The following is a 72,089-nucleotide window of genomic DNA, read 5'->3' on the forward strand; positions in this document are numbered from 1 at the left end:
CTCCCTCAGAGGGCAGGGCAGACGGGCGCTCACTGCTGTCTTCACAGGGAGGGGGCCGAGCCCGGGGCGTTTCTGAGTAAAAAGAGAAGCGAGAAGGAAGTCAGGATCCCGGGGCGTGCCAGTGAGGCGCGGGCCAAGGACAGCGGCTGCCGTCCTCGCTGAGCCGGGAGCTGTCACGCACGAGAATGGGCCTGCTCTCGCGACCCCAGAAAGGCTCAACATGCCCAGGAATGATCAATTTCAATAGGCTGAGGGGGCTGCTGCCCACACGGTCCGTCGGTCTTTATTTGCCTTCTGGAGTCAGGATTGATGGGGTTTGGCAGTGGCTCCGCACATTATGGACCATCTGCTGCACGTTAACAGTGGACACAGCGAGTCGGCCACTAGAAAGGGGAGGCAAGGGACCCCGGAGGGGGAAGCTGGGAGTCCCCAGGCTCGACCCTGGGGACATTTCTGTGCACCGGGCACCAGGACCTCCCTTCGGACAGCTCTCCCACCCTCTGGGCAGCTAAGCAAGCCGTCCCCGCTGGGCACTCTGCTCAGACCAGTGATCAGTCTTCTGTGCAGAGTCCAAGGACTCCCAAGAGAAATCAGGACAACCGTGGGGTCCCAAGGTCCCTCCTGGGAGTGAAGACTTGGACACAGAATTCACAGAGACTTGTGAGCCTCGCTGGACGGCCCCTCTCCTCCTGGATCAGGTTCTAAGGAAATCGGTGCCTGGCACATCTGGGCGCCTGTCTGACTGCATGGACCCGTCCTCGTGGTGATGTGGAGAGGGAACAGCCAGGTGAGCAGGAAGCTCAGTGGCAAGGAGTAGGGAAGTCCATGGTTAGTGCCCACACAACAGCGGGGTCTCCGGACTCCATTCCAGGAGGAATGCGTAGCTCTGGTGGTGGTGGGGATGGAGCAGGGAGGGAGCAGGGAGGGCGCGCCTCTGTGGAGCCTGGGGACAGGTGTCACCTCCCCCTCCTGGGCTTGTGTGAGTGGCAACTGGTGAGTCTGGGAAGGGGGCAGTGCTGCCCTTGGAGTCTCCCGTTTATGATGCTGAGGACTTGGGCCAGTGGTTTGGGGCAGGTGGAGCACCTGCCTGGTGCAGGAGTGGCCCCCAGGACCCCTCCACATTCTTCCCGTGGGGGAGGTAAAGGGGGCAGGAGTGTGTGAGTCCCCAGCCTCCAATCCAGCCCCGAGGACCGTGTGGCCCATGTATTAAGGTCATGCTCCCAGGCACCCTGAGCTGAGCAGCAGCCTCCATGGCGGGCTCAGGGGTGGACACAGCGCCTTGCTGCAGTGTCACATTGCCACTCTTTCTGCCTTCTTCCCCAGGGACCTGGTGACATTCAGGGCCCTGGTGATGCTCCCTCCACAAGTCCACTCCTGTAGCTGGTCAGGGCCAGCAGGGCAGCACAGCCTAAGCTTGTGGCCACTCGAGAGCCCAGGACCAGGCACACAGGACCAGGCCATGCGCATGACAGGGAGTCAGTCCTGCCCGCCCCACCGCCTCTGCCTCCCCTAGCCTGGCCCTGTGCCCAGCCCCTGCCCTGGACACTAGGAGTCCTGCTGCGGTCCCTGAGGGTCCATCATGCCCTCTTGCCCTCTCTATCATCAGTAGGGCTCCTGGAAGCTCCCGGTCCCCAACACAGGTGATCTTCTGCCTCTGGGGATCTTTCTCTCTCGCTGAATCTGGCATCCAGTTGATGGACTTTTTCTCCCTGGATATCTGAGTGCCAGGGCTGACCAGCCTTTCCTCCTGTCCCGACACGTGCTGGGCCCACCGGGCTGCTCACAACCCTCTCTGATCACCTTCGGTTTCTAAAGAGAGAAGCATCTTTCTGCCTCAGAAACAGCGGGTGCTGCTGAGGGAAGAGGGGCCCTGCGAGCCCGCAGGCCTCTGGGGACGTCACACTCACGGGAACCAGGATTCCCACAGAGGCAGGCAGTCTCCGCGGGCCTCAGCGCCCCCAGGCTCCCACCTGCTCTCCAGGGGGATCTTTCAGAACCCCTATTAGGGCACTTCTCCCACCGCGAGCGCTGTTCCACCGCTTCCCGGGAACTCAGGGGGAAACCACTGCCGTCCTCAGGAGACGGTTTGGCTGTGAAGTCAGAGACGCAGTGGGGGTAGCTTTACACCTGTCGGTGTGAGCCCATCACTGGCTGGAGCTGGAAACCCGGGGCTGCAGGCTGGGGCCCAGGAGCCCCAGCCTCAGGGCTCTGTCCTCTCTCCCCCTCTCCCTCTCCCCTCCCCTTCCTCCCCCTCCCCCTTCCTCCCCCTCCCCCTTCCTCCCTCCCCTTTCTCCCCCTCCCCCTTCCTCCCCCTCCCCCTTCCTCCCCCTCCCCATCCTCTCCACCCTTTCTGGGCACTGGCTCTCTGTGGGTGGGGACTAGTTTTGGTGGCCCCAGGCTAGGGGACTCCCGGTTTAACTAGGAGCTTCCCAGGGCATCCTGTCCCATCTGTGGACCCTGACTGGCCCCTGGGCCCACACACCAGGCTTTGGGCCACTGTCCAGGGGTCCTGGGACACATGCTCAGCCTGAGGATGGGGTGGGGTCTGCCATTAAAGGGGGAGGTTGGGGCAGGCCTAGGCTGCCCAGAGGACACCAGGGCTGGCCAGTGTCTATGCCACTCTCTCCCCTACAGGACCCCCGCAGGGCCTGGGCACACACCGCTCCCCCTCGGGCTCCTCCTCCTCGGCCGGTGCACCCCTCCAGGGCTCAGCCCCTTCACCCCTCCAGGGCTCAGCCCCTTCACCCCTGCGGGGGAAGCCCGGCCCTCAGGCTTACGGGGGTGGCAGGCTCTTCCTGACTCAGAGGGAACCATGGCAGGACTGACCCAAAGGACTAGGGAGCTTTATGGGACGGTGCGGGGGTCGGGTACTCACAGCTGGGCCGGAAGAAGCCCGGTCCACGCAGCCTTGGGAAATGCAGGCTGGCACAAAGCCTGTGGCCTGGGGAGGTCCTTGGGGCCAGATGAGGTGACGTCAAGGTTCATCTGCCTAAGGTCATGCCAGTGCCCTCAGGTGGAGGGACTGGACACAGTGGCACAGGGCGGGCAGCCAGTGTGGTGGCACACCAGGAGACTGGGCAACAGAGCGGGTGTGCAGTGTGCCTCATGAAACCGCTAGAGCTGCGTTTTCTCATCCAGTTGCAGCCGAGTCCCCGCGCGACCTCAGAAAAATCCCTCAACCTCTCTGTTCCTCGCTCTTGCCTGGCGATGGGCAGGGCACTCGCTCTGCAGATGCCCTGCTTCTTCATCTCAGAGTCACTGCGTGGCACTGAGGATTGCTGGGGACCGGAGGCTTCCCAGTCAGGGGACTCCAGCATCTCCCGCCCCCCCCCCCCCCCCCGGGCTCAGGTGCAGGCCTTCCCGGGTGCTCCACCCGCTCTTCACACGGCTGCCTCCAGCTCAGCACCCCATCCTCCCGCCATCCGGGGACTTGCTGGAGCCCCTGCCTGGCTCCCAGGGCTTCGCAGGGTGGGGACAAGACCAAGAGAGGGAAGGATCCCGTACCGCCCACCTGCAGCTTCCTCACCTCACAGGCAGGGCCTGCCAGCAGTGCCACCAGGACAGGCGTGGCAGTGCCACCAGCATGGGCGTGGCAGTGCCACCAGGATGGGCGTGGCAGTGGTGGGTGCTGACGCGGTCAGTGCTGTCCCAGCTGCGGCCCGCGGGTCAGTGTCCTCTGGATCGGCCCTGCCTGCTCTGTCCACCCAGGCGCACTTGCTGCACTGGGTGGTGGATCACTCTGCCGGCTCCAGACGTGCTCTCAGGACCTTGACGGTGGCCCTGCCTCTGTGGGTCTGGGAGCTGGGGCTGGAGCGTCCTTGTCCCCACGGCAGCTGGCGTCCGCCTGCTGTTGGCAGCCCTGGAGGTGTCAGTCATGCTCGGGGCAGTGCCTTTGCCCTTGGCGCTCCTTCGCCAGCTCCAGAGGCCCCGTGCCGAGGTGCGACTGCTGCCGGGGCTCTGCTGCTGTGGTCCCGGCACCTCTTCACACGGGGCAGCGCCTGCGGCAGCACGCTCTGGCCTGCAAGGAGGGATCCTCAGAGGCTCTGGGATGAGGTGGGCCGTTCAGCCCCTTGCCCAGCACGCGAGGCACCAGCCCAGACAGGGCCCGCACTCCTCAGCAACCCCCTGGGTGTGGCTGCAGGGTCTACCCCTGCGCAGGTCTCTGAGTGGGATTGCTCACGCACCCCAGGGGCTGCTGGCCTCCGAGGAGGCTCTGCAGCTGCACAAGACCTTTCTCCCTCTTCAGGTGGAGCCGGACCTGGGACAACTAGAGCCTCCTCTGTGCAGTGCTGAGGGTTGAAGGGACTTTTCCAAGACCACCCTCCGCCAGCCCAGGCTCATTCCTGCCGCCCCAGGGGCCCAGCCTGAGTGGAGCTGAGTCCCATCAAAACAGAGGTCCCCCAGGGGCAGGAGCCATGCCTATGCTACCAGCTGCCCTGGAGGATGAGGCAGGAGGATCACAAGTTCAAGGTCTGTAGACTGTAAAGAAAAGGCCAAGATAGGTCTGTCTGATGTGAAGTCTTTTTTGTGACTATTTTGGGAAGCCATTGGGTGTGGAAGGGCAGGAGCTGGTCACTGGGTGGCCTCAATGCTGGGGCTCTGAATGATCACTCATATTACGTCACGGTCAGAGCTCCAGTGCCCTCCTAGCAGAGGAGAGACACGTGCATCTCAGCTCCGGCTGCTCCCAAAGGGCCTCCTGCCGGGAGTCCTCCTTCCGCCTTCCCCAGTGAGCCCAGGTGGCCGCGGCTTCACCCGGAGTGGCAGCTGCACTCTGCTGGAAAGGCGACCCGGCCTCTGCCAGGCGCTGCTGCCTCTGCGGCCTCACCTGCCAGCCTCAGGAGGCAGCGCTGCAGACAGGGTGAGGGCTCCAGACCTGGGCTCCACAGAGCAACACAGAGGTTCCCCGAGGCGGTGGGAGGAGGGCTGGCCACAGGCAGAGCTGCCGCTGGACCCATAGGCAGGAAGTTCTGCTGTTCTGTTGCACAGTGGAGCGACTGCGGCTGACCAGGACGAGGTGCCTATTCCACAAAAGCCACAGGAGAGCTTCTGAGGCTTCCCCACATGGACGTGGGACCTGTGAGGGCCAGCGGGATCTCACACAGGTGTGCAGTTATCATGTGTCAATTAAAATAAGGTTGAATGCAAAGAAGAAAAAAGAGGACTTCCCGATTCGATGCTGAGCTCGCGGTCCTGGGCAGGTTTGTGGGCAAAGAAATGAAACAGGCGGGTGGTAAGGAGGAGGGAGGGCGGAGGCTGTCCCCAGCCAGCAGGAAGCAGCTCTGGCCTCCACTCCACCTGGCTCCAAGAGGCACCTGGCACATTTCAGAGCAATCGAAAGCTAAGCTCTCTGCAATGACAAGAGAAAGCTCGGGAGCCCCTGAGCAGGTAGCGTGACACGGGAAGGGGACACCTGGCAACTAGGCTGTTTGCACAGTGATTGCTGCAGGGGCTGTGGCCACAGCCCGTGTTGTCCCAGGCTGCAGGGAGCAGCGGGGTCAGGCTGTCGTCTCCCCCCGAGTTCAGCACAACCTGGCTCCTGAGACGCTGCCTTTGGAACCTTCCTGCACCCTGGATAAATATCCACCGTGAAGCACCATTTCTACTTCTGAAGTAGTCCCAGGCTCTCTCAGGATAATGAACTTGAGTTTCCTATAAATCTACCCCTCCCTCCATCTCTGCACAGCTCTTGCTTGCTTCGAGTTCGCCTCCCTTCCTATTTCACACTCAGTGATTTTCCCTGCTTGGGTATTGCCCATTTTTTTTTTTTTTTACTTCTGTGGTGAGTCAGAGCTTGCATTTAGAGCCATGCATATTAAAATCTCTGCGGTTCAGACTCACGGGGGCTTTACCCCATTTTTCATGGCTGTGCACTCTGCTCTTGCTTGTCTGTGCTTGGGCTCTCAACTGCCTACTTCTTTGCTGATTTTAAAATATTTATTAAGGAATTACCCTTTGCCAGGGGGACACAGGCAAGGACCAACCAGATAAAAGCTCTGCTCATCTCTGGGACAAAGCCTGCTCAGCACCCAGTGAGCCGAGGACAGCAGCCGAGGACCCGGCTTCATTATGAAAACCAGTGGGGACTTGGGTCCAGCCCCATCTGGGTGGGTCTCAGAGGCCCAGCAGGCACCAAATGGGTGGCTGGTCAGTTTCCCCAGGGCTGCACCCATAGCTGAACTTCCTACCCTGCTGGCTGCTTGGAAACGCACAGCAAGCATAGGTGCAGCCCTGGGTGCTTGAGAAGCAGGACACGCAACCCCCAAGGTCACGGTGCTTGGCATCTCACGTGAAGGAGAGGAAGAGCAGAGGCTGCAGCCGTGAACGTCGACGAGTCCGCGCTGGGGAGACGCCGCTTCAGGTTGGAGAGGAGAAGACAGATGGGCGTCGCGGGAGAGCCAGTGAACACACAGGCTGACACCCTGCTCAGTAAAACAAATGCTCCGAGGTTTGCAAATATGGATGCGAGAGGTTCGCACGTACCTCGTGGGAGGGAGCTGTTCCATGAAGGGGTTGATATTTATGCTGAGCCTGGGAAAGCAGGAAGAATTAAACAGGTTGAGAAGGAAGAGAGAAGAGCGCGGCGCCAAGTGCAGAAGCCAGACCGCGGGGAGCGCGAGGGGCCCCTGGTGCCAGGGCTGGTCAGGGCACGATGCCCGGAGGGGGAGGAGGGAGCTCTGGGGCTGAGGCCAAGAAGGCTGGAGGCAGAGGACCCTGGACTTTCTCATGCAGGTGACAGAGACCCAGCAGTGTCTGTTGACCTGGGTGTGGCTTAATCAGAGTTCAGATTTGGAAAGATCTTTCTAGAAACCATTGAAGGAGAAAATGCTGAGAGCCCAGGTAGGAGCCTGGTGCAGCTGTCCAAGGGAACCAGCTTGAGCACTCGGGGCAGGGGGTGGAAAACCCCGGGGACAGAGCAGGATTCCTCAGATGCGTGAGAGAGCCAGAGGATGCTCTCGAAGCAAGTTGGCTGAACAAGCCCACAACCCCAACCACAGAGGTGGGCAAATGGGCTATAGCTATTCTTCAAACAGTCCTTCACAGCTCTACCTTGAGTTGTACATGTGACACACTATCTCCCCGGAAGACTGGATGGATCATCTAGGCCCACCCCCAGAAAACCCGTAACTGTGACTCCCCTGCACGTGTGTAGGAAAGCGTGGATGGATACACACCTCAAAGCTAGCACGAGACCCTGCAGATGCTCAGGAGATCAGGCTGGAAGGGGTCCGGTCTGAGCCCCTCCTCCATACAAGATGCACCTGCCAAAGCTCCCTGCAGGGGCCCCAGCCTGGGCCTGTGGGAAAGACGGCTGGCATGGGCTTGGAGGGCAGGAGGGCTGGGACGCTGGCCTGCCGAGGTCACCTTCAGAAGGCTGCAGTGCCGCATTTGAGAGGAGGAGACTTAGGCTCTGAAACTGGCCCCCTTGCTGTGGGCCCTGCTTGTGTGCAGAGCAGGACAGGGCCTCAGAGGTCCAGGTGAGGCCCGGCTTCCCTGACCACTGCGTGATTGGAGACTAGCAAGGCCTCATTCAGGGAGGGGCACTGCAGGGAGGCAAAGGTCTTCCTGAGCTGAATGACTTGGAGAGCTGACCCCAAGGTCCCAGCTTGGCTGTTTAAGGCCCTTTGTTCTGCACGGAACCCTTTCTCCCCAGGCTCCTTCGGCCCTCTGGGCTGGCAACTCCCCTCTAAATGCCCCGGTCTGCTGGCACCCTTCATCTAACAGGACCCCCTGGGGTCACCCCTGGCTGTGGCTGGGCTGGCCAAGGTGGGTCAACCAACATCTCCAAGGAATGTCCCTGGCTCCAGGACTGCAGGCCACACCTCAGCCCAACACATGAGAACCCCAGGCCTCTCCTTCCACATGTCCAGTCCACCTGTGTGGTCCCACTGGAGCCACATGGTCCTGGTACAGGGATCTGCAGTCAGTCGCTGTTCCACCCAGAACTTTCAACATGCGACAGACTCGTTCCAAGGACTTCCCAGGGTCAGCTCACTTTGTCCTCTGCAGTCCTAGGAGGCAGGCACTACCCACATCCCATGTGCAGGTGGGAGCGCTGCAGTCCAGAGAGGACATGGCCTGCAGGTACCAGGCTGCCTGGCCCTGGGCCCACTGAGCCACTGTCCCCGCCTGCCTCTTCCCGTCTTCCAGAGCACACCTGGTCTGATGTCTGGGTGAGCAGGTGGCTCAGACCTGAGCTCCCTGCTCCAGTACCCAGCAGCGCCTCCCCAGGCTGACACTGACCTGTGCAGCTTCTGTGCTCCTCCCACATCCTCCACAGAGACGCCGAGCAGACTCTGGTGACTCCTTCAACATGCCCCCCCACCGTGTTTCTGGGTGTCGGTGTGCATCTCTTCCATCCCCCAGCCCATCCTGGAATGCTCTCCATGCTCCTCACTCTGAATGCTCCCCAGGGTGACACTGGCAGCTCTCCCAGCACCAGGTCTGCTCTCAACACGTAGCTGTGAAGGAGAGCAGGAGCAGAGCTCTAGAGGGCTCCTCTGTCGGAGCTGACAGCGCTGACCAGCTCTCTGGTGGGGCCCCAGCGGCCCTCTGTGCAATTGGAGTGTGGTAGTAGCACCCACTACTCCCTGTGGACCAGGAAAGCTGTGTGGGGTCAAGTGTGTCCACCAGGCAACCAGGTAGGAATCAGAGGGTCAGTGTCATTCCCCACGTTGCTCAGAGGAGCTAGGCAGAGCTCCAGGTCGTGCAGCTTGGCTCCTAAATCCAAAGGCAACGTGTGTGATGCCAAGTCCACCCACTCACACCCAGGCCTCCCGGACATGCTGGGACAAAGGCTCCCTGGGCACCTGCCTCCTCTCATCTGCAGGAGGCAGGAGAAGGGCTGCCAAGTGCACAGCCCAGGCCCATGGACACGGCTGTCTCCACTAGATGAGGCTTCAGGCACCATGCTGGTCCCTGGGCAGGAGGGCTCCCACCGGGGACTCTGCCAAGGCACCACAAAACCACCACCAGAGCACACAGGGTGGCCAGTCCCCACCCTCGGAGCCAGGCTCCCGGAGCTTCTCCTGTTCATAGCGTTTTATGGAGGGTCCAACCGCAGGACTCTAATGTGCAGAGATGGATCTTGCTGCATTCAGGGACACGGCACTCCCAGGCTCAAGGGCGCAGCAACCAGCCCCGCTCAGAGATTTTGGTGGAGCCCTGGCCCCTCCCCACCCTCCTTCCCCTGCCCCTGCAGAGAATTTCACCTTTTCTCCCTCAATTCAACTTCTCAAAGACAGAAAACGAAAATGTGACTTTTTCTAGGCAAAACTCTTCCCATTTTCTCTCTAGGCAGGAATAGACCTTTTTTATTTCTTTAGAAAAATCGAAGGTGGCTTTAAAATGTCAAATTTTCTGACTGAGGACAAACTGCCTTTTAAATATCACATTTTCTAAAATTTACAAGGTTTTATTTTACCTCTGTCATCTCTCTCCTGAACACATCCCAAATTACCCCGTTGCGAGGCATCAAGAATTTGTATTTTCTGCACAAGTGACAATGACATGTTTTCAAAGGCAGGTATTTGGCATTAATTAAAGGAAAGCCTTCTTGTAATTGGCAGCGATACTGTACCAGGCTCTCACTGCTGGGCTAGGGGTCCAGAAGTCCCCGTCAGCCTGCAGGACTTGGCGCCAGCTCGGGGCTGCAGGTGCATCATCTGAAGGTGGGCGGGCTGGCGCCAGAGGTGACTGGACACGCAGAGCCCGCCCATGTCCAGGCCTGGCTGAGGTCTCCCGGTGTCCTGAGCCTTGTTCTGCTCCTCCCAGCCGTGACCTTGTAGATTGCATCTCTTCTGGAATCAATGTCCCCAGTACAAATGAGGGTGGCCGTGCGGCCGAGGTCACCTTCCGCTGCAGGAGGCGGGAGGCGGGACACCTCCCCGGGGCTTAAACAAGAGCAGCCCGACTCCATGATGGGTCCCACACCCAGGAGGGATGCAGAAGGCGGAGAGGGGGTGCTGGCAGTCACAGAGAGGAGCCAGGGGCACGCCTGGGCCTGAGCCAGGGGCAGGAGGACAATCTCTGAGCACCCCCTGTGAGCCGGGCAGACCCGAGAGCCATCGTGTGGGCAAGCACACAGGGAGAAGCCACAGAGAACCCCAAGGGGTGGGGCCGCGGGCTGTGGATAGGGGGGAGTCTTTGCCCAGGGCTGTCACAGACTCTCCCAAGCTGGGTGGCTGAGGGCGCTGTGGTGCCCCAGAGGGAGGATGAACGTCCAAATCCAGGCAGCCCCTCCCGGAGGCTCTGAAGGAGAATCTTCTCCAGGCCCGATCCAGCTTCTGGTGGCCCCAGGCCAGGGGACTCACCACCCCTTGGCTGCCCCCACGTCCCCATGACTTTCTCCCTGGTACCTCTTCTCTCTCCTCTTCCTGGGCGCTTGTCCCTGGGCTCAGGGCCCACCCTAATCTGAGGCCAAGGCTTGGGAGGTGGAGGACAGAAGACTTGGGACAGTCATGGCTCTTCTCTTACCCCCACACCCCAAGCCAGCAAAGCGAGGAACCCCGGGTGCCCAGGAGGGAGGGCCGTGGGGAGCCCCACCTGCCAGGTGTCACAGGGGGCTGGAAGGTATCCCTGCGAGCCCTGCTGTCACCATGGTGTCAGGGTCCGGGGACCCAGGATGCTGCCTCACCAGAGGCAACAGGGATCTGTCCCCACCAGAGTGCTGGAGGCTGAGAGAGCGGCAGGACTCTTGCCACTGTCCTGCGGGGGCAAGGCTACGTCCAGTGATGTGCGGATCACGTGGGGAGCTGGACCTCCTTGCAGCCAGGACAAAGAGCCCCTCCTAAGGTGTGGGGAACCCAGGTCCCCAGCCCACCTGGCAGGAGGGACCCCCCCATCTTCCCACGCTGGGCAGCAGGCGTGGGAGCAGGTAAAACCAAAGGACTAGATAGAACTGGTTCCCAGTATGTCACCCCCAGAGGGCCAGGCTCCAGTGCACATGCAGCCACCACACCAGCACAGGTGGCCTCAGACTGAATGAGGACGGCCAACACATGGCACCACCCTGTCGAGGAGATGTTGGTGACTGACCACCACGTCAAAGTTCTCGAGACGGAGATCCCTCAAGGAGCCGTTAGAACCACAGTCAACCAGGAGGGCACAGGAAGCCCCTGCAGATTCTCGGGGCCATCGTGGAGAACCCAACGGAAACGCTAGAGTTGGAAACCACTGTGACTGAAACAGAAGGCCCAGTAGACGGCCTTCACTGCAGCGGGAGGTGACAGAGGGAGGGACAGCGACCTGGAAAACAAAACAGAGAAAATGCACAAGCTGGACAGCAGAGAGAGGGTGGGCGGAAAGCGAGCAGAGAGCCTGGGCTGGCCGGGTCCCCAGCAAAGAGCCCAGGCCTTTGGGACCAGGACCACAGGAGACGAGGCCAAAATGATGACTACTACACCATACACCGGAAGAAACACAGGCAGAAATCCTCGGAGCGCAGAGTGGACACCAGGAGGACAAGCCATAAACAGAAACCCTTAGAGTTGAACTTCATCAAAACCAATGACTCATTGCTGAAAGACCTTCCTGTGGTTATGAAGAAGCAGCTGGAGGTGAGGGCAGGTCTCAGACCCGTTTCTGGCGGAGGGCCAGAACTCAAAAACTCAGCAGTGAATAAGAACCCAGTCAGGCCTGGCAGAAGATGTGATGAACTGTCCCACGTGATGGTCGTAGAGACGGCAGGTACCATGCTCCAGGTCACTGGGGGTTACAACCACACTCAGCAGTCATGACGCACCTCCCAGAACAGCTAAAATAAAAATACTGACCACACCTCGTGCTGACAAGGAGGGCGGCAGCTGGGCCGGGCCATGGCTCATGGGTGTGGGCCAGCACAGCTGCTTTGGAATGCAGCGCCGTGCTCCAACCAAAGCTGAGCACCTGCCGGCCACACAGCACAGCAACCGCCCTCCTGGGCTCTTGTCCCAGAAAGTGATGGCTTCCACTCCCACAAAGTCATGTACATAGATGTTTAGAACAAACAGGTCTTTAAAAGAGATATTCACCAAGAACTGAGACAAGCTGGATGCCACCCATGGGTTAGGGGGACAGAGAGGGTGGTACGGCACACCCTGGAGTACCACTCAGCTGTGACAAGGAGCAGCTGTGGGTGCACAGGATCCAGAGACCGTCCTCGATACTGCGCCACATGAAAAAAGCAGATTCGAGTTTGCGCAGGGTGGGACGCACCGAGACAGCATTCACATTGAGGCAGCACACATTGGGGTTGCCCGGGACAGGGAGGGTGGAGGGGAGGAAGGAAGAAGGACAGAGCTGGGTGACAGAGCTGTTCTGTCTCTTGATTTTATCAGTGTGCACCTCCAGCCGTGATACGGTGCCATCATTTTGTAAAATGTCCCCTTTGGGGAAACAGAGTAAAGCCACACAGGACCTCTGCATTCTATCCTCTGTTCGCATGTGAACGTGAACCTATGGTTTCCTCAAAGTAGAGAGGTTGTTAAATAAGCATTATTACTGATTACATCAGACACATGCCGGCGCGGAGACCCTCGGGCCTGCCTCTCTCTTAGGGCCGGCCTCTGTCTCGTGGACTCCGCCTTGTCCCTCAGAACATCCTGCCCTCATGGTACAGGCTTGTGTGTCTGCTGGAGGAGGGGGGACACAAGTAGAGGAAAGCGCCCCCTGTATCCCTCAAAGCTCAGCACTCAGTGGACCTGGCCACTCAGAGCTGCCTCATGGGTGGACCCAGGTGGGATCAGGTGACCAGGCCGGGGCCAGATCACACAGGTGCACTGTGCTGTTCCCTTCTGAGGTCCGGGCACCCTCTGTAGTCCAAGGCCAGGCTGCGATAAGGTGTGACACGGCTTGACAGAGGCCTTTGTCCACGAGCAGGACCAAGCTGCCTCTTCACCTCGTCTATTTGCAAACGTGCCTCCAGGTTCGCTGAAGTCTGCCTGTGGATTCACGGCCTCGGCAGATGGGATCCTTCATTCTCCAGAAGCCTCACCCCCCGCAGGAAGGGAGCCCCGACAATGCCACACAACCATCGGTCAGCGTCAGAGCCGAATCATCGTGGGGAGAAGACAGCCCGGGTGCAGGTCACGCTGTGGCGCTCAGGAAGGCCAAGGTCCCGCCAGCACCCTTCCTGGGAGCCACAGGCAGGGGGCACCGCAGAGCGGTGGGACTCCCATCCGCACAGCACTCCGTGGATTCTAGAGGCTTCCGTGTCCTGGGCAGGGGCCCAGCCACCACTCCCACCCAGGGGAAGGCGGGCTCTTGTCCCGGTTCTTAGGAAACTGAACGGCCACTTGCTCCTCCAGCACCGTGGGAGGCACAAACAGCGCAGCTCAGCCAACTGCCTGTCTCCAAGACGCAAACTGACCAGTCCTGGCTGCGACACCCGCTCCTGTCTGCAGGGCCCTGCGCAGCCCGGCTCCCTGTGAAGTGTCCCTGTTCAAGGCCGCAGCTCAACCCCAGCAGCCCAGCCCCTCACAGGCGCCCCGTGGGGGGGGTTTCCCCAGCAGAATGGAGCCAGGCGCCGTCCGTGAGCAACATTTCCCGACGGCTTTCTTTATTTAATTCCACTTTTGAACAGCTCGCACACGGGCCGCCAGTCCTCCTGAGATGTGTGTGCGGACACGCGTGAGCCAGGGGACCGTGCTGCCGCTGTGGGACCAGCACTCGTGGTCGCGGGCCGTGGGAGGCTCACGTGCATCCGTCTGCCAGGTGACCTGGGGCACATCGCTCGCTCTTTCTGCGCTTCCCATTTCCCACTCGAAAATGAGATGCCACGCCAGTGTCTTCGGCAGTGATAGTGGGGGTGACAGCACCAGACCACTCCAGAGCCGGCCCCACCTAGTGCTTGTGACACGGCAGGCGCTGTCGCTGTTGAGACCACGTGGTGGAGGGTGGTGCTGGTCAATGTGCAGACGGAGCTGCCACTACCTTCTGGGGGTTGCAGGGGGCGGCCACCTCCTCTTTTGTCAAGCTTCAGCCTGGAAAGGGTCCCCACGGACACGGTCTCTCTCCTCCTCCCAGGGTGCCCACGCCCTCTCCGTGACTTGCTGTGCACACCGTCCCCTGTGGTGTGACTTTCCACCTCTGCACCTGAGTCCTGGCCGTGTTGACCTGCTTCCGCCCATGTCACGGTCCCCGGCTTGGGGCTCCTGGCAGGTGCCTGGGATGGAGTCACGCTGTGAGCACACAGCATGCTCCTCTCTGCTCCCAGCCCATCTGGCTTCCCTGTCCCCGTCCTTCTCCCCTTTGCTGAGCCCCGTGGGCTGAGCTAGTGTTCAGCTCTGGTGGCAGGTGAGAGGGCTTCAACCTTTGGGACTTGCAGCTCAACACCTAAGGCCCCTTTTATATCTCTTAAAACAGAGAGGGAGCCTCTACCCCAAGCTAATTCCTTACTTTGCCATCTTGCAAAACCTCGTGTTGACCCTGAATACAGGAAAAGTGTGTAACTCAGCAGATAGTTCCCACATCTGCAGAAGCCCCGGCGGTGTGCCCAGGGGAGCAGGCCCTCCAGGGAAGGGGAGGCTCCGCCGACATCTTGGTGAAATGCCAATCAGGTGCAGTTGTTCTGGGAGCTGGAGGTCTGCATCCCCAACAGGTTCTCTGCAGCCCTGGCACTGGGCACACAGCATGAGGGGACCTGGGCTGGAGTCCTGGAGCTGGGGGTGACTGCTGTGTGATTGGCAGCCCGCTGCTTCTCCTACCATGTCTACAAGGAAGGCAGGGCACCCTCTCCCTGGGCTGTGGGGAGGATGGAGAGTTCTGTGTGCATGTGTGCCCCTGTCAAAAGGCTGAGCCACGTCAGCAAACCACACAATCTCTTTATGCCAGCAAGAAGACACCAGGACTTGTGGACCAGAGAAGAAGACACCAGGACTTCTGGACAAGGAAGACAGGAGGAGCCTGCATGCATGTTGCTAAGTGAAAGGAGCCAATCTGAGAAGGCCATGCACTGTGACTCTCCAACCATGTGACATTCTGCAAAAGGAAAAGCTCTGGAGACAGAAAGACCTGTGGTTGCCAGTCGTATGGGAAGAGGTGGGTGGGCAGAAGGGGCACTGCGGGTGCACAGGGCGAAGCAGCCTTGTGGTGCTCAAATGGTGGGTTCTTGTCCACACCCACTTGGCCAAGTTTGCAGAACCTGCAGCACCAGGGGGACTCCAGTGTCAAGATGGACTCCACTCAGCAACTGCCGTCGGTCCTGGCTCTCAAGTGCAAGGGGCCTCCTGTGCAAGAGTCAGCTGTGGAGGGAGGTCTGAGGGCCACATGTGAACCTCAGGACCTTCTGCCCAATCTTCCATGAACCTAAAACTGCTCAAAAAAGGATTAAATAAAACCTTTTATTTTTTTAAACGAAAATGAATATCACCAGATGTTTCAAGGAGAAAGAGAGACATAAGAACTCGGCATTGGGGACCTGTGTCAGGAGGGACCCCAGCGGGGCCGGCTTCCGGCTCTTCATCCTCATGGTTCCCCTCTGCCTGCTCTCCAAAGGGAAGTGACAAGGACACAGCTGCCCGCGGATCCCAGGCCCAAGACCAGTCGCTCCCCTGGCAAGGGCTCTCCGCCCACCCTGGGCAGGTCTGAGGTCAGTGCTCTGGGGCCACTGCCTGCTCACCAGGCGCAGGCAGCATGCCAACAGCGGCATTCTGGAGCTTGCCAGGATGGGGCACAGGGAAGCAGATGCCCAGGGAAAGCCTTCTCCCGTAGGGTCGCCCGCCAGGGTTGGGCCTGCTGGGCATCTGTCCCTGGGAAGGTGCCCCATGGGGGCTCTGGCCCAGTCTCAGTGCTGGGCAGTGAGACATGTCACTGACCTTCATCAAGGGCGCCAGGGTGATCCCACGACCCCAGTCTGCAGTCCCAGAGCCCTGGCCTACACAAGCACAGAACTGACCACCACTTGGTGAAACAGGTGGGCAGAGATACTGCAGCTCCTGCACCGCCCCAAACCTTAAAGGTGGGGTGACCACATCTTATCAGTGACACTGGTCACATTTGAGAAAACTGCAGGGAGCACCAGAGAGTTATCTAAAAGATGACCTGTCTCGACACATGACCACGCACGCACACCCACGGTCACTGGTCTTGTTGTATTGATAGGCCTATAAAATAATCCTCTTCCAAGTTAACTTTTTAAAAAAGGATTTACTCCCAAAATAGCAGATGTTCATGCTCATTAATGCGTGATTTAGATTTTTTTTTCTGCATACTGATCATACCACTGACCAAAGCAACTCCATAGCTAAGTCTGGCCCAGGTCCAGTGCCTCAGGCTCATTCTTAGCCATATCTAGGTCAAATTCATGTCACTGCTATTTTTCTAAAGAATGTGCTTTTTCTTTTTTAAATGTCTTTATTTACTTATTTTTATGTGGTTACTGAGGATCAAACCCAGTGCCTCACATGCGCGAGATAAGCACTCTGCCACTGAGCCACAGCCACATTTGTTTTTAAATTAAAACAAATTTAAAAAGAAGAACCCTACTTGTTCTTCTTTTTAAATTTGTTTTAATTAGTCATACATGATAGTAGGATGCATTTATGCACTTTGATATCTCAAACATAAATGGGGTATAGTTTCTCACTTTTCTGATTGTACACTTTGTAGAATCACACGGGCCATGCTGTCACACATGTAGAACAATTAGAGAAATGCAAACCACAACTACTCCAAGATTGCATCTCACTCCTGTCAAAATGGCAATTATCAAGAATACAGGCAACAACAAGTGTTGGCGAGGATGTGGGGCAAACACTTACACATTGCTTGTGGGGCTGCAAATTGGTGCCACTGCTAGTGGAAGTAGTCGGGAGATTCCTCAGAAAACTTGGAATGGAACCATCATGAGACCCAGCCACCCCACTTCTCAGTTTATACCCAAAGGAATCAAAATTAGCAGACTTCAGTGATGCAGCCACATCAATGTTTATAGTGGCTCAATTCACAATAATTAAACTATGGAACCAACCTAGGTGCCCTTCAATAGATAAATGAATAAAGAAAATGTGGCATGTATATTCAATGGAATATTACTAAGTTTTAAAGAAGAATGAAATTATGGTATTTGCTGGTAAATGGATGGAGATAGAGAATATCATGCTAAATGAAATAAACCAATCCCCCCAAAACCAAAGGCTGAATGTTTTCCTTGATAAAGAATACACTTTTAACATGGCTTTAACTTAAAATTTTCCAAATAGTGACCAAACATTTTTCTAAATTGAAAAAAAATGATGAGACATTCCAATGACCCTTAGCTTTATACCAAATATTTTTATGAGAAAATATTTTCTGTATATGTGAAATGCCTGATGAGCCCAGATCAATTTCTGCTAAATGTGGATATTGTCATATGTAACATCTTACTAACATGGGACAATGTCTCAGCCTGCATATTTTCTTTCTTTTTTTTTTTTTTGTGTGTGTGTGTGTAGTTTTTTTATTTGTCCTTTTAGTTTTAAATGACAATAGAATCTATTTTGACACATCAGACAGACATGAAGTACAACTTCCCATTCTTGTGGCCGCACATGATGTGGAGTTCCACTGGTGGTGTTTACATATACGAACACAGGAAAGCCATGTCCCCCTCCTTCTCCTGTCTTTCTCATTCCCATCCCCCTCTTATCCCAATTCCCTTCTAATTAAGCGAACCTCCATTCCTTCCTCCCCGACACCCCGCGCCTATTGTGAGTCAGCATCTGTATATCAGAGAGAACAGTCAGCCTTTGGTTTGAGGGGACTGGATTATTTCACTTAGCATGACAGTGTCCAGTTCCATGAATTTATGGGAAAATGCCCTAATTTCATTCTTTATGGCTGGGAAACATTCAGCCATATTCCATTGTGTATGTGTACCCTATTTTCTTTATTCATTCATTGGTTGAAGGGCACTCAGGAGTGTTGCATAGCTTAGCTACTGTGAATGGAGCTACTATGAACACTGATGTGGACACATAAATATACCATGCTGATTTTAAGTCCTCTGCGTATACACCAAAGAGTGGGATAACTGGATCAAAAGGTGGTTCCATTCCAAGGTTTCTGAGGACTCTCCTACTGCTTTCCAGAGTGTCAACCTGCTTGTTTTCCTGGGTATACACTGCTATAAGTTCTTTGGGCTAAATAGAAATAATGCAAAATAGAAACTCAAATCTTTAGTACAAACTAAAGAGAAATAGGTGAAAAAATATAGAAGGCTCTATTTTCCTCTTTCTTTGAAATTCAAATGGTGATTTTAAATTAAGCTTAGAGTATTGTATCATGAAGTTTATGACCAATAAAATACGTGGATATTTATCACATCACAGGCAGATGCGGTACAGGTGAGAGCAAACACACCAAGTGCCAAAGGCACGTCCACATGGGTGGTTGCCAGGCTTGGGTGTCCCAGACGAAGTGGCACAGAATCGACACCGAGCAGACTGTGGGAGCTGACGGCACGGGTGGGGTTTTAGAGCAATCGCAGAAGATCAGAACTACGCAGGCCACCGAACTACAGCATCAATCGCCTCTCCCAAGGGACACCCAGAGCCCTGCACAGTGACATCAGAGCCGTGTCCTCTCCCAGCGCACACTCCAGGGAGTCCCCAGCACCGACCACACGCCGGGCCACAGCACCAGTCACCAAAGCTGAATGACTGTGGGAACCCGAAGTGTTCTCTGACCAGGACTGAAGCGAGGCAGGAGCCGGCCCGGCCGCATCTGGACCGCCCGTGAGCGGGGCCTGACCCAGCTGGCTCCTGAACAACAGTGGGCCCAGACTCACAGGAGGGGCTCTCTTGACCAGAATGTTAATGAAAACGCATTCAACATTTACAGGATATAATTAAAACTCTGCAGGGCCTGGTCGAAGCCGCGCCGGCGGGGAAACCTCTGCATTTAGTGCTCACATCTGGGAGTCCTGGTGGCTCGGGTTCCATGACGTCACTTTCCTCTTTGGAAGCTGAAAATAGAAAGTTAGCCCAAGTGAAGTGGGAATAAAAAATAACCAAGAATCGGGATCAGTGATACAGAGGAGAGGAAGACACGGGGGTTGGTGAGCTCCACCCTCCGTCTGAAGATGAAAGGTCTCACTGGCTGGCAGCCACCTTCATGAAAAGAAGCCGGGTGTGACTGTGGGCTGTAGAAGGGGGGACAGTGCCACAGAGCAGTGGGCAGGGCAAGGAGATGGGCATCCTGGTGAGGACCTTCATGCCAACGCTCCAGCACCCGAGGACGAGACTGAAACAAAACAGTCACCCACGAGGTCACCCACTGGGACTGCACCTGCTCACAGACGGGGGACTCGGGCCCTCTGTGCAGAATCACGCCTCCCCCAGCTGGTGTTCAGACTCCGCCATCCCTAAAAACAACCCCACAAATAATTTTTGTAGAATTTGGCACATTGGTTTGAAACTCTAGGAAGACAGGGAAACAACTCAAATAGAAAAATTGATCTAGTTAGTAAGCTACAGCCCTTAAAAATCTACCCCAAAGCTACAGCAGGAAGCTGAGAGGAGAACAGGGAGACCAATCACTGAAACAGGGGCCCTCGAGCCTGCCTCACTGATTTTTAAAGCACCAAAGCAGAGGATGCAGCCCAGGGGAAGCGTAGTCCCCGCAGACGGCGCCGGGCAGCAAGGCCTGCAGCTCAGCCCGGCGGTGGGCTGAAAACCACGGAGGCAGCAGGGAAGGGTGTCTGCAGGACTGAGGGTGGAGTGGAGTCTCCCACAGGAGCAGCACCCATAAAAGAATAAATTATAATAAATAATCAGTGTGATGGCACTGAAGGTACACGTTCTCAGTACAAGACAGCACCCATGACGTGAATGGCCACAGCCCAGATCTCAAGAAGTAGTTCCAAACTGTGCTTCTGCCAAGGAATTTTACTAAAACCCCTTAAACTCGTTGGCAAATAAGCAAACAACCCCTTTGGGAACGAGCCAAGTAGTTTAAGGAAGAGAGGCAAACGGCCAGCAAATACATGAGCAGGTGTTGGATGTTGGAGGTCCCCAGGGAAAGCAGGTTCCAGCCTCAGCAGGATGTCGTGGGCCAGCAAGGAGAGTAGCTGAGACCGAACCCCCGATGGTGCCTAGTGTTGGGGAGGCTGTGTCAGCCGGCACTCAGACCCTCAAACACTTGGGGTGACGTTTTAGAATGCTGTGGCCACTTGGGAAAATATGGGATAGTTTCTTCTAGAACAAGCACACGTGGGCGACAAAGTCAGATGTGGGCAGAAAGAGCTGCCCGAGGTGCTCCGAGATGTGCTCTGTAAGACGTGGAAGGAGGATGGCAGCTGCTGTGGCTCGGGCAGCGATGGAAACAGCGTCCCCCAGGCACCATGCTGAGCAAGAGAAACCCTTAGGCCAAGACGTGCACACCGGGTGGGTCCGGTCACCAGGTCCTCCAGCAGACTGACCGTGGTGACCTAAGTCAAGCCACGTGGCCTGGCAGTGAAACGGCAAGCAGGAACAGGAAGGGGAGGTCTTCCCTCTGGTCCTCGCTTTGCCAGTGTTTCCAAAGCTCACCAACGCTACCTGGAGATCGTGTTAACAGTTGAAAATTCAAACTGAAAAAATGATAAACCTGTATCAACTTGAGTTACTAATATGCATGTTGAAATATTTAGGGATGAAAAGGGCTGACATCTATAACTTCCATCTAAATGTATCCAAAAGAAAATAAGATGTGTCGGCGAATGAGTGGAAACACCGATAGACCGGAAGAATCAGGCTCGATAAATTGTTAATCATCCAGGAGGATGCACTGGGTGTGCGATACTTTTCTGTAAAATTCTTTCAACTTCTCTGTCTGCTTGAAACTTTCTATTATCAAGTGTTGAAAAAACAAAAGCTTCTTCGCACCAGTTGATAAAGTCCAAGATGGAGTCCAGCACAATTGCAAAATTAAACCTCTCATTCAAGGTTGAACGTTCATTGTGGCATATGATCAGTTTCTTGCTAGTTTTAAAAGAGATAAACATTTCACTAACAGCAATTTGTAAAAGTCTTTAAGTCCCAAATTATTGTTTAGAACTTCATATGTAGAATTCTTTGAAGAATTTTTAGCAAAATGTAACTGAAATGTAGAGAATTCCTTCACAAAAAGTTCAGTTCCCAGCGGAGTGCAGGGAGCTGGGTAGTCCAGGCGGGGCTTGAGGCTCAATCACTTTTAGGATCTGGTGGAGGGCAGGAGGAGGCAAGTGCTTTCTGGCTCTTCACAACCTCTCTACTTTGTCACCAGCAAAGGCTAGCACTGGCACACGCGCGTGACTCATGACGGCATGTATGGAAACACTTGTAAGCCTTTGATTGGCAACACGCCAAAATCTGAATGCCACGAGGTATTGCAAAAGAAGCCCAATTAATTCTAAGCTTCCAAATGCCTAAGTCTAGAAAAATAAGTGTTCATCGTAGCGTTGTGTATCATCAAAAATCGTATTTAAAATTTCCCTATAAATGCAACTGGTTCTCTTCATTGTTCAAATTTGACAGAAGCACCATATCCTTCACAGTAAGCTCAGAAGACCTTTGTCACAATGATCTTCCCAAATGTTAATTTTATCAACTATTAAATAAAACCACATTTTAAAAGCTGAATTGTTTGTTGTTTTTAGGATCTGGTGACATGGGTGTAAGAAGCACATGATGTAAGTACATTCCAGATCATTCCCTCCCGTGCCCAGAGCCGTTGCTCCGTCGCTCACAGGTGCACCAGAGCTGATGGTTAGATGATGAACCTATCACATCAGCAACAAGCACAGCCATCCAACTCAACAAGCCTGCTCTGATAGGAGTGGACACGTGGTCGGGTTCACCTTTGAGGCCAGGATTCTAAAGACCTGGCTGCCCAGGTCTGAACTGTGGCACCCTCTGGTTTTCGCCTGGATGGTGAGCACCGTGTTTGATTAATGACGCCTGCTCACTGTCAAACGTTCTGAGATGCAGAAATGCAGCTCTTCATTCTCATACACAGGCCCTTTATTTTTAATGCCCAGATGATGCCATTTTTTGCAAAATAAATGTCTTCAACCATGAAATACATACGGCCACTCTTTCCACACGGCGCTGGACGGCTCAGCCACAGGCCCACACAGCCCCACGAACACAGATTTCATATTCAATCTCAGCACTAGACAAGGACTCAGAGGAAACTGGACGCAAGGCGGCAGCTACCAACCCTGCTTGGCTAACACCAGGGTAACTATTAGAAATAATAGTTTATGAATAAAACATCAGCACAAGTGCTCACCTGGCAGGAGTCTGGACAGCAGACATGGACAGCAGACTGGGTTGGGGTCACCCTGCCAAAGCCTTCTCCAGATGGTCCCACTGCAGGCAGGCAGCCTTGCTCTCCCAGGAGCATCCTGCAGTCCCCAGCAAGAGCAGAGCTTCCCAGCCAGGTGACTCCTCAGCTTTTGACACTGGAAGGAAGTCCAGATGGGTTCCTGTGATGAGGGACAAGGCGCCAGGTATGTTAATTAAATCTCTCTCATGAATAAGGAAGTATGAACCAGGCTTCCTTCAAAGCCACCTTCCAGGACTTCACAGGAGGAAGGAATTGTGCTGCATTTGGCTTCTGAAATGTGGGGACATTAGAGATTTACATTCTGCTGGTCTTCAAATAATTCCCTGGTTCCCTCCGGGGCTGGTAGCTACAGGTTGGAGGAGGGTGGCTGGCGTGTGGGTGTGGCCTGTTTCCTCTACAGTGTCCCCAAGGCCTCAGGGAATGCATGTGGGGTACTTGGGCCAAGAATACTAGGGTAAGTCGATAAGCATGTCATCTCAGTTTTTTTTTTCTTTTCTGGAATCATTTCCTTACCACAGTGTTGAGCCTGAAATTGAATTGGAGACATCACGGATTGCAAGATGCATCATTAATTTAAAAATGGATTTTCTGGTTAAAAGGGAGCATGGCATTTCATGTAAAGCTTGTTTGCAAAACACATCGTAATTGTAGGAATATTAAAATGTGAAGTAGACACTGCATCTCGGAGCAGGATTTTAAACTGGGACGTGTTGCCCCGCAGGGCCTCTAGCCCTCCACCCTGCAGACCCTTCCTGACCATTCTACCTGCAAGCGCAGCTACACACCCTGGACAGGTGCTGCCAACGTGAGCCACGTGACACTGCTGCTTTTGTATGGCAAAAATATTAGAGGACCAGCAATTTCTTGTGGTTTAACCTAAAATAATAATGTTAACAAGGGCTCCTTGTTACCATGTGCAACCCAATGAGCGCAGATGTTGCCAAATCTTCTTAAATGAAGAGGAGTTAGACACCATTGTCCACTTCTACAGAAGGGGAGACAGCTGCAGAAACACCTGGGTGTGAGCCAGCTGGTCACTCCTGGGACCTGTCCCCCCACCTCCCTCCTCCAGTCTCAAGTGCTTGCCCTTCTGGCCCTGCCCACCCCAGGCAGGCTTCCGCCAGCTCCCAGGTACAGTAGCCTTCTCTGGGGGAGATGAGGCTCTGGGGACTCTGAGCTGGAGAGGGACCCTAGTTACCGCGTGGCCAGGCGGCCCTCAAGCTGAGACTTCAGCAGATTTCCCTCTGAGTAGCTGGAAGGGCTACTAAGCATCCAGAGAGACAGTGTCACAGGGTCGCACCTGGCTCTGGAAGCACATAGGACCAGGGGGAACAGGATCTATTCTTTTAACAGCAAACAACCCAGAGCCACCTTGTTCACAGTGCTGGGCTGGATGCAGACCCCACTTGATCCAGCATCTGAACAAGAAGGGAGAGCGAGACCTGTCCCCCAGGAGCACCCAGCACGGAGCACACTGTAAGGAGAGAGAGAGCCTTGGGATGTGGAATCTGCATGGTGCCTGGATCCCCCAGGGGGTCTCAGTGTAGGCAGGAGCTGGAAGGAGCCTGCATCACCCAGGGGGCACGTTGGTCTTCTCATTTTAGTGACTTCCATTCAGGCTTGAAACCACGCAGTGAGGAGTGCAGGAAATAGGCACTTAGTCCTTCTGGTTGCTGTGGCAAAACACCATCCAGAGTGAATCAAGCAATGGGGACTTATTTCTCACTCGGTTCTGAGGCTGGAAAGTCAAGGTCAAGGTGTGCAGATTTGGTATCTGGCAAGGACCCACTTCCTGCCCACAGATAGCCCCTTCTTACATGTCCTCTCATGGTGTAAGGGTCAAGGCACTGCCTGGGCTTCTTCTGCAAGGACCCGAGCCCTTTCTCACGCCTTCTAGGCACCTCCTGAAGCTACCTCCCAACCCATCACACTGGTGATGGAAGAGCTTGACCCAGGAATCTGCAGAGGACACACACCTTCTGACCACAGCCTCAGTGTCTTCCCGATTCAAAGAATATCGTTAAATAGCAGAAGGGGCCTCTGAGATGGACCACTCGGTTGAAAAGCTCTAATACAACCAGAGCTACCGAGGCCCAAATGTGGGACTCGGGTCGTCCCCTGGAGATTAAGGCTAACTTGAGTTCCCTGCAAGTAATTCCTTTGCTTCTTTCCATGGTTTGGCCACAGATGAAGGGCCAGCTCTGCCCGTGTTGAAATCTCTTAGAAAAGAACTCATGCTGTGTTAGGCCTGAGCGTAGACTCTGGAGCTCAGGGATCGGGGCTCAGATCCCAGCACCTCCACGGGTACAGAGGTGGCCGTCGGGCAAGACCTTCAGTACTCCGGGCCCCCGGCCTTCCCCTTGGTATGATACTGATGATGACGGAGCGCACCCCCAGGCCTGCTGTGAAGAACACGCGAGTCCACCCAGCCCAGTGCCCAGTGAGCACCATGCAACTATTGGCTGCTCCTCATCCCTCCACTCAGGGCTTCTGTTGGCCAGAGCCATGTCATCTGAGCTCTGTCTCACCGATGCTTGAATCACCACTTTTGTTGTCACGACAGACGAGGCCAGGCACCGAAGACAGCAGGAAACAGTTTTATTTGGCTGCAGCCAGGCTCAGAGGGCACAGGTTTTGCTGTAATCAGTCAATCCCCTGAACCCCGAGTTCAGGGAGTTTCAGAGTTTTATTCCCAGAACATAAGGGGAGGGGCTTGGAAGTTCACAGTCTGCAGAAGTTCACAGAAAAGCAGCTTTTCCTTTCACTGTTCTGGGCAAGTTGACCCTCCAAAGACAGCACCTGAGAAGGGGAGAGCTTCTTCTCCCCTTTCTTTCCTCCCCCGCCAGCTGTTACCATGGAGCCCAGTGGGTAACTTCTCTTTTCTTAGAAATGTAGACATCTGTGTGAAGCCCAGCTCAAGGCCAGAGGCCTGGTTCACACATTTCTACAAACTACCTGGAGGGCCGATTTCCTCCCAGCCAGTGGCCAAGTAAGACAGGGCAACACGAAAACAGGAAGTTCAGCTACAGTGAACTCTTCTGTGGGACTCTTTGGCTGACAGTCCTGAAATCAGCCATGGTGGAGAGTTCCCTGTTAGGACTTTCCTGTGGAGCAGGGGGGTGCACTTCACTTTCCTTGTTTTGACTCTTGTGTTCATCCACCCAACTCTGTATAAATAACATACAGCATGAAGGGGGGTTGCCTGGTCAGAGGATGCGCACGTCTTCAGTCTGCTAGAGGGACAGATGTTCTCCTGCCCCAGTGCCACAGACGGACAGCCTGGCCAGTGCTCATGCTGTCAGAGCCTCCTGTTTCTACCAACCCGCAAGCTGTGGAAAGCCTTCTCATGCTGGGAACAGCTCCTGGCTTTCTGGTAACTGACCTGGGTATCTTGTCATACCTTTAGTGTTCATTTCTAGATTTTGTTTCCTGGTTTTTAAATGCATTTCTTTGAGTTTTTAAAGCATTTTTGTTGAGTTTCTTTCTTTCTTTCTTTCTCTCTCTCTCTCTCTCTCTCTCTCTCTCTCTCTCTCTCTCTCTCTCTTACTGAATTGGAGGATTCTTGATATAGTTTGGGCCCTAAGCATCCAGTGTCAACTACAGAATCCACTTTGTCAGTTGAATCCATTCCAAATACTGCCTTCCAGTTGGTGGGTTGTATTTTCACGTTCATAAAGTTGTCTTGGATGCAGAAAGGTTCTAATTTGGATGTGTTCAGAATCATCTGCTTCTTGTTTTGTGATTTTTTTACACTTGTTTCTGATATAAATACCCCTTCTCTACTCTACATCGTAACAGCATCGGGCTCTATTTATTTCAGAAGCTGTGAAATGAACTTTGTATTTCATATTGCATTCCTTAATTGGCTTGGAACAGATTGTTGTGTAGGGAAGAACACAGGGTCCTTCTTTTTCACGTGGGTAATTAGTGGCCCAGCACTTGTCGACCCGCCCCTTGTTCTTCCTGTGGATGTATAACACATCACTGTCATATGTGATCTGCCTTACCCATCTTAGTATCTTCTGCCGTCTATATTCCATCCCATTGGTAATTCTGTCTGTTTTAGCAAATTCCCACCCTCTTTTGTTGAGTAAGACTTCAAATCTTAGTACTTTAAAACATCACACACACAAGAAGCCACAGCTTGACAGCCTTCAGGAACACTGCCTCTACTTCCTGGGGCATTCATAGGTGTGCCTCGGGCTCACAGAATCCACTTCTAAAATGGCACACTCACAGCTGGTTGGCTCTGGCTATGGGCTGGGAATAGACAGAGCTGCCTTTCCAAGGGCCTTGTTTGCAACTAAGTAATTTCCTCTGCAAGATTCTTATATACACAACTGACCAATGACATCTCTGTACCTTGGTACAAACTGCTATGATTTTAGTTGCATTTTACTAAGAATTTGTTGTTCTATAAAAATAGAATTAATTTTAGATTTTGGCTGTAGACGAAGCCAACTTTCTGAAGTCTCCTCATTAACTCCCCACTTCCCTGGTTCTCCCTCTTCCTCCCTCCCACCTCTTCCCTAGGAGCCCCGCCTCCACCTCGGTCTCTTCCAGCAGTTCGTGAGAATGGACTGATTCACACGCAGACACACACCACTTCCCACTCTCCTGCTACGCCATGAGTCTGATGTGGATGCTGGACCTGCCCATGGCAAAGCTACCTGGCTGTGTCCTGGATTTTGTGGCCCCCCTTTAACGAGTGTAGGACGGTGTTCTTCAAAGAAGTTGATACACACACAGAAGAGCCCTGTCCCTTGGAGTCGAGTTGTAGGCTTTCTTAGGGTTGTTTAGAATTCCCCTTTTCCTGGGTTTGTATTCCCACTATTTTGTCCCTTCTGGGGACTCTACTGAACGAGCTCGCTGTTGGTGGAAGATTCCTTATGATTGGCTGGAGCTTGAACACCTCCCGTTCGGTGAGCCTGGAAACCTTCAGTGTACGTCCCCTCACATGCTCTGGGAGTTTCTCTGTCCATGTGTGGCTTAGCATTTAGCATCAACCTCCCGGGGACCCTCTGAAGGTTTCTGGGTCTCCTTCCCTGCGTAGCTCTATCATCTCTGCTTCTGTGCTGGGCAAATCCCAGCCACATCACCCATCTTTGTCTTTTCAACTCAGCAAAATCACTGCACGCACTGGGCTCTCTCCTGGACAGTAACTAGGAGAAGACCCCACAAACGAAGCCCACAGCTTAAGAACTCTCTGCTTGTCTGCCTCCAGGGGTCGCGTACAGTGAGGCCCGTCTTCAGGTGTCTGTGTGAGTTTTCAGGAATCCCGTATTTGAGGAGGACGAGTCCTTCACCAGCAACCACGTGGGGTCTGAAGCAGTTCTTCACCACGGTTTCCCCTAGTTTTCAATTAGGCGTTCTATTTATATCTTTGTGGACATTCCACAAGTTTTAAATTGAATTTGAGCTTAGCAAAATTTAATCAATATCTTTAACCACTTCTTAAGCACTACATATAAATGCTTTGCTGTAGTTCTCTCTCCCCCTACACCACCCGGCAAAGCTATTTTTAAGATTTTTAAGCTTTTAGCTTCACCTTCTGTTTTGACTCCCGAGATTACAGTTATTACTTCATTGAACACAATACACGTGTGCTCCACCTTACCCAGATTCCTGCGTGTGTGTGTGTGTGTGTGTGTGTGTGTGTGTGTGTGTGTGTGTGAGAGAGAGAGAGAGAGAGAGAGAGGTCTCAACCCCAGCCTTCCCTTTGGGGCCCATTTTTCTGTAACTAAAGTGCAGCTTACATCTCCTGGTGGAAGTGCAGCTCGGGGTGTGAATTTGGGGCACCCACTTGGCAGGAAGGGAGACTGGGATGGCTAGCAGGTCAAGCCTCTCTGCTGACCGGTCACTCTGCTAAATATCTTGCTTCTTCATCAGGCAGAGAGCTGTCCCCGTCTAGCTCAGGGGACCCCGGGTGTTTGACATTGGGTTAGAACGTCTGGGATGGCCCAGGCATTCCTGTGTTTCCAGAGCAGATCAGTGAGAGTCTGTGGGCTTGGTGGGGAAGACCTGGCCTCCTGTGGGGGGCATTGTCCCGTGCGCCAGGGCCCCAGGCGGAACAGAAAAGTCCATCTGGAGGCAGAACACTCTTCTCCAGCCGGGGTCTCCAGAGCTCCAGGTCCTCGAGCTCCTGGGCCCAAGGATTTTCCCTGTGGCTCTCGGGCTGGGCTCCCGTGCCTTCAGCCTCCCGCTGACCATCACAGCCTCTAGGCTAAGACTCCCCTCCTGCTGTGCTGCGCACGGCGCTGTCTCCAGAGGGCAGAGGCTCCCGGTCACCGTCCCTCCTCGGAAGGCAGTGCCCCTCTCACCGCTGTCCCCTGCACCGTCGTCCTCTGCCCTTTCTCTGCAGCGCCCCGAGCCGGGCCAGGCATGGCTTTGCTTCCCTTCACCTTGCTTGAGGTGGACTGGCGCGGTGGAGAGCGCCGGCATCGTGAGTTCCGGGAAACCTCGGTGGTTCCTTTGGAATATTGACCCGCCCCCCCACGTATCTTCCCTTGCTTTCTGGAACTGCAGTTAGAGGTGCCACTTCCCAGCCTGTTCTCAAGTCCCTTCAACTGTGGTGCACACTTGTCTGTGTCACAGCTTATTATTTCTTGATATTTACCTTGCAGTTCACTGAGGCTACATTCAAATCAACTTTTGAGCCTTGTATTTAATCAAAATTGGTGATTCTACATTCAAATGTTAAATATGTATTTCCAGATAGCCTAATGGCTCTATTTTGTTTTAATTCTGCTCAGTCTTTATGGTCTCTCCTGTCTTCCTTTTCTCATTTAATTTTTAAATAGATGTTACCAAGTCAGCACTGTATCATGCAGGTGCACCCGCTCCCTCCGTAAGACCCCCAACGCTCAAGAAAGAAAATTAGAAAGCAATAAGTGAGATGGTACCATATTTAAAAGCTTCTGCACAGCAGAGGAAATAAGAGCAGGGAGAGAGCGCCACGAGAACGGGAGGAGATCTTTGCCAGCTGTTCCTCGGACAGGGGATGAATATTCTGAATATATGAAGAACTCGAAAGCTTCACCTCCAAAAATAATAACAACCCAAACAGTAAATGGGAAAAGGGGATAAACAGACATTCTCCAAAGAAGAAACACAAATGGCCAACAAATACATGAAAAAATATTGAACATCCCTAGTACTCAGGGAAGCACAACTCAAACCCCACTATTTCATCTCACCTCAGTCAGAATGAGAATTGTCAAATTCTCAACCCAGGAACAAATGCTGGGGAGGCTGGGGAGTGGCCCACGTGCATGGTGCTGGTGGGACTGCACATTAGTGAACCACTCTAGATCATTCAGCGAACTAGGAATGGGACCACCACATGACCTGGTTGATTCGTTATCCTTGGTATGTATCCAAAAGAACTAAGATCAACATTTTATACTGACACAGGCGCATCAATGTTTATAGCACCACGATTCACGATGGCCAAGATGTGGAACCATCCACGCCTGTCAACAGAGGCACGGATTAAGAAAACGTGGTGTATGTGCACAATCGCACTTTACTTAGCCATAACGAGTGACATTAAGGCACTTACCAGTGAGTGAACAGAACTGGCGAACACGATGCTCTGTGAAACAAGCCAGACCCACAAAGTCAAAGGTCGACGAATGTCTCTTCTCATTTTCAGAAGCTGAAGAGAAATAAACAAAAAAGACAGGGGGAGGATGCTAAAAAATAGGAGGAGATGTCTCAGTCAGTTTTTTGTCACTGTGACTCAAACACCTAGAAAGAACAACTTAGAGGAAGAAAAGTCTACTGCGGGCTGGTGGTTTCGGAGATCTCAGTAGATGACCCCATTGCTCTGGCCCCAGGTGAGCAGGACATCCGAGGTAAGAGCAGGAAGAGAGAAGGGGGTGGTGGGAGATAAGGGGTAAGGGGCTGGTGGGAGCTGCTCAGACATGGCAGGGTCAGGAAGCAGAGAGAGAGAGAAAAGGGGAGCGACTGCAGGGAAGAGGCACCCCCCAAGGCTCACCCCAGTCACCTAAACCCTCTAACCATGCCCCTCTTGCCTACGATGAATACCCAGGCCACTCAAACCAGGGTGTGTGACCAGATCACAGCTCTCGATATCACTTTACCCCAGACAGTCCACTTCACTGGCCTCTCTTAACTCCTGTGGTCTCCAGTGAAGCTTCAGCCTCACCTTCACAGCCTCAGGTATCACCCTCCAACACTGCTCCGCTTGGTCTGGCCTCTCTGGCCTTCCTTTGAATTCTCAGGGGGAACATTCATGACCCCTAACTTTGGCATCCTCAGGAACCAGCCTCACCTGAAGGATGCCAAGGTCTGCCACCACTTGCTCCATACCTGGGCCCCATGGAGTCACAGAGGTGGCCTGGAGTGCCTGCAGGCCCACTATGGAAAACAGTTTCCTAGGCATCCCTGTGCGAGTAGGGTGTTTCTGTGACCTCTTCTGGAAGAAACGGTCTTTTCTTTATCCTGTAGCTTGCAGTGGGTTGGTCTTGCCAATTCCTGGGATGCCCTCAAGTGATCTTTCCTATTGACGCTGTGTGAAGCACTTAGCATCTCTTCAGATACCGCAGTCTTCTTAAAAAGCACAACTTTCTTGGCCCCAGCTTCACGTGCATTTCTCTGTCCAGCCTGCAAGTTTTAAAAATCCTTCAGCTCTGCTTTCTGTTTCTGATTTTCACAGTAAACCTTGCTAAAAGCTGCCAGCAATATCTCTGTTGTCACCGGGATGCTGCGCTGCCTTGAAATTTCCTCTGCCAGATTAATCAGCTCATCAACTCTAAATGGAGCACGACCCAAAGTCCCAGGACATGGATAAAATGTAGTTGAGTTCTTTGCTGTAATAAGGCACAAGTGGCCTCTAGTCCAATTCTCAATAGAGTCCTCATTTCCTTCTGAAACCTCATGGGCACAGCCTGCATGCCTCTGGCCATTCTGGTCTTCTAAGCTGTCACCAGAATCACCTCTCAAGCTCTGCTTACAACATTTTAAGTTTTACCAGCTTCCATTTTCAAACTTTTCAAAATTCCTTCTGCCAGCCAGCTCCAAAGGCTTCTCCACCACATGGTCTGGTTAGTCACAGCAACAGCCCCACCCCCAATTTCTGTTTTAGTCAGCTCTGGGTGGCTGTGACCAAACACCTGAGAAGAACCACTTAGAAGAAGAGTTTATTTGGGAGATCATAGTTTTGGTGGTCTCACTTCATAGATGGCCGACACCATGCTCTGGGCCCCAGGTGAGGCGTCCTGGGGAAGGGCCCAGTGGAGCAGAGATGTTCAGCTCATTGTGGGATCAGGAAGCAAAGACACGGGAGGAGAAGGGTGGAATGGGCTCGGGGAAGAGGAGTCTCCAGGGTACAGCCCAGCTGGCCAAATTGTGCTAAGTGCCCTCATGAATATGTCCCCGTGAATTCCACCTTCGTGCATCTCCATCAAGCCCTGGTTTAAAAACCAGAGAAGGAAGCCCAGTAGAGTAGAAGAAGGGAACAGGAGGTGCAGGGGTAGAGAAGGTGGAAGGATGGAGAGTAAAACAGAAAACTTTCTCCATGCATGAGGAATAAATCAAAAAGAGCCCTACTGTTACACATAACCCTAATGCACTAAGGAAAACATCATAAAGTTACAATGGTGTGTTTTTATTTGGCACATGTATTATGTGCACGATGTGGAATGATTGAAGAAAGCTAAGGAACGTACCATCACTTCATTTACCATCATTTTTTTTTTGCTGTGAGACATTTGAGGTTTTAACAGATAATGATCATATGCATTGATGCTGTGTGAGCGGTGTTATGATGTATGCACACGTGGTGGAATGATTAAATTAAGCTAATCGATACTCCCGGCACATCACATATCACGGTTTCTACGTGGTGGGAGTATTTATAAAACCCACTCTTGGCAATCGTGAGGTTGACACCGTCTCACTACTACCTGCAGTGCTGGGCTGCACCGCTGACCCTGGACCTTCGCTCTCCCAACCCCCTGCCGCCGTCCCCTCCTGGCCCTCTCTGTGCTGTGAATCTCCAGTGCTTGGCAGACGCTGCCTCTGGGGTTTCCTAATGCACCATGGAGAGCACCTGGGTCTTAGTACAGAACCACCTCTGCTCCCACAGGGGAAGGTGTCAAACAAGGAGCTCCTGTCCCAGAATCGAGCAAGACTGGCCTGAAGTGGAAGCTCAACTCGGAGGAGTGGAGAGTGCGGCCACCTGGGCCTCAGGAAGCTGGACAGGCCACAAGGAGGCTCAGCTGCCCCGACACTGGACATGTCCTGAAGTGGCGGCCAGCTGGGTCCACCCTGAAGGCAACCTCGGAATCCCAGCCAGGCAGGGCCAGGTGAAGCTGGGATCAGGAAACAGGCTCAAGAGCAAGCACCCACGGGGCTCGGCCGGGCAGCCTGTGCCCAGGACAAAGCGTAAACCAAGTGAAAAATTAAACAGGACAAAGTAGGCAATGTTTTATTGATTAACTGCTCATTTCGATACAAGGAAATGACAGTTATGAACCTTTCTGTGCCAAACAGTGTGAAATCAAACTCCGTGAGGGAAGAATCAGGTTGAAATAGAGACAATGTGTCAGATACCCAATAGCAGCGGACAATTCTCCGTTCTTTGACAGGAAGGCAGAGATACATGCCTGAAAATCCAGAAGTTCCAGGTGTGCCAACCAAGGCGGCGGGTGCAACAGTCACTGTGAAACGCTGCCCATCATCACCGCAGAACAGTGCCCATTGCAACGTTCAGGAGACAGAAAATCAGTTCACATTTAAGCTCAAAATAAACTCCTGTGACTTCTGAAGGCAGCATTGCACAGGGTGCCGGTTTTGTGGTCATCAGTATCATCATAAGTAGAAACATTCGTGCGTTTTCCTTGGACACATGAGTCTCCGCTCAGTCTCCATCCAAAGCACTAAGAATGGAACAATGAGGAGGGAGGATGGAAGCCCCCCCGCCCCCCCCCCCCGCCTGCGGTCAAGGGAAGCCAGATGCAAAGATCAGGGACATTCCCTGTGCCAGATGACGAGCACTAGGGGACAGCAGGGCCAGGAAGCAGGCAGAGTGGGGGCCAGGGCTGCACTGGTCATTCAGGAAAGATCTTGTTGCAAAACTGGTCTTTGAACAAACACCTGAATAAGGTGAGGAAATCACGTCCCTTCTGAGGGGAGGTTTCCAGCAGAGGCCACAACTCAGCCAAGGACACTGGGGTGGGGGTCAGCTGGGGACCACAAGGATCAGCCAGGGGCCAGTGGGGCTGAGTGTTAGTGATGGACACAGCGGTGGAAGCGCCTGAGGGTGCAGAGTGCGGTGCCCGTAGCGCGGTTCACGCTCCTGCCGCGGGAGATGGGAGCCGTGGGAATGTGGGGCAGGGAGTCCCACACCGACTCAGCATCTCCATGACCCTGTTGGTGGCTGCACGGAGGACAGTGCTGAACGGGGCCCTGGGAGCAGGGATCAGAGGCCAGGGCGTGCTCTGCCTGAGAAAGCAGCTGGTCAGCAGGAGCCGGTGACCAGTGGCTGTGTGGTGTGCAGTGAGCTCACCTCCCCTCTCCCCTCCCCGCCATCCCTGTCCCCAGCCCTGTCCCTCCACTTGAGACCCTGGCCTCTTCTGGCGTGAGACCCTGCGGGGCCCCGTGTACCTGACATGCGCCCTGCCTGGGCCTGGGCCTGGGGACTGTGTCTCTGACACTTCGGCTGTCACCTCCTTTTTCAGTTCTTTTCAGTGCGTCTTCCATCTGCTGCCCACCACAGATGCAAGTCACTCCAGTGTCTATTAAGGACAAAAACCTGCCTTGTCCCCAGGGCCTCCACATCCGCCTCGCTGTCCCTGGATAACCAGGGTCCTGGGGAAAGCCCTGCCCTCCTGCACGCTTGTCTCCTCATTCTGCTGAGGTTTGCCTTGGTGCCCGGCCTCCTGGCCTCACCCTAGGCGACCTCACCAAGCCAAGTCCACGCTTGCTGAACTAACAGCCCCACCCAGTTCTTCCAAGTCCACTGCCGCTGTGTCCTGGCGGCACTCGGCCCAGATGGGACCTGTGGACCCTCATCACAGACCCCTTAGAATCTCGGTCTCTCTTCCTCTGCTGTCCTCAGTCTTCTCATCAGATGGGCAGGTGAGCGACCAGCAGTTCCAATGTGTACCAGGAAATGTCCCCTCCTTAGTACAGAATGATCCTCACCCACCTCCACCTCCTGAGCCCGACACCTCGAGCTTCCAGAGACGACAGGGGTCTGGCCCCTCCCCTCCTCCTGCCGCAGTCTGGCTGGGCACAAAATCACGAGCCACCACACACCTTGTAGATTCAAACAGCAACTCACACCGGCACTCTACACACACACACACACACACACACACACACACACACACACACACACACACACACGTTCTGGGGAAATCCAGGTTCTGGGCAAAATCCATGTTCTCCACCGGGCTCTGAATACCAAATACTCTCCGAATCCCGGGAGAACTCAACGGGAACTCCAGGAGACAGGAGCCGGCGCGCCTGAGGCAGCAGGATACTCCCTATTCCCAGCAGGGTACACCTTAAACCTGGAATCGCCCTAAACCCAAGGAGCAGGATACTCCCTATTCCCAGCAGGATATACCCTAAACCTGGATCCGCCCTGGACCTTGAGCAAGGTCACCTTACATGCAATGTCACTGCAAATGACCTGGGTCCAATATGGAGAGTCCTTCCTCTAAGCAACATGGGGTAGGCTGACAAAGAAATTGCCATGCGTCATTCCTACCTGGCAATGGCTCCCAGCAGGGTCCAGTCACCTGAGCACATCCCTCCCCTGGGCTTCCGGTCCGGTCTCAGCAGAACGCCTACCTGCCTGCTGCCACGCCCCCTCCTCCCGCTCGCTCTCTCCTAAACCCACCTACTCTGGCTTTGGCTCCCACTGTCCACTACAGCACTGCCCTATGGCCACGGGCCGGATCACTGGCCCCTGAAACGCACATGTGGACTCTTTCTCAGCAGCCCTCAGGCCGTTGACTGTCCACCTCCCCCTTCTGGGAACTGGTCTCTTGACTCTGGGACACCACCAACCCCCGCGTTCTCCTGTCCACACTGAGGGCTCCTTCTTGGAGAGAGTGACCCTGCCGTGTCCTTCAGCCCGTGTGGTCAGGCTCCACCCAGTGCCCTGGCCTCGAGCCCCAGCCCCCTGGACGGTCCCCTGAAGCCCCCCGGGCCCTGGGCTGCAGAATGAGCCGCCCAGGTGCTCTGTGACGCTGCTGCCACCCACCTCAGACTCCCGCGCTCCCCACTGGGACGCTGGCTTCGCTCCAGCAGGGACCCAGTCCCGTGTGCGCCTTCCTGGGTTTAGAAGGGCCATGGCACCTGGTGGTCCAGCAGGCCCACATGCTCCCCTCCTCCAGTGTCCCCTTCCCTGTCAGAGGTCCTGGCCCCTCCCTCCAGCACTATCCCCAGCCAGGCCCCTCGCCCCCCATGCTGCCACCTGACCAGCCCTGGTCCTCTCTCACCTGGACAGAGGCCTCCACCTTCCAAGCTGGTCTCCGAGCCCACAGGGAGGAAGAGCCACAGTTTGAGGCAGCGGAGACAGCAGGCCTGCTCCTGGCCACCTTCTCTGAGCCCCTGTGTGGCTTGCAAGGGCCAGCAGGAGCCAGCTGCCCGGTGAGTCCAGGACCAGGCGAGGGAGGCCTGCGGCAGATGGGGCCAAGCCTGACTGGCCTCAAGTCAAGTTGGATCAGGAGCAGGAAGCGGGAAGAGCTTCCCTGGGATTAAACGCTCTTTAGAGTGTGCTTTCAGTGCCAGCACAGAGCTGGCTCCGAGACGGAGCAGAGAGCAATTTTACCAAATAAATGATGGGAATGTCGTCCCCAGAGACATTTTAAGATCTCTTGGCATCTGGTTTTAATTATGCTATCTGCTCGTTACCATCCCCAAGGCTGCATTTCTCAGAATTCCAGGATATCATTTCTCTTCTTTTGTTCAACAAACATTTGCCAAATGCGGATCCTGTAGCAGCACTGTACAAGGAAGCTGCAGTCTCCCGGACTCCTGCAGACAGGGGCCTGCGCCTGCTGGGGGACCCTATGCCCGGGCCCTCCGCAGAGCGGGGGTCCTGCCTCCCCAGGCACCTCCAGACCCACAGCGAGCCCAGCTGTCCAGCCGCCGTCCCCTCCTCTCTGGCCTTCCGTCTCTGCCATCCCCACATCAGACGGAGGCTGTGCGAGGGCGTGTCAGAAGCAGGAGGAAGACCATCGGCAGGCACCGGCCCTGGGGGACCCTGGGGATAGCGGGGCCCTCTGCCTGGTGTCCCTGGAGCCGCGGAGTTTCCCAGGAGAATTCCACACAGGGCATCCCATCCCCCTTTCTTAGGAGCCAAGAAAGTGTCTGGGGACCGAGGCTCTTAGTTTGGGGAAGTTGAGGCACAGGGTCCAGCCTACGAGGCCCCCCGGGACTCAGGCACCGAGGGGGAAGCGTCTGCAGGAGGATTCGCCCGTGGCTCGGCAGGCAGCCCCTCCACCTGTCTCCTGCAGCGCCACCTGATGTCGGCGGTGAGAGGCCCAGGAATGTGCCCCCATGCTCCACAGTCGTGGAAATGACGTTCAGGGGGAAGGAAGCAGCTTCAGTCAAGAAACTTGAAACAGTTGTGTCAGGTGCACCGCGCAGGGCACCTTCCTTAGGGTCTGGGCGAGTCTTGACTCCCAGGAGAGACCAGCCTCCACTGACTGTCTTGAGGGAGGCCTTGGCGGGAGGGGCTTGCTGGCACTTGGAACTCAACACCAGACAGAGCAGAGGTGGCAGGTCGCTTTGGCCACTGAGGGAGAGTGCACACGGGGGCCCTGGGAGACCAGATGCGAGGAGCAAAGCACAGGCCAGAGCCCATGGATGGCTCTAGGGTTAGCCCCTTGCCGATCGCTCAACCAGGCGTCATGCCGACGTGTCTGAGCCTCGTGACAGCCCTAGGAATCAAGATCTCCTCCTCAGTTCTGGAGATGAGGCATCGGGGGTAGGAATGAAGGGCTCAGAGAGGTTGTGCGGATTCCTCACAGTCACACAGGGAGGAGGGAGGAGCCCGGTTTGCCTGACTCCTCATGAGGTCATCTTGTGCACTGTGCTGCTTGAGGCTGTGACAAGGAGGAAGAGGACAGGGCAGCAAGACGACAGAAGGGGATGGGGGTCGAATTAGCCCTGGGGCTGCGAAGGAACGTGGCTGCTCCTGCCGTGTGGCTCGGCCGCGGTCACCCAGGTCTGGGGCAGCAGGGAGAGAAGAAAGGATGGGAAGAGGCAGAGGCCCGGGAACCCAGAGGTGGTGGCTGTGGCTATTTCCCCACAGCTTCTGGGGCCAGGCTGGCACGGGCAGAGGGGTGCGCTCCAAATCATCAGGGTTCCCAGGAGAGGAAGGTGCTGTCTCAGGGGCAGCAAGGCAGAAAGGCCTCGGTGATGGGAATAGAGAGGGGGTGTCTGGGCTTCAGCCCCTGGCCCCCAAGCTACAGGGATGGCACTATAACGCTCAGCTGAGAATAAACAGCTGGTAAAACCCAGCCATGTGGCAGAGGCCCCAGGCCACTTGGTCAGCTCACAGGCAGGCCCAGCCCCGCACCTGCCCTGACCAGTCTCCCGCATTTCCAAGTGAGGCCACATCTGCTCAATTTCATGGATGTGCCCTTGGCAGCCAGGTGAGACTTCTCGTGTCTCCTGCTCTGGATGACACAGGTGGCACCTGCTGTGGTCACAGGTCACTTGAGCTGCAGCTCTCCCCACAGCAGGCACCTGTGTTCAGACCTGCTCTGCAGGTCAGCTGAGTGGAGCTGGGCCAGGGGCACACAGGACAGACACGCATCTCAGACACGCTCGGGAATCGAGACTGATGGGTTCTGAAGAAGTGATCATTTAAAAATCAACATGCAAAGACCTAATGACGGGCTTGACGTTCCGTCCACAATTTCCAGAACGTTTTCAGAGCACTGATGCATTTGGTCCTCCAAAGTCCTGCCAAGGGGACTTCTGATTCCAGTCCTCATTCCTGTCCCTGGAAGAAGAAAACAACGTAGAAGCTGAAGACAGGTGACTCTCTCAGGCTTATCAGAGGGTTGAGGTCACAGGTGAGCTGTTATCCAGACATCTGACTGAGGGACAATCTGGGTGGTGAAAACTACAATCTGTCACCTGGAGCAAAAGCTGCCGGAGCCACAGACATGTAGGGATGTTCAAGTGGTCAGCTCAACCAGGCCAAGGGCCGGGCATGGGCCAGTGTGAGAACAGCAACTCCTAGGGCCACAGGCTCAGGGCCCCACCACTTCACCAGCACGGCTGGGGCACAGAGGCACCGTCATGGCGCCTGTGACTCCTGTGTCCCTATTGTCCTCATGTGGTGGGAGGGGCACCTCTTTACAGAGACAAAGCCCATTTAGGAGAACCCCACCCTGTCACTGCACCACCTCCCACCTCCAAATAAGTTCACTTTGGAGGTCGGGTTTAAACCCAGGTTTGAACCCCAAGGCGTGGCACGTGTGCAGCTGAACGCCAGTGGGTGGAGACAGAGAGAGAAGGGAGAAGTCTAAACAACCATCACAGCACCGACAGGCCCAGGAAGCCCAGTGGACAGCAAGCAGCATCTCAAACAGAGAACACTGCAACCAGGCCTCACCTTCATGTGAGATTCAGATATCAGCAAACCAAAGACCAGGAGAAAAACTTGAAAAAGCCAGAGTAAAATGTAGCACATCACGCACGGGAACAAGGACAGGAATTCCAGACTTCTCATCAAAACAGGCCAGCCGGCAGGGACTGGAGTGGAATACTTAAAAGTGTTAACATTTTTAAAATTCCATAATTCTATATTCAAAGAAATTATCCTCCAAAAAATGTGGCATAGGCACACACAGAATCATTCAGCCATAAAGACAAACGGAAGCCTGCCATTTGCAATAAGGTCACAGAACCAGAGAAGGGTGGACCAGACGCAAGGACACGCACTGTGTGCTCTCTCAAGCTCGGGAAGCCATGGCTGTGGCCTGCATGGTGCAGGCTGGGAGGTGGGGTGGAGGAAGGGAGCCGGGACCGGGTCAGTGCACAGCCCGAGCATGCACAGAAATATCACGAGCCCCACCCTCCAGAATAAGGAATGCATATAGTAAAAAATAAAATAAGGAAGTTTTCAAAGTTAAAATAAAAAGTGATGAAGGAATAATGAGTGTATTTTAGACAAACAGAATTAGAAGGAAGCACCACCAGAAGGCCCACCCCTCAATACACATTGAGAGGAGGTCCCCAGGGGAAGGAAATGACACCGGCCAAAACCTGGTCCCATGGGGAGGAGGGGCATTGGAAGAGGAGTCCTGGTGAAGCAGTATCTTATTTACTCTTAATCCATTCAAAAGGTGCCTGTTCCGAAGACTCACACTGATGACAGCATACGGATTAGTGGACTGGAGATAACAGGGTGGAGGACATGCCGTCCAGAGCACCACGGCACGCCGAGGCAGTGCGGCCTGTTCCAAGGTGGACTCGGGCTAGCCACCAGGTGTCTTGAATGCTTTAAGGCAGACGAGTTTAAAAGTATTTTTAAAATTAGTGTCAGATGAGCTAAGAGAGCAAATGGAAGAGAATCTTGTAAAATGGTCAGTTAAAACCAGAGAAGACGAAAAGGGGGCGAGCCGATTTAAAAAGAAACAAGAACAAATGTGATTAAAACTGCAACGTGGTGACTATCAGCATCACCCCCCAAAACGACACTAAATGCCGATGAAATGCAGAGATTGAAACAACTGAAAGGCAGAGATTGTCAAAAAGTGGATAGAAAAACAAAAACAGGACCCATGATCAGGTTATCTAAAGAACACACCTAACGTACAGACTTGGAAAGGCTGGAAGTAAAGGGCCGAGAGGAGAAAGAACACCGCGTACCACTAACTCAGGTGAAGCTGGAGTGACCGCACTATTCGAGACAAAGCCGAATTGTAAACAAGAAAGATTATCAGGAGAAAAGAGGGGTATTATGTAATGAAAAAGGAGTTCATTCTCCAAACCATAACGATTTTAAAAGCATACAGACCCAACAGAGAGTCAAAATACTTCAGGCAAAAAGTGAAAAAAAAATGGACCAATCCTCTATAACATTGGAAACTTTAACACCCCTCTGTCAGCAATTGATAGATCAAGCAGCAGAAAATCATTTCAGGTGTCGTTGACCAGAACAGCACCATCCGTCAACTGGATCTCACGGGCATGTACAGAGCTCTGCATCCAGCAGCAGCAAAACAAGTCCCTCTCAAGTTCCCAGTGAGCATTCGCCAAGACAGGCCGTGCTCCAGACCACCAGCACACCTACCCGGGGGGAAGACGGAGCTCACTCCATGTCTGTGCTCAGAAAACAGTACAGTCAGACCAGACGTCACCAGCAGAAAGACAGCTAGGAGACCCTGAGATAGTTGTGTATCAGACATTACATTCTAAATGGCATTTCTTAGAAGTTTAAAAGAATTTTAAACTAATTAAAAATAATATGACATCAACATTTGGGAAATGTAGTGATCTGAAGTGAATGCATATCCTCGAAATTAAGAAAGATTCAAAATTAGTGATCTAAGCTCCCAAATTAAGGAGCTAGAAATAGGAGAGATCCAAGCCTGAAGCAAGAAGGAGAAAATAAACGATAAATAGAGCATAAACCAATGGAACTGAGGCAGGAAAACAATGGAGGAGCCTACCAAATTTAAAGTTAGTTCTTTGAAAAGTTTCATGTTTTTAAACCTCAAATTAGATGAGTCAAGAAAGAGAAGGCAGAAATTATTCTCCTAAGTGAAGCAGGGGTCATCATTCTCAACCCATGGACACTGAAATGAAAATAAATGAACATACGAAACTCCACACCCACACATCTGATATTTTAGATGAAATGAATCAATCTCTTGAAAAATACAAGCAGCTGAAACTCAGACAATGAGAAATGAATGTTTTGAACAGGATTGAGCAGGCATCTATCAGTCAAATAAATTATAACAAATTATTAGTTTAGTTACACAAATAAAACTCAAGCAACAATAACAAGAACAACCAAACTCAACACAAGGCTCAGCTGATTTTATTGGTGAATTCTACCAAAGACGTGTGGAAAAAGTGATACCGGTTATTCACAAAATCTTCCTCTTACAGAACAAAGTGAAAAAAACTTTGAACTTGTTCTCTAAGATGACCATTTCAGTAAAACCCAAACCAGAAAAAGACATAAGAAGAAAGTGAACTACACAGCAAAATCTCTCATTTAAAAAAAATCCTCGATAAAATTAAAGCAAATAAAATCCAATAATATGTAAAATAATCCCACTACATTGAGTGTGAGACTATTTGAGCCTGTGAGATGGGTTCTATATCCAAATCAATCAATGTAATTCCATCACGTGGGCTACCAGGAGAAAAACTGTAGCATGTTCATCAATGCTAAAGAAAATTTGTTTTGATAAAATGCAAACCCATTCATGTTAAAAACTTGCAGCAACTTAAGAATAGAGGGGAACTTCCTCAATTTGACAAAGAACATCTTTAAAAAGCTTCAATCAGTATCACACTTAATAGGTGAGAAATGGGTCACTTTCTCCATACGATGGGCAACAAAGAAAGATTGTTATCTCTTTACACTGCCCAACACATGAAATCCTCACCAGTGCAATAAGACAAGAAAAAAGAATAAAAGGTCAGCACCCTACTGCCTCCCCTCAATTCTCATAAAATACCCCTTTTAATTTATCTCTCGATCTCTATTGTTTGCATATATTAGACATCACTTGACCTTCGACTTTCTCAGACTGGTTAATTTCACTTAGCAAGATGTTCTCCAGTGTGATGGGCACCAGGCAGGATAGGGAAGTACTGGCGTACAAAATATTTCAAATTATGCTATGCTTCTGTACAATCATACCCCAGTGAATCTTTTATACATGATTATAATGCACCAATTAGAATGTTAATAATAACAACAGAAGGCAGATCAGTAGACCAAGCAGATAAGAGGAGGGAGGAGGAGAAGGAAAGAAATGTACTGGGGAATAAGATTGATCAATTTATATTATGTTCATGCACAAATCTGGCATAATGAATTCCACCACTAGGTGTAATTATGATGTCCCAATAAAAAAGAAAAAATATATATATACTCACCTGAAATGGAAAAAGCAATACTGTTCACAATATCAGCAGTGCTTGAAATACTTGGGCATAAATCTAACAACATATGAACAAGATCTTTATGAGGAAACTATAAAACACTGGTGAATACATCGAATGATGCCTGGCTAAGGGAGAAGTGCGTTTTGATGGTAGACGGAAAGACTCGGTGTTGTCAAGACATCCATTTTTTCTCAAATTGACCTACAACTTCATTACAATCCAAATCAAAATGCCAGTAAACTATTCTGTAGATATCGACAAGCTGATTCCAAAGTTTATATGAAAAAGCAAAAGATTCAAACAGCCAACAAAATACGGAAGAAGAACAGAGCTGGGGGACTCATATTAGCTGACTTCAAGACTGAACTTTAAAGCTACCATAATCAAGAAAGTGTTTTGTTGGCAAAAGAATAGACACAGAGATCAATGGAATAGAATAGAAAGTTCACAAAAATCTAGTCCATTGACCTTTGACAACAGAGCTAAGCAGTTTAATTTAGAAAAGACAGTCTTTCAGCAAATTGTGCTGTAACAATTGGCTGTCCATATTAAAAAATAAATAAACCTCGACGTTGACCTTAAAGCTCTCACGAAAGTTAACTCAAGGGAATGGTAGATCAGAAGAGAAAGGCAGACTCGGGACCCGCAGTGGGGGGAGCAGGGGACAGGAGGACGGTGGTGAGGCAGGAGCTGTGCCACCTTGGGTTCCTGACGCTCATCTAGATGCAGCAACAAAAGCCATCAGGAAAGAAGAAATTGATAAGTGAATCCTAAAATGGAAAGCCCCTGCTCTGGGAAAGATCACGTTAAATACACCACAGACTGGAACCAAACGTGACAAGGCTCTTAAAACTGGGCAAGGAGAAAACAGAAAGCCCAGCGAGGAGGTGAGTCAAAGATCCCCCGAGGAGGCCCACACAGTCAAGGAGCAAGGAAGGCTCTCTGCGCCACCACCGTGGGGACTGCCAGGTGACCGCTGCGCCTTTTGATGGAAGGTCAGCTGAGCAACGGCAGCAGCGACCGCCTAAAGTGATTGGCGCAACATGAACCCACGTGCATTACAGGCAGAACATAAGTGGGCTGCCGCGTCGAAGGCAGTTTGGAAGCTTCTTACAAAGCCAAGCACGGTCTTAGCACCTGGCCCAGCAAGCTGCTCCTGGTGCTGGAAATCCATGTCCACAGACAAGCAAGCAAGCACCCCTCGCACCAGTGCAGCTTGACTCCTAACACCGAGAGGGAGCTGCCCGCAGAAGAGGGCCTTCAGCAGGTGGACTGGTGCACAAGATGTGGTCCCTCCACCCGATGACCAAGAAAGTATCCAGCCACGACAGACATGAGTGAATCTCAGAGGCACATCCCTAAGTGAAAGGAGCCAGCTTGAAAGGGCTCCGTCACCTGGAGTGGTTCTGATGACATGGCACTTGGGAAAGGGCACACCTCTGGACAGTGCCACAGCTCAGGGGTGCAGTGTGGATGGAGACTCTGGGAGTGTCCTTTCAGGACAATAACAAGCATGTGTGGCACAGTCCTGGTGGACGCACAGCCATGGGCCTCAAAGCCCACAGAACTTTACAGCACAAAGATTAGCCTTGAGGTGCCCAACTGGACTTGGACATCTGGTGCCACCTCACTGAAGGGGATGGGGGGCCTCCATGGCCAGAGCAACTTTGGACGTGAGAGCAGTCGAAGGCTGAAGCCCGGCCGCTGTGGACAGGCGCTGCGCTCAGTGCATGTGATGGCGATTGCTTCCACGGGAGCTGGAGTTAGCGGCTCAGGAACCAGCTGCACACTGAAATGAAACGGTTAACGGGGCCAGAACTGGCACAGGACCTGGCTAGCAGGGTCCTCATGGGAGCCGGTGGGAGTCGTCGTGATGGAGGCCACAGGCAGGATGTTCTCCGGTTGGTTGGTGCGTCAGCGTGGGGAGGGAGCAGGCACACACCTGTGCTCCACCAGGAGCTGGGCGCCTCCCGCTGGAGCTTGGTGTCCAACGCCACTGGAGGGACCCGGCTTCCTGGGGAAGCGAGTGGCTCTGGGACTGGGGCAGGATGTGTCTGAAGTGTGCCTGGAGCTCCCTGGACTCGAAGAGGAAGAGCTGCAGACGTGGTGCACACCCAGGGGCCTGTGAATGGGACACAGGAGCCAAGTGCAAGCACACCCCCGCGGCACTGCATCATGACCCCACACGTGACACAGACATCCATGTGTCCTCACTGATACAAACGACCCAACAAATAAAAATAGAGGCAGGCAGGATGACTCTCCCAGGCAAAGGGATATCAAATAATTTATGTCCATACTCCATAACCCTCGTGCACACGCCGTGTTTCTTCTTGGTGAGTCTTGGTGAGGTCCACCAAAGGCTGTCGTGTGGATAGTGGCTGGCGGAGTCCTGTGCAGTGGAGGCCGCCGGCTCCCATCCAGACGACGAAGCCCACACCACCATCCTGTCGGGTCCATGGAGAAGAGGGGCCTCGCCTCTCAGGTCTTCCCTGCACACCCACCCCCCAGGACGATGGTAGAAACCAGGGACATGTCCCCTCCTGAGAGGTCTCCTGGCCCAGCACTTTGCAGACCACCGCGATCAGCAAAACTGGAAGTCTAAGAAAGAGGCCCTGCACGGAGCAGCCTCGGGAGGCCAGGAACCAGGTGTGACGGGGCACCTGGACGGGGCCCAGAGTGGACAGGACATGGGGCAAATCCAAGATCTGAAGAGTGTAGGCCTGAGATGGGACCAGCGTGTGGACAGGGGCTCACGTACCACGATGAGGAAAGAAGAAATTGATTAAAAACGGGACGGTGACATTTCCAAAGAAAAAACAAAACTGGAAAAACAGAAGGAGAATCATTCAGATTTAACTCTTTTTTTTTTGGTACCAGGGATTTAACTCAGGGCCACTGAGCCACATCCCAGCCCTGTTTTGTATTTTATTTAGAGACAGGGTCTCACTGAGTTGCTTAGTGCCTCGCTTTTGAGAGGCTGGATTTGAACTCCTGATCCTCCTGCCTCAGCCTCCACAGCTGCTGGGATTGCAGGCGTGCACCACTGTGCCTGGCTCAAGATATAACTAATTCTTAACAAGCTGTCTTTGAATATCCATCATCATTTTTTCAGTCTTCAGAGAAACTAGAGGCTTCTTGACATTATTTTAGAGGTTAACACTCAATTCGATTGACTTAGACTTTGATAATACTTTGGTTAAATTATTCTTACTTTAAATTTATTTGCAAATGATATTCTCATCCCTCCACTATGAGGACCATATTGATCCGTGGGTGAGCAGAATCATAAAACAGCCGGGATCGCTAAGCACTGCAACCAAGTAAAATAAATCTGTGCTCCGATATGGATTAAAACATTGCTTCCCTACTCAGATAATTACACTGATATTTGAAACCCTATTCTGAGTCATTTATCCCCAATATAAACAAATTACATAGTCTATTTTATTTTATATTAAAAATCTATTATACTGTAGTATGTTATTACACCAAAATGACGGAAGGTATTTGTAGATGGATAATCCCGGGTCCTGCCAGTGGAGCTGGGAAAACATTCCTCCTAGGCTTTAGGAGGACTCTGTAATCTGAATAGTCCAGGACTTACAAGACTCAGTAATCTGCCATCAGAAATTTGATCTGGGGGCCACGAGGTCTGAAGCAAGCCGCAAATGCCCAGGAGACAACAGGAAGGATCCCACGAGGCATCCCCAGGGTTCACAGATGCTCAGGCCGCGCCCAGGCCCAGTGGGAGGTGGGTCTCCTGCCCTTGGGTGCACACAGAGGGTGCAGAGCCAGAGAAGAGTCAGAGGAGGCGCCAAGGAGCAAGGATGAGCCTGGGCCAGTGCAGGGAAAGGCACCGGCCGCCAGGCCCAGGAGATAGAGGACCCATGGCTGCCTGGGCCTGCACAGGAGGGGTCGAGCCACACCACACAGCCGGGTGGGACGCACAGGCTCCACCGCAACCACGTGCCCTCTCCAGCTGCACTCCACCAGGGCCTCACTATCCCCTGGGGCACAATGACGGTCACCGACTGCTGCAACTCTGGGCAGAGCCTCTGGGCTATGGTGGGAAGCCTGCCCCCGGTGAGCTGAGGCCAGGGCTTGGGCCAGCAGGCAGGACGGGCGAGCCAAGACCGGACTCGCTGGGCTGCCCTCAGCCCTCAGCCTCCCCTGTCCCCGTCCCCCGTCCCCCTCTACCCTCCACTCTCTACCCTCCTCCTGGATCCCTGTGCTCAACCTGTCTTGTCTCCCTCCAGCCTCCCCCTGGAGCTCTGCCTTCAGCCTCCCCTGTCCTCCCTCCAGCCTCCCCCTGGATCTCTGCCCTCAGCCTCCCCGTCTCCCTCCAGCCTCCTCCTGGAGCTCTGCTCTGCTCAGGGTCAGGGTGAGTCCCGCTGTAACCCAGTTCTCTACTTCTCAGCCTGGGCGTGCTCAGGCTCCTCCCGAGTCCTCCTGGGGAAGCTGCTCTTCCTGAGACTCGGATCATTAAACCAGGGTGACCGCTGCAGTAGCCCGGGGCCTGCTCCCTCTCTCATGAAAGTCCTGCCTGAGAGCTGCGAGCCGTCGAGGGCCTGCGTGCACCTGGGGTCCGAGCCCCTGGAGGTCGGCCTCTTATCTTTTTCACATCTCTGGTTGTGTCCCAGTATATTCCCACCAGCTGTGTCTTCATACCTGCACTTTGGATAATCATGTCCATCACAGTCCACCATCATTTCTAACCCCATGCCCCTCCCTTCCCCTCCCACCCCTCTGCCCTGTCTAGAGTTTGTCTATCTCTCCCATGCTCCCTCGCCCTATCCCACTATGAATAAACCTCTTTATATCAGAGAAAACATTTGGCATTTTGGTTTTTTGGGTTTTTTAGCATTATCTTCTCTAACTCCATCCATTTACCTGAAAATGCCATGACTTTATTCTCTTTTATTGCTGAGTAATATTCCATTGTGTAAATATGCCACATTTTTTATCCATTCATCTATTGAAGGGCATCTAGGTTGGTTCCACAGTTTAGCAACTGTGAATTGTGAATTGTGCTGCTATAACATGGATGTGGCTGTGTCCCTGTAGTAGGCTGTTTTTAAGTCCTTTGGGTATAGTCCAAGGAGAGGGATAGCTGGGTCAAATTGTGGTTTCATTCCCAACTTTCCAAGGAATCTCCATACTGCTTTCCAGATTGGCTACACCAATTTGCAGTCCCACCAGCAATGTCAGAGTGTGCCTTTTCCCCACATCCTCGCCAACACTAATTGTTGTCTGTATTCATAATGGCTGCCATTCTGACTGGAGTGAGATGGTACCTTCCAGTGCTTTTCATTTGCATTTCTCTAATTGTTGGAGATGTTGCACATTTTTTCATGTATTTGTTGATTGTCTATCCTCTTCTGAGAAGTGTCTGTTCGGGTCTTTGGCCTATTTATTGATTGAGTAATTTGGGGTTTTTGGTGTTTAGCTTTTTGAGTTCTTTATATACCCTAGAGATTAGGGCTCTATCTGATGTGTGAGGGGTAAAGATTTGCTCCCAAGATGTAGGCTCTTTGTTCACCTCACAGATTGTTTCTTTTGCTGAGAAGAAATGTTTTCGTTTTAGTCCATCCATTTATTGATTCTTGATTTTAATGCTGCACCACGGGAGTCTTATTAAGGAAGTTGGGGCCTGATCCCATATGATGGAGATTAGGGCCTCCTTTTTCTTCTATTAGATGCAGGTTCTCTGGTTTTATTCCTAAGTTATTGATCGATTTTGAATTGAGTTTTATGCACAGTGAGAGATAGGGGTTTAATTTTGTTTTTTTATTTTCTTGGTTTTTGCATATGGATTTCCAGTTTTCCCAGCACCATTTGTTGAAGAGGCTGTCTTTTCTTCAATGCATATTTTTGGTGCCTTTGTCTAATAATTGCAATTTTGTGGGTTAGTCTCTGTGTCCTACATTGTATACCATTGTTCTACCAGTCTATTTTGGTGTCAATACCATGCCATTTTTGTTACTATTGCTCTGTAGTATAGTTTAAGTTCTGGTGTAGTGAGGCCACCTGCTTCACTCTTCTGCTAAGGATTGCTTCGGCTATTCTGGGTCTCTTATTTTTCCAGATAAATTTCATGATTGCTTTTTCTATTTCTATGAGGAATATCATTGAGATTTTGATTGGAATCACATTAAATCTATAGAGCGCTTTTGGAAATATGGTCATTCTGACAATATTAATTCTGCCTATCCAAGAACAAGGAGATCTTCCCATCTTCTAAGGTCTTCTTTAGGGTTCTATAATTTTCATTGTAGAGATATTTCACCTCTTTTGTTAAGTCGATTCCCAAGTATTTTATTTTTTTGAGGCTATTATAAATGGGGTAGTTTTCCTTTCAGAGGATTTGTCACTGATGTGCAGAAATGCCTTTGATTTGTGAGTGTTGATTTTATATCCTGCTGCTTTGCTGAATTCATTACAAGTTCTAAGAGTTTTCTGGTGATGAAAAAGGAAATATCACAACAGACACTACAGAAATACAGAAGATAATTAGGAATTATTTTTGAAAACTTTACTGCAATAAAATAGAAATATTGAAGGCATTGACAAATTTCTAGAGTCATATAATTTGCCGAAACTGAGTCAGGATGATGTACACAATTTAAACAGATCAATTTCAACTGACAAAATAGCAGATGCCATCAAAAATCTACCAACCAAGAAAAGCCCAGGACCGGATGTATACACAGCCGAGTTCTACAAGACCTTCAAAGAAGAACTAACACCAATATTCTCCAATTTATTTCAGGAAATAGAAAAAGAGGCAGCACTTCCAAACTCATTCTATGAGGCCAATTTCACCTTGATTCCAAAACCAGGCAAAGAAACATCAAAAAAAGAAGACTTCAGACCAGTATCTCTAATGAACATAAATGCAAAAATTCTCAATAAAATTCTGACAAATTGAATACAAAAACATATCAAAAAGATAGTGCACCATGATCAAGTAGGGTTCATCCCAGGAATGCAAGGATGGTTCAACATATGGAAATCAATACATGTTATTCATCACATCAATAGACTTAAAGATAAGAACCATATGATCATCTCAATAGACACAGAAAAAGCATTCAACAAAATACAGCACCCCTTCATGTTCAAAACACTAAAAAACTAGGGGTAACAGGAACACACCTCAATATCATAAAGGCTATCTATGCTAAGCCCCAGGCCAACAAGTATTTATTGAAAACAACAATTTTTCTTCATCATTTTAAATGGAGAAAAATTGAAAGCATTCCCTCTAAAAATTGGAACAAGATAGGACTGTCCTCTTTCACCACTTGTATTTAACATTGATCTTGAAACACTGACCAGAGCAATTAGATAGATGAAAGAAATTAAAGGGATATGGATAGGAAAAGGAGAACTCACCCTGGCACTATTTGCTAATGATAGGATTCTGAACCTGGAAGACCCTGGAAGCTCCCCCAGGGTCCGCTCTTGATGCTGCAGAGGAGAAAACAGGAGCACAGAGGGAGCAGGGCTAGTGGGCCTTGGCCACTCCCCCACTTCAACCACACCCCTCTCATTCTGTCCCCTCCCACCCAACGTGCAGGCCCAAGCCCTCCAGCCCTGATGACCTTTGTCCTCCTGTTTTTAGAACCACACACGCCAAACAAAACAGCTCCTCAGGAAAAATCTTCAGAGCCCAACTGCCACCACCGGCTTCCCACAAGCCTCTCTCACCAAAAACACAAGCCTCCCCCACTCCCACAATTCTCCTGCTCTTGAGGCCAATTGGCTGGGTCGCGTGGGCGGAGCCAAAGAAGTTCCCCAATGAGCAGCTCCATGGTCTGAAATGGCAGGGAAACAGCCCAATGAGCATCATCATCCTTAATAATAAATTTTCCAATTAATTATTTAGGAGTTCTATTATCCTCAACCATGGTCCGTCCACCAAAAATTCAAATACGAGTTGCCGCAGTCTGCCTGGGCACAATTCAGGAGCCACTTGTCAAAAAGAAACTAACTTTATTTTTAGAACTACAAACGCCAAACAAAACAGCTCCTCAGGGAAAAAACCCTCAGAGCCCAACTGCCACCACCGGCTTCCACAAGCCTCTCCTCCCACCAACCTCTCAACCTCCCACAATCCTCCTGCTCTTGAGGCCGATTGGCTGGGTCGCGTGGGCGGAGCCAAAGAAGTCCCCCAATGAGCAGCTCCGTGGAGGAGCCAATCAGCTAGATGTTGCTGGGGCCGCTGTGAGCCAATCATCAGCTGGCAGTCTGAAGGGCAGGGAAACAGCCCAATGAACATCACCGCAGAGGAGCCAATCAGCTAGATGTTGCTGGGGCCACTGTGAGCCAATCATCAGCTGGCAGTCTGAAGCTTGCTGGCAGCTGGAAGTTTGCTGGGGCCCCTTTGGCTGTGGCTCTCAACAACGAGTAGATCAACTCAAATCACTTAACGACTTTCAAAAGTTATTAGGAGACATAAATTGGATAAGACCTTATCTAGGCATACCAACAGGAGAGTTGGGACCTTTATTTGATATCCTAAAAGGTCCATCAGATCCAAATTCACCCCGAATGTTAACGCCTGAAGCAAGAAAGGCATTAAAAATCATTGAAACATATATGGAAAATATGCATTTGGATAGAATTGATATAAGTTTGCCTTTATTATTTATTGTACTACCAACAAAAAATATTCCTACAGGAGTATTTTGGCAAGAAGGTCCATTATTATGGATACATTTATCTTATTCTCCTAACACTATTCTTACAAGGTATCCTGAGGCTGTAGGACAATTAATACTCAAAGGAATAAAAGCAGCAAAGGGAGTGTTTGGAATTTCTCCCAATAAAATTATTACTCCATATACTATGAATCAAATTGATGAGTTAGCTAATGAGTTAAATACTTGGGCAATAATCATGTACAAATCTAATGATTCATTTGATAACCACTTACCATCTAATCCTTTATTGTCTTTTTGGTCATTGCATCCTGTAATTTTTTCCAAAAATGACAAGAAAAACACCTATTATGAATGCTCCAAATATATTCACTGATGGGTCAAATAATGATATAGGAGCAATAGTTACACCTGATCAAACTTTTACATTTTTAGTACCCAAACAATCAGCTCAAAAGGTAGAGCTTAATGCAGTATTACAAGCTTTTATGATGTTTAAAGATTCTGTATTTAATTTATTTTCTGATAGTCAGTATATAGTTAATGCTATAGTATCCCTTGAAGATGCTGGTAGGATTTCCCCTTCCTCTACTGTTTTCTCTTTGCTTTCCACTATACAAAGTCTAATCTGGGACAGAAAAGATCCATTCTTTATAGGACATATCAGGGCACATACAGGATTGCCTGAAGCCCTTAGTTTGGGCAATGATTTAGCAGATAAAACTACACATGACATACATATTTTCTCTACACTAGAAGAAGCAATAAATTTTCATAAAAGGTCCCATGTCAATGCTAATACTTTACAAAATTGTTTTAAAATAACTAAGAAACAAGCTAGGCAAATAATAAAACAATGTCAAAATTGTGTGACCTTTTTACCACAAGTTAATCTTGGAGTCAATCCTAGAGGACTGATACCTAACCATATTTGGCAGATGGACGTCACACACTTGCCAGAATTTGGAAAATTAAAATATTTGCATGTTACAGTTGATACCTCTTCTGGATTTTTGATGGGCTCCCTTCATGCTGGAGAAAAAACTAAAGATGTTATAGCTCATTGCTTACAAAATTTTGCCACTGTGTGCGTTCCAAAACAGTTAAAAACAGATAATGGCCCTGGTTATACTTCTACCTCTTTTAAACAATTTTGCTCATCATTTAGTATTACTCATATAACAGGAATCCCATACAATCCACAGGGACAAGGCATAATTGACAGAGCTCATCAAACTATTAAAATGTACTTATTAAAGCAAAAAGATGGAATTGGGAAGGGGTATATATTCCTCAAAGATAAACTTAAAGTAACCCTTTTTACTCTAAACTTTTAAAATTTGGATTCATTAGGACTTAGTGCTGCGGAAAGGCATATGTGTCCAAACAATGTACATAAGCCCAAGGTACTTTGGAAGGATATTCTAACAGGACAATGGAAAGGTCCTGACCCAGTGATTGTCTGGAATTGGGGTTCTGTTTGTGTGTTTCCACAGGGAGAACGGCAGCCGATTTGGATTCCGGAGAGATGAACTAAAGTCCTGACCCAGTGATTATCTGGACTCAGGGGCCTGTTTGTGTGTTTCTACAGGGAGAACAGCAGCCTATTTGGATTCCAGAGAGATTAACTAAAGCAATTTCTACAGACCAAAAAGAAGATGATTTGGCTCAAATACATAACAGTTGATATCCAGAACTCCAGTTTGGCTATCCTTACATCTGTGACAGAACCAGGATGCTTTTTTCAATATCTATTTTATTATTGCCCTTTCCCACATCATGAAGTTCTATTTTGTTTTTTGAGCTCATACAGACCTAGGTTAATGTTTTGCTGATCAGTTCTATTTTTTCACTATAGAGTTTTTAAACATTGCAATGGAGATTTCACCTGTAAAAAGTTATAAGGCCTTTACTATTATGTTATGTGTTGTATGTGTTATATTATGTGTGCACACTTGTGTTTTGTGTTATATGTTTGAATGTACGTATGTCCATATATCATATATGATGAACACTCATGAAAAAATGGATCCCAATATTTTTTTTATTCACGTGATTTAAATGGTTTAATTTAAATTGGGTAAACAACTGTTGAGGATTGTTTTAATATGTGAACAAAAAAGGAGGTTAACAGATCTGTTTATTTACTTTCACCTTTCCTTTTCATTATATTTAATAATTCTCTTCAAGAAAATGTAAATTGTTAAGAAAATTGTTTTCTTTTAGTGCCTTCTGGAATGTTACATAATTTTTTCTTTAGCCATTATTGCCAGAATTCCTATCTTCATCCCAGTGCCGGTGAAGACAAAGATAAAACCAATCTACAGCTTCTACAATAGCCATTGCTGAACTGCTTGCAGAACTTGCCTGGACTATGTGTCACTTGTATGCATTGTGAACTCACCTGTATGCATTGTGAACTATCTGTTGGTGCAGCGACTTGTGGTAGTGTTGGGGTATTTTTGCTGATGATGTCATCGGTGGTACAATTTTTCCAACAAGAGCCGTCAATTGGCTTGGTATATCTTCCTCCCTTCTGCTTGTTATGATCGTTCAGCTAAAATTTGGGGGCCAACAGAGGTGAGGCAAAGAACCTCACCCCCCACTGGTACAAAGACCTCTCCACAGGTGTGGCTGTATACTGGACCGGTAGTCAGTGACGGGTAAGATCCAATTACAATGGTACCAACCTAAGACAGGAGGCTGACGCCCTGAGGTCAGCTCATCCGAAGACGGGTAAGGACCATATGTACTATTGGACAACCTAAGGCAGGCACGGTCCCTAAGCCATGTGCTTGTTGTTTAAACAGAGAGGGGGAGATGTTGAGAGCCACAGCCAAAGGGGCCCCAGCAAACTTCCAGCTACCAGCAAACTTCCAGCTGCCAGCAAACTTTCAGACTGCCAGCTGATGATTGGCTCACAGCGGCCCCAGCAACATCTAGCTGATTGGCTCCTCTGCGGTGATGCTCATTGGGCTGTTTCCCTGCCCTTTCAGATAATGGAGCTGCTCATTGGGGGACTTCTTTGGCTCCGCCCACGCGACCCAGCCAATCGGCCTCAAGAGCAGGAGGATTGAGGGAGGTTGGGAGGTTGGTGTGGGGGTGAGAGGCTGGTGGAAGCTGGTGGTGGCAGTTGGGCTCTGAGGGTTTTTCCTGAGGAGCTGTGTGGTTTGGCATGTGTGGTTCTAAAAATAAAGTTAGTTTCTTTTGACAAGTGGCTCCTGATTGTGCCCAGCCAGACTGCGGCACTGCTGGCCCTCCTGTGTGGCAGGAGCTGGGTGTGGAGAAGACATGGCCGTGGCTGACAGGAGCAGGCTGCCTGTCAGCTCCGTCGGGTGAAGGGCTGGGGGAGTCTCCCCCACACTCCCAGAGGCCCACCTGCACATGGGCTGGCGGAGCCCAGGGAAAGGACGCCAACCTCCTGAGAAGGCACCGGGCATGCCCAGGTGGAGAGCACGGTGACGCGTTGTCACCACTGCCAATGGCTACAGGGAGGCACAGGGGGACAGGAGAGGGGTGTGGACAACTCCGAAGCCCAACTTTGGCCATCCACAGTCTCACCCCAGGACCCCACGTGCTGAGTTATCGCCACTGGATCCTCCTCCAGGTCACTGAGAGACGCTGGCACAGAAGGCCCCGTCCCCTGGCCTTCTGGTGCTCATGTGGTGGAGGACGAGTCCCCCAGAGCTGTAGCCCCGTGAGTCAGACAGCGGTAGGTCCAGGTGTGGTCCAAGGAAGGGGCCAGGGCATGAGGGTCCCCATGGCATGTAGGCTTTGCTGACTCAATCTGACCTTGAACCTGACCCTGGATCCTCACAGAAACCAGGTCGGGAAACCAGGTCCCAGCCTGGCCCAGCCCAGACTGCCAGCAGCCACTGCCAGCCGCCCCACATGAGGGACGGTAGCGACACTTGCCCTGGCCAGACGGGTGTTCTGAAAGTCGTACAAGACGAAGTTATTGAAAGGTGTGTTGAAAGCCATGAGTACTGAAGACGGGGAGGTCTCATTAGGCCTGGCATTCAGTGCACGCCATCAGAGCTGTTAGAGTGTAGTTTGAATTCTGTAAGCGGAGCTAATGCCTGTCTGCTCTTGAAGGCTTCCCCAGCCGCTGGAATGAGAGTGTGAAAGCCTGGGGCATGGGCTCTGTAGGACCTGGGCCCCGCAGAGAGAGGGCCGCAGGAAGCCACCAGGAGTCTCCTTTTCCTCCACGTGCTCAGAGGACACGGGCCTCTGTCCCCTGCCTGAGCAGGCGTGAGCTGGGAGGCTCTTCCCCAGGAGCTGCAAGGGGACAGGGGGACGGGACACCTTGGACATGGCGGGGCTGGATCACAGGCCCTGAGCACATGGTGGGAGCCTCCAGCAGAGCCAGCAGTCCCCATCGGGCCAGCGCTGCCTTCCTCTGGCCAGCACGTGGCCAGCGTCCTGGTCTCCAGGCCCACTTCTGTCATCCTTGTGGTAGAGGAGAAAATAGAACTTCCTCAAGTTTTTCTGAACATGAAACGCACTCATCCACATCAGCCTTGTGGCCCAGAGCCTCTGGGAGTCCTAAATAACTACTAGCCTCCATTAGGGGTCCTGCAGGTCTCTGGAGGAGGCGCCGGTTCAGCAATCGAGGACGCGGGCCGAGTCTCCGGGAAGGGCGCAGGTGGGGGGACAGCGACCGCTCCCACCCAGCCGGGCCCTCGCCCCCCTGCTGCTTTCCTGGCATGTTTTCCTGCTCCCCAGCCTCCCCCACGGGGCTCCCTCACCAGCGTCCAGGTGCCTCTCTGGGCCCCACATGCAGCCTGGGCTCCGTCAGTTATGAGTGGACGGTGAGGCCGAGTCTCCACCAGGCCACACGAGGGGCCTTGGGCTGGGCAGGGGTCAAGGTCAGAGGGGTCCACGCTGGAGACCTGCCCCGTGAGGACCCACACCCAAGCGAGTGAGCCTGGGCCTGGGGAGGCGGGGCCGGGGGGGCCATGGCAACCAGGAGGGTCTGAGGAATCAGGAGGCAGCTGGGGGTGGTGCCTCTGGGTTCGGGCGGTGGGAGGGCCTGGCCAGGAAGGCAGGGAACCCTAGGTGCCCACTCCATCTCTGCAGGGCGGCCCAGCTGAGCCCCAGCCCACTCCCACAGGGGGATCCAGAGCAGAGACACGTGCAGGCAGGAGTTGGCTCTGTACTGCCCTGAGGTCACTGGGTGGGGTCTCTCTGACAGGCCTCCATTGGCCAGTGTCCTCACACTAGCTTTTAAAATCCTTTCAGACTTCACTGAAGTATAATTGATAAAGAAAAATCTCATATTTAGTGCATGCATTTGGATACGCCCAGGATGCCATCACCACCGTGAGATCCTAGGCATGTCCACCACCCCAGTGCTCTATTGTGTGTGTGCATCTGTGTGTGTGTGTGTCAGTGTGCACGTGTGTGCATGTGTGTGCGTGTGTGCAAGAGCACTTGGTGTGCGAGCTGTCCTGCTAGGGCAGTCAGCATGTGCTCACACAGTACCATGCTGTGCAGCCAGTCTCTGAACCAGGCTCCATTGCACACCAGGGCTGGGGGCACAGGGGCCTGTGCAAAGCTCCCGGAAGACCTGCAGCTGCAGGATGCTGGAGGGTCCCTGGAGGCACCACGGATGTGCCTGTGTGTTGGGAGGTGGGAACCCCCAGGAGTGAGGGGAGGTGGACCCTGGTCCGCTGGGGGACCCTGCGGGGTGCTAGCAAGGAGATGTGGGGGTGTTGGAGAACCTCACTCCCCTGCCCCGGGGCCACCCCTTCCCACCGCAGCTTCCTCTGGGCTCCTCTCCTGTCTCAGGGCTGAGATCAAAACACTTTCTCTAGGGCCTCCTCCGCACCAGCTGGCGGACCTCACTCTTGTCACAAATGTGTCGCCGGCTCCCTGACACTTCCTGCCGGTGTCCCTGAATTGCTCCCCCAGGCCCCTCCCTGCTCCTGGAACGGACTTCAGGGAAGTCTTCTCTGGTCTCAGGGGAGGATGTCCAAGGACACTCCCTGGGACCCAGGGTCCAGAGCTCAGTGCAGCCTGACAGGCTCTTGATCTGTGTGCCAGGCCTGAGGCTGGGGAGTGACTGATTAGTGGGCAGAGGTCCCCACAGGGTCCCCTGTCTCCTGGGGAAGGCGACCCACAGGACAGGGGCTCACCGTGGCTGGGAGTGCTCTGGGCTGCTGTCACCCAGGAGCACAAACCCGGAGGCCGATAACAACAGAACACTCCTGCCCCAGGCTGTCTCCTGCCGAGGCTCTGTGTGTGCTTCTCTCCAGCTTCCGTGCAGTCCTTGGCATCCGGTGGCTGGGGACACATCAGTCCTTCCTCACCTTTGTCTTATCTCTGTCCCCTGTATCTTATGAGGACACTGGCCCCCGGGTTCAGGATCATCATATCCCAAGGCTCTTACCTCAGTCACAGGTGCTCACTCCAGATAAGGCCGCGCTCTGAGGTTCCGGACGGATGTCTTTTCTGGGTGCACCATCGCATCCCGCATCCTAGGGTGTGTGCGGGTGCAGAGACGGAGAGGGAGGCAGACGGCTCCAAACCCAGGTGGACACCTGCCGCCTCCCCTCCCAGGGAACACCCAGCCGGCTCTGTTTTGTAGCTGGACTGATGGGGGGGGCAGATCTCTCCTGTGTTTCTTCAAGAATGGGGCCAACTCCACCGGACACAGCCCCCGCTGATGGCCCATCGAGCCCTCTCCTGCAGGGCCCAGTCACAGCCTGCTGATGAGCTTACGCACCATCTTCAACCCCGCGAAGGCCCTTAGTCTGAGAGGAGAAGGGGTGTCCAGCTCCCGGTGTGGAGGGGTGAAGAGGGAGGGTGGGGCTGACCCAGCCTCCTCTCCAGCCCCTGCAGTCAGCCCCATGGCCAACAGGTCTGCCTGGACAGCTGGGGGCAGTTTTCTTCGGGCCCTCTTAACGAGCTTGCCAAGAGATGGAGGTGTGGCCTGTAGCAGCTCTGTGTCAGCCGGGGTCACCAAGGAGGGTGTGGAGAAATGCTTGTCACAGGAAACGTGCCTGAGAAGGCCAAGGTGAAAGCGATGCTTGGTCCCCAAAATGGTGAACCTCAGATTGCAAGTCCCATGCTGGACAGGGTGGGTCTACCTCCTCTCCTGTCCTGGTCCTGAGGCCCGAGCTTCAGCACTGGCCCCAGGGCTCCATCTCCAAGGACCAAGGAGGACCAGGCACCCAGGGGCCGGGCACAGCACTGCCCTCTGGTGGCTTCCCCAGGGCAGTGAGAGGGAGCCCCCTGCTCTGGCTCTCCAGGTGGCCTGTGGAGCAGGCTGTTTGTGGGCTCTTCCCATCCAGCCCCCTCCTCCCGCCAGGCTCCTGTTCATCACCCAACCACTGCAGTCCCTCGTCACAGTCCCTTGTCCCTTCCGGCCCTTGTCACAGCTGTGGTCATCCTGCCAGGACCTGGCGCACGGCACTCTCAGCAATCACCTGCTGAATGGAGGAGCAGGAGTGCACGGATGAGGGTTTGCAGCTGGGCACCGCCTGCGCCTGGCCTTCCATAAGACAGATGGGACTTGTCAGGGGCCACCTGGAGGGCTGGGCAGTACGGTGACCATCCTGGGGGTGGAATGTCCCCTGGTGTGGGCTGAGCAGGGGACACCTTCCCAATCCGGCAGTAGCTGCTTGGGGTCTCAGTAGAGATGGTGCCTCGTGTCTCTGAGACTGCTCAGGAAAAGCCAGGGCTGCCCCTGCCCAGTTCCCCTCCCCCTGCCTGACAGTTCCTTCTCGGGTCCCAGAAGGGCCTGGGGCAGGGGTCCCAGGAGCCCAGCCCGTCCTCGGAGGCTGAGAGGGGTCGAGGTGGGCTCTCGGTGCAGACGGCAGTGCTGGGCTGGGCATCTGCAGGGCATTCTGTCCTGTGCTGTGCAGCGCTGGCCCGCCTCCATGGGGACCCCAGCTGGCCGACCCAGTCCAGAGAACCCTGCCCTCTAGGGAGGTGGAGCTAGCAGGGCCTCTGTTGCCCAGACCCTCTTGGTAAAGAGCCCTTCAGCCTTGGTTGAAGGTCGGACACAGCTTAACGCAAGAGCAGCTGCCTCTTGGTCTGTTTTGTGCAACCCCGGATTCGGAGACGGGTAGTCTACAAGGGTCGCAGATTGTCCTGGAGACTGGGGAGTCCAAGAGCACAGTGCTGGCCTCGGCAGGCCCTTCTTGCTGTGTCTCCCCTGGGGAAGGGAAGGGCCAGAGAGGGTGAGGGGAGACGGAGGCGGGTCTGCAGCCCATTCAGCAGCTCTGCCCCCGTCGGCTTTCCACCTCCCTGCCCTCTCTGATCCTCTCAGTGGCTGACCTTGAGGATCCTGATGGGGAGTGGGACTCGGGGACAGGCCCTGTTGGCACACACTCACTCACGAGTCCCTGGGCGCCCCTGGAGACGGCTGGCCTGCTGGCCTGTCCAGGGCAGCTGCAGCCGGGCTGCCTGGTGGCGGGCTGTGCTTTGTCTGTGCTCCCTCTACACGGGAGCACCCTTGCCACATCTCTCACACGTTGTCACTGAAGCCTCATTATTCTGAAATGTCACTTCACTTAGGAACATCGTTATGCAGGAACATATGCCGCACACGACGCGGCTTGCTCAAAACGGGAAGAGACGGGATTTTTTTTTTTTTTTTTTGAGCTACATTTTAGCAAGGACGAAGTCAACATTTTGACATCCAGGAGCGCTGGAGGTAGACAGGAGAGCTGATGATCTCACAGGCCCGGATCCTCCTCCACAGGAGGGTGGGTGATTCCCGGCTCGGATGGGGAGAAGGGACACAGCCCAGGACGAGCCAGGAGCGGAGACCCCCGGGAGCTGGCCGGCTTCTTTCTGGGCACAGGGGTCCTGCCAGCTGTATCCAGCACCTCCCCCAAGGGGCACCAGCCTTGTGGACAGCAGGCCAAGCACATCGCATCATGAGGTCCAGCTTTGAAACCACCACCCTTTGTTTGTTTTTTAATATTCTAAGCCATTATTAAAACACAGCTAAATTACAAACTTGCACTCATTAAGAAAATGTTGCTTTTCATATGTAGAATTTATAGAGTCAATTACCAGTTATTTCATTTGAGATCTTCATCATCCCAAACAGCCGTGAAATGTAGGTCACTGTCTGTGTCTCCTGCCACGAGGTCGGCCCCCTCGCATGCTCTGCAGCAAGGGCGCTGGGCCTGCCGGAACCTTGCTCTGCTTTCTGGAGAAGAGAGATAAATCAGGACGCTCATTTATGTTTAATAGACGCTATGAAGCTCTTTCTGGAGGGAGCCGATGAGTTTGCAGTGTGGCCGCTTTCAAACTTTTATATTTTAAAAGAAGCCCATTTGTGGGTTCTCCAGATAGGAGGTGTATGGGTCCCCTGCCCGGGTTGACCTTGCCCGATGGGAAGACCTTGCCCGACAGGCAGCAGAAAGAAATCTGCTGCAGACCTGTTCATGAACTCAGGCCCGGAGGGGCCTTTGACTCCACCTGGACTCTGTGGAGGGGACGAGGGGTGACCCTGGGCCTCCCTGAGGTGGTCAGGGTGGGCAGGGCCCCTTGCTCAGGGCAGGCCGGCAGTAATGAGATCAGGGGCTGCTGTGCCTTTGCAAGGGTCCCTGCCCCAGGCCCTTCACAGCACTGCTGTTGACACCCCGTCACCGCCCTGTGAGTAGCTGCCATGTTCATCTACCTTCTGAAAATAAGGAAAGTGGAGTCCAGAGAACCCTCCTCCTGAGGCTGGGCTCTGGTCAGAGCCTGCCAGCCGTGTGGGTCCATTTGTGTGTCGCCCAGCTGAGCCACCGGTGCCTAGATCTTGGGCCAAATGCTGTTCTAGGAGTGTCCTTGAGGGTCTCTGCATGAGGTGAGCCCCGAAGCAGACGGTGCCAGGTGTGGTGTCCCCCAATCAGCGGGAGGCCAGCAGAAAACCCAGGGCAGGCAACGGCGGGACACACTCGGCCTAATGATGTTCAAACGGGACCGGAATCTTCTTCTCTTGACTTGACCCGACCACTGGGTCACCAGCTGGCAGCTGGCAGACGGGGGACTACTCAGCCCTGTCATCTTGCAGCCAGTTCCTCCCAATGACGGACAGGTCTCCTCCCAGAGGTGACCTTGACATAGGAGGTTTCTAGTACGGAGCAGCAGCCGTGCACATCTGCCAGCGGTGGGGACAAGTGCACCTGGCGATGAGTGCAGGGGCCTCTCGCAGCTGTTGCCACTCTGCCTTGGGCGGCTCCCAGCGAGCTGGTCTGGATGCTTTAACAAGGGTGACTTCCTGCTTTTCTGGCCACTGTCCTCTCTGTTGTACGTAGTTCAAGGGCAGGTCAGTGGAGGTGAGGCGCTTGGAAGAGAAGAAGATGAAGGCTTTGCAGTTCCAGGGAAGTTTACCATGCAGACGGTTCCCGCCCACAACATGCAGCGTCCCCAGAGCTGTGGCAGCATGGCAGGGTGCGGCCCCACACTGGTCTCCAGGGTCCAGCAACATGGGTGTGACCCACACCATCAGCAGCAGCTGCTGTCCTACCACCTGGGTCACCAGGCCAACAAGTTGACTCCCTGGCACTGTTCCCAAAGGGTCCATTTCCTCCTGGACTTCCTTGTCATGGGACAACTCTTCCTGTCTGTGTCCCAGGTCCAGTTCACCAAGATGTCAAGCCACCCCCCTCCCAGGGTTTGGCCTGAAGGCACTGCTAGACCTAGAACCCCCTGCCCCCAATTTGGAGCTGTCCACTCGTTCCTTGTCAGGGAAGAGCACTGTGGGCCAGCCACCTGGGGCCTGGCAAGGCCCCTGTGCGTCCAGCCACATGGCACTACCTCCTAATCATGGGACACCTGTAGTTGTAGACCCAGGGGCTTAGTAGAGGAGACGCAGAAAGGGTCCAGATTCCACGGAGGCCACCAAACCAGCTCTGCTGTCATCTTGCCAGAGGAGACCTTCTTCCCTGCCAGTGAGCCTGGGAGGAGGGTGTTCATTGGAACAGCTGTTTCTGTGTCACCCGACGAAGCCGTCAGTAGCCTCCTGGCACCCATCTTCAGAAACACAAGCCTCCCTCCTACACGGGGGAGGGGGCAGGGAAAGACAGCTGCACTGGCTTTCCTGGTGGATTTTCTCCTTAAAGTGTGCACAAGTTTCGGTACCTCTGGATCCAGTTAGCCAGAGGATGAATTCTGGATTTCCAAGGCAACCGTGGGTCTGTGTCAAAGGCCTTGTAGGTCACACCATCCATGCACCACAGAAGCCAGGCTGGACAGGGCCACCACACGGCAAGACGGGCAGGACAGCCTTCAGGGCTCCCTTCAAAGCCTCGTGACCTCGGAGCGGTCACTGCACCTGCTCCAGCTCTGATCTCCCCATTCAGGGTCCAAAAGCTCGCAGCAGAGACGGCTCCTTCCTCGCACGACTTGGTGAGCAGCTTCCGTCTCTACTGTGAGACCCGCAGGAGGACAGGTTGGAGAAGGGCCACACAGCCGCAGGGTGCTGCCACTGCTGCCCTCCCCCCTGTGAGCACACGGTGGGCCATGACAAGTGCAGGCCACTGCACCAGGAGTCCAAGAGCAACTCTTGCTGGCCTGGTCATTCTACATGGGGGCGTCCAGCTGGTGGTCGGTCGCAATGTGAACTTGTCCTGGGAGATCTGGGCACAGACTAAGGAGTAAGGATGAGGTTTTAGGAGCTGAATCTGAAAACAAGTTTTGCATTTTACCTGCTATAGAGTGGGTGCAGGTGGGCGAATCTGGGCTTCCAGATGGACAAACAGCCGCACAGAGAAGACTTGTCTGAAAGGAGCTGGGGCGTGGCCAGTCCAAGGGGCAGAGGCCACAGGGGTTCATTCAGGGACTCTGTGGTAGCAGGCAGCTGCCCCGCCAGTGTTCTTTGTAAGGAGCCACCCCTAGGCCACTTGGTCCTCACTCACAGGCTGGTGGGGCCTGCACGGTGCGGCTGGTCTCTGCGGCACTTGGCTTTGCCTGTGCGCTGTGTTTTTTAGCAGCAGCTGAGGGTCTAAGAAGCTGAGTAGAGCTTTGGAACTCTTATGTGGCCAGGAAACAATTTTTTTTTTCAAAGCCCTTGAGAAGGAAAAGCCCTAGAAAATGATCCAAACTTTAATTTGGAATCTCTGGAGGGCTACACAGGAGTAAGAGCAAGCCAAAATAAGACAAGCATTTACAAACACTGAAACCCAGCTTCAAATAAATGAATTCATAGCTTGGAACTAGCCCCAGCACAAAGGCTTGCCAGAGGAAGCAGCAAGTAGTCTTTGAAGTTAAGACAGTAACCATCACATTATCTATAAATTTTCACATCCAACGTCTGACATCCAAAAAGGAAAAAAAAAAAGAAAAGAAAAATTATCAGGCATACCAGCCAGGTAGCCAGAGCTAAAGAATTCAGAACCAAAGAAACAAAGGCCAAGCGAAGAAACAACATGGAAACAGATCCGCAGGATTTCAGGAGAGAAAAGTCAGTTTGCACACTCTAAATGTTTGTTGAGAAGCACAGATGAGGAGTGGAGAAACACATAAGAGAACCCAAATCTGTAAGTGCGGAGTGCTTGAAAACACAGCCTGGGGACTCCACAGTCGGGTTTCAAGGAAGACAGAGCCGAAGGGAAGCTTGGTATGGTGTCGGCCACAGAGTGAGGAGGGAGGTCAGGCGCGTGCCCTCCACACGGCCAGGCTTTGCCAGAACTCTGGGAACCGTGCAAGACCTGCAGAGATCTCAGGGGCATTGGTTTAGGGAAGCGGGGGAGGCCGTGCCAGAAAGTGAGCTTCGTCTGTGGCTACACTGGCTCTCGTCCCTCCTGTTCTCCAGCTCAGAAATAGCCTGGAAGAGCAGCCGCCCCTCGTCCAGCACCTGAGGGGAAAGCACCAGGGGGTGTGCTGCAAGCCTCTACACCAACAGAGCTCCAACCTTCATCCGACACGTCCAGTGCTTCCTGCAAGTGGGCCTCAGCCACCTAGGGCTAACGGGTTCCTGCCCCCAGCAGGTGGTTTGCTGAAGACAAGGAGGGACCAGCGCTTTCCCTGTGCAGCGGCCTCAGGCAGAGGAGAAGAGTTGCCAACAAGAGGCCAAGGTCTAGATCAGAGGAGGGGCTGGGGAATGGGGGGCCCAGAGGGGCTTTGAAATGCTCTGACCTGGAGAGAAGCAGGGTAGGGAGGGTTGGAAGGAGCAACCCCAAACACAAACACCAGGCAAGACCAGGAGAGCCATCGTCCCAGCCACCAAGGGAACCTCTGCACAGCCATTACCTGACCGGTAAGCGTGTCAGGGGAGGTTTCCATGCCACGTGCAAACGCGCAGACCAGAGAATTAGTGCAGAAGAGGCTCTAGACGCAGCCACAAGTATCACGAGAAGCAGTGGCACTGACCATGCGGAGGGGACTCCTGATTCACAGAAGTGCCATTGTCAGTCAAGACAAGAAATATAAGACACGTAAAGAAATCAGAAAATCCGGCCCCTACACAGAAAGCCTGCAGCCCACAGGGCCGGTCAAGTGGAGGCCAGGATGTTAGACAGGAGACGCAGACTGTCGATGGCGATTTTAATATGTTCAAAGAGCCAAGGAATACTTAAGGAAATAAGGAAAGTTGAGAACTCCACCTCACCAAACCGAAAATGTCATAGAAGGATACGTTTATAAAGACTGGGAGTTGAAGAGTACGGAAACTACAGCGAAAAACTCAAAGGGACTCCAGAGCACAGTTCCAGGAGGAAGAAAATGAGCAGAGTGCACACACAACCCTCAGAATCCTCCCACTCGAAGCACAGAAAGAAGGAGTGGAGAGTGCGTGGCGGGCCTCAGATCCCGTGGGGCACAGAGGGAGCCCGCACTGCACAGTGACACACAGTGTGAGCCAGGGAGGGGGGTGGGAAAGAAGGCCACGGAAGAAGGGAATCACAGGAAGTCCCGTTGACCTTACTTGGTGATTTCAGTCTAATGCTTTTAGTTTCAGAAAATTTTATTGTGCATTAAAATCATTCATAATAGATTCATATATTCATGCAGGAAAAAGAACCTGTACATTCAAAACACTCAATAAGTTTCAAGTAGGTTGAAAACTAAAGACAAACTCTTGGAAACAGCAAGAGGGGAGCAGTGGTCACGTACGAGGAAGCCACACAGCATTCGGAGCATTTCAGATAGGATCTGAGGCCAGAGGGCAGAGAGAGCAAACAGCACTGGAGAAAAAATAACGTTGATCAAAATCCTGTGCCTCGCCAAACACCTTCCAAAAATGGTGGTGACTAGGGCACCCCAGGGTTTTCCGTAGAAGCTGAGGGTGTCTGTGGTGGTGGCCCTGTTCTGCCACCCACAGCCATGGGGTCCTGCAGACGGAGGCCAAGGGACCCCAGGGAGCAGCCCAGAACCACAGGGTGAGGGCCTGGGGAGGCTGCCACAGGTCGGTGACGAGAGTGGGACTTTATTTTGCTGTTGAAACTCCTGTCTTTCCTCCTGTCTGACTTTAAATACAACTGTAAAAAGAAATGCTGGTCCACCTAAGCACACGGCTCAGGTGGACGTGAGCTGTGGCGAGGAGCTGGAGGAAGGGGAAGGGAATCCTGGGAGCTGGGCTTCTATTTAAGCTGTTTTCATTATTCTAAACTAGATTCTGCTCCTTAAAACCCTGATTTTAATATCCAGGGATCCTCTAAGAAAACGCCTGGAATACGTGGGAGACCTGGCCAGGGCTTGATGGGCCTACCGAGTATCCAGAAGAGAAAAGAAGCAAAGGAAGAACTGAAACCAGGGTCTCAGAAGAAAGGTCAAAAACAAGGAGCAAAATTACAGAAAAACGAAAAGTTGCCCATGAATCCATTAAATATGAGTGAACCTCCTCAGTTACAAGGAAATGGGCACAATGGCCAAGAGCCATGCAAGGATGCGTAGTGTCCAAGAACCCCACCTAGATTCTAAGACACACCTGGGCGAAGGTGAGGGGCGTAACCAGCCTGCTCCTAGGAATGAAAACAGAACTGAGCTGGCTCCGTCAACACGGGGTGATGGCTCTCAGACAGGCTTGTTACACAGACAGATGAGCACACGTTAGTTACCGTGATCAAAGCATCCATCCGCTGACGTACAATTACACATGTACACACCCACGGAGAAAACTCCCAGGTGCGTGAAGCCAAACCTGACAACTTGAAAGGGGAAACAGACAATTCAATGTCAGTACCTAGAGACTCGGCACCTGCTTTCCATCAGCAGAACAACTGGAGAGAAGGTTAGTGAGGAAGCCGCCGTGATCAGACCACGAGGTCTGACCGTGAGGCCGGCCATCCGCCCAGCAACCGTGGACACAGGTCCTTCCACCACCGCAGCCACAGTGCACCCAGAGCACCCCCCGAGGGAGACCTGCGCCAGGCCACAGAAAAGTCCAGTAACTTAAAAAGGGTGGAATCAAGCCAGGTTGGTCTTCTGTCGCAACGGCGTGGACGCAGAAGTCCACGGGAACAAGTAATCTGGGGACTTCACGGAAATGTGAAAATCAAACACCACCTTCCTGAATGACCAAGGGCCTGCGAAGAGCTCCGTGGAAACCAGAGCAGCACATGCCTACATTTAAAAAGGAAAGACGTCCAACAATCAAGGAAACTTCCACCCTGAGAAAGTAGAGACAGAAAAGCAATTTAAACCCAGATCCAGGGAAAAGGAGGAAGCTGCTTCTCTCCAGAGACAGCCACAGTCTCCCTGAAGTCTGTTCCTTGCTCCCCCCAAAGCATCCTCCTCTCAGGGTGGCCCACATTCTCCCTGAACAGGGTCTCTGCTTTGCCAAATAAATCTCTGTGCCTCAAAAAGAAGATAGAAGAAGAAATTAATAAACTTAGAGCAGATGTAAATGAAACATCACGGAAAATGATAGAGAATATCAGTAAAACTAAAAGTGTTCTAAATCAACAAAATTGGCTGATTTTGCCTAGAACTGATCATTACGAAGAGAGACAGGTAGTTTGCTAAAATCATGAAAAAAAATTCATGTGAGTTGGAAAAGAAAGTAAATGATCAATAGGCACAGATCATATGACCCTATAGATAGAAACTCTGTAGTTATCCACCAAAACAAATAAACAAAAACTGCTGGACATAATATATGAATTCTGCAAGGTTGCAGGATACAACATCAATATACAAAATAAATATGTTTTTTACATTGTCAAAGAACAATCCCAAAATATGATTAAGGCAACAATTCGACTTATAATAGCATTTGAAAGGATAATATACTTGGGAATGTGTATTTTACATGAAAACTTGCAAAACATGTCAAAAATTAAGGACCTAAATAAATAAATAAATGTAGCACTCCGTGTTAAGAATCTTCCTGAAACTGACCAGAAGATTCACCACAATTCCTGCAAAATTTCAACTGCTATTTTTTTTTAACAAAGCAGACAAACTAATCCTAAAATACACAGGAATTGCCAAGAGCCACAAAGTCCAAACAACTGTAAGGAGGAAGAATAAAGCCAGGACACCCACCTTCCCAATTCCAAGTGCTGCCAAGCCACACAAAGAAATGGTGCTAGGGGCACGAGACAGAAACACTTGTCTATGGATGAAGCGGGGATTCCAGAAACAGGACCATCTGTCTGTGGCCAGTGGATTCCCCAAGAGAGTGTTGAAGTGACTCAGGGAGAGAAGAACCTTCCAACATCATGGAGCATCCCCAGGCAGAAGGAGGAATTTGGAAGCCTCCTCACAGCACACTTAGGAATTGACTTAGAGCAAGTGCTTGAAGGTAGGAGCCAGAGCTCTACACTCTTAAAAGAGAACAGGAGTGAATCTTCTTGGTCTTGGATTAGGCAGTGATTCCTCAGATGTGACAGCAAAGCACAAGCAACTGCAGAAAAGTAGACAAGAAAAATATATGAGGCTCCATCGAAATTAAATTGCAATATCTAGTTATAGAAATGACTCCTATGATTAGCAAAGTAAAAGAAATATAAACCCATGCAAACATGGGCATAGGACCTGCCTGGACATCTCCTCAGAGCAGATATCTCAACGGCTAATAAACCCATGGAAATGGCAACTTGTGATGGTTGATACAGCAGGATCGGGAGCCGCCTATTGTAGGACAGCAGAGGTCTACATACATAACTGAATACCCAGCTTGTTTCAATTTAGCATCATCCAGTTACAGCAGTCAGTCATTAAGGAATCCTCATCGTCTTCATAATCACACACAGCTTAACTCAATTGACATAATCTAGACACAGCAGCCAGTCATTAAGGAATCTCCATCATCCTAATGTTACTTCTCAAACCACTCCTCTTGGCAAAGTGCCAGGCGCCATCTTGACTTGTCTGTGGCTCTCAACAGCACCACATAATACATAAATGGAATAAAAGTACTGTGTCCAACTGTTGAGAGCCACAGCCCAAGGGGCCCCAGCAAACTTCCAGCTGCCACCAAACTTCCAGCTGCCGGCTGATGATTGGCTCACAGCGGCCCCAGCAACATCTAGCTGATTGGCTTCTCTGCGGTGATGCTCATTGGGCTGTTCCCCTGCCCTTTCAGACCACGGAGCTGCTCATTGGGGGACTTCTTTGGCTCCGCCCACACGACCCAGCCAATCGGCCTCAAGAGCAGGAGGAGGGGGGAGGTGGAGAGGTTGGTGGGGGTGAGAGGCTGGTGGAAGCCGGTGGTGGCAGTTGGGCTCTGAGGGTTTTTCCTGAGGAGCTGTGTGGTTTGGCGTGTGTGGTTCTAAAAATAAAGTTAGTTTCTTTTGACAAGTGGCTCCTGAATGTGCCCAGCCAGACTGCGGCATCCAACTACAACTAAAAACTAACCAAATAAATCCATGTGATCCTGGTCCACTGCTAGGAGGTGATGAGACATGGCAGCCCTGCTCCACTGCTGGGGGAACACAGAGGGGTGCTCTCTTCCTGGAGAGGAGCTCTGTGGCTCCTCAAAGGGTGAAACACTCACACACACACCATGTGATGCCACTCCTAGGAACATGCACACACGCACACACCATGCAATGCCACTCCTAGGAACACGCACACACACACTATGCAATGCCACTCCTAGGAACACGCACACACGCACACACCATGCAATGCCACTCCTAGGAAAACACACACACACACACACACCATGCAATGCCACTCCTAGGAACACGCACACACACACCATGCAATGCCACTCCTAGGAACACGCACACACACACACCATGCAATACCACTCCTAGGAACACGCATACACACACACACACCACGCAATGCCACTCCTAGGAACACATACACACACATACTATGCAATGCCACTCCTAGGAACACGCAAACACACACACCATGCAATGCCACTCCTAGGAACACGCACACACACACACACACCATGCAATGCCACTCCTAGGAACACGCACACACACACACACACCATGCAATGCCACTCCTAGGAACACGCATACACACACCATGCAATGCCACTCCTAGGAACACGCACACACACCCACACACACCACGCAATGCCACTCCTAGGAACACATACACACACACACACCATGCAATGCCACTCCTAGGAACACATACACACACACACCATGCAATGCCACTTCTAGGAACACGCACACACACACCATGCAATGCCACTCCTAGGAACACGCACACACACACACATACCACGCAATGCCACTCCTAGGAACACGCACACACACACACCATGCAATGCCACTCCTAGGAACACGCACACACACACACACCACGCAATGCCACTCCTAGGAATACGCACACACACACACACCATGCAATGCCACTCCCAGTTAGACACTCAAGTGAGTTGACAACAGGTGTTCAAATAAAAATAGCTATTCCTAATATCCAAAAGGTGAGAATGACCCACATGTCCACAATATCTCAACAGAGAGCTAAGTAGGGTCTGTCCCTGCCGTGGGACACTGTTTAGCCATGAAGAGGGAAGTGCTGCCGTATAACCTGGAGCCCTGAATAACGCACGCTGGGGAGAGAAGACCAGCTGTGAAAGCCCGAGGCCAGCGGCGGCTTTGCGGGGGTAGGTGAGGTTGATGGTGAATTCCATTAATAAATTCAAGGTATCTGGAAGCCTCTCGGCTGGAGGTAGTAGTGTACCGTGGGAAGCCATCTTACGTGACTCAGTGTCACCTGCGCCATATCAAAGACAGTTGTCAGAGGAAGCGTAGTGAACCCAGCAAAGCCTCGGTGTGGGGTGGAGACCCGGCCCGCTGAGCGGGATGAACAGGGGAGGACACGTCAGAGGGAAAGGCAAGTCGGTGAGCAGCGAGCAGGAAGGATATGGAACCAAGCAACACAAGGACAAAGGGCGGAAAGTGCTTTAAACACGCGGGAGACACGTGGGGCAACGGGAGGAGCCCAGCACGTGGGTGTGGTCACGTGGCTCCTCGCCTCGGCTCGTGCCCTGAGCAGGGCCAATCCTGGCAGGCACTTGCACGCCCGGGCGGTGCAGTGACTCCACTCGACACGGGCTCTCCGTGCAGTGGACACGTCCATGTGGGGCTGGGGCAGTGTTACATGGCATGCTGGGGACAGCAGACTTTGACCAATAGGAGACGTACTGAAACAGTGATTCAAGTGTAGTGTAGTGAACCCGGTGTGCATCACCATTACCGAGGGTCGGGTACTGCTCGTCGTCACGCGGCCCTGCTCCACACCACCGTGGGCGGGAGGCTTGTCTGCCGCAGCATTGCCACTCCCGCCGGAGTGAGGCTCGGGGCTACAGAACCACGGCCGCCATGACACCACTTGGTGACAGGACCGTGCCTGTGGAGCGTCCCTTCAGCTCCACGAGGTCCCCAGGTAGTCATGACACACGGATGGTCCACCCTCGACTAACACCGTTAGGAGGTGGTGACTGTAGGCAGAGAATCAAAGAGAAGAGGAAATGCAGGGCAAGGACAGTGACCTGAGCTTGTTCCAAAACTGACCAAGAAACACACACACACACATGCACTCACACACACACTCACACACACGTGCACACACACACTCACACTCACACACTCACACACACGTGCACACACACACTCACACACACGCACACACACTCACACACGCACTCACACACACTCACACACACGTGCACACACACACACTCACACACAGTTTGTCTTCTATTCAATACAAACATACAAAAACCAAAAGCAAAGAAGAGGACCTTAAAAGTCGTCATGGCAGACAAAACACGTGGCCTTAGGAAGATCTTTAATAGTAAAGATGGCCCAACAGAAATAACAGGATTCAAAGGATGGGGGCATCTCATCCCCAGTGTTGGAAGATGCTGACCACCAACCCAGAGTGTGTGTGCGGCAGGAGGACCTCCACAGGGGCAGGTGATGGAGCACAGTGGAACTTCCAGTAAAAGTGCTACAGAAGTTGTTCAGGTAGAAAGGGACTCGGTGGAATCACAGAAATGCAGGAGGGGTGTATGTAAAAGGCACATAGAGTCGTGGTTATACAGACCACAAATAATCACAATTTCAATTGTAATATTGGTGGGAAGTAAAATTATATCAAATTAAATCACCAGGCAAAAATAGCATGAAATATGGGTGTAGATTAGAGTAGATATAGATTTATGTTTGATAAGTGATAAAAGGTTTTAGGACTTAGGAAATCAATGATTCCTGAAATAATCCAGAGTAACCACTAAACATGAAGTAAAAATACACAAAAAGTAAGTTGGAAGAAAAGGAAATAAAGAACTTAAAAATACTGGAATAGAGCAAAAGCACTCAAGAAAAGAGGGCAATGGAATGACAGATCAGATGTAATGCACAAATACTAAGGCAGAAATTTCAAATTTAAAAACATCAATGTTTATATTACACGTAAATAGACTAGATGTACAAATTAAAATATCAAGATTTTTCTATTAAAGAAAAAGTAAAACTAATAATGTTCATACAAGTTATATGTTTAAAAAACTATACAGATTAATGCTAAAAATGGAAAAAGTTTTGCTATGTAAACATTAATGATAATAATAATGCTAATCATAATAATGACAATAATACAGTTATCACACATTGAACAAGAGAGACTTTAAATCAAAAAGGAATCGTAGTTAAAAAT

This window comes from Ictidomys tridecemlineatus, chromosome 6, assembly GCF_052094955.1.
Source record: "Ictidomys tridecemlineatus isolate mIctTri1 chromosome 6, mIctTri1.hap1, whole genome shotgun sequence".
Taxonomy (NCBI): domain Eukaryota; kingdom Metazoa; phylum Chordata; class Mammalia; order Rodentia; family Sciuridae; genus Ictidomys; species Ictidomys tridecemlineatus.